The sequence below is a fragment of the Molossus molossus genome, unplaced genomic scaffold (genome assembly GCF_014108415.1).
Source record: "Molossus molossus isolate mMolMol1 unplaced genomic scaffold, mMolMol1.p scaffold_m16_p_18, whole genome shotgun sequence".
In the NCBI taxonomy this organism is placed as follows: Eukaryota; Metazoa; Chordata; class Mammalia; order Chiroptera; family Molossidae; genus Molossus; species Molossus molossus.
This window is the reverse complement of record NW_023425353.1, coordinates 30,465,764-30,537,852: the sequence shown is the minus strand read 5'-3', so window position 1 is coordinate 30,537,852 and position 72,089 is coordinate 30,465,764. Positions and strand designations below refer to the sequence as shown.

The following is a 72,089-nucleotide window of genomic DNA, read 5'->3' as shown; positions in this document are numbered from 1 at the left end:
CCAGTAAAATTGGGGGAACCATCCAAGGTGCTTACTGTCAGTCACACCTGGGAACAAGTCATTGGCCAGATCAGGTGTGGCCATGGCAAGGGGGTGAAATTTGAGATATTTAATCCCCCAAACACAGGAGTTTGCTCTCTTGGTTGACTCCTGGCTTTGGGGGCTCCCTCGCTCATCCTTCCTGCATTTTTATGGACCAGGCAGTGTGGACCCCCACACGTAATGGACTATTGGACTGCAACTAGCCTGATACTGAACTGGACTCAGCTGCAATGAGGAAGAGACACTCTAGACACTGGCTCTGCTTCTAGTTCTACGAATCCCCAGCTGCACTTCTTCCAGGACTCGATCAGGGGGAAGGGACTTTAGAAACAGAGATGTGATTCCATGCAAATAAAAATCTCTCATCCTCCCGCACGCGTCTCAGAAAATTCTTTGTCTTGAGCTATCATAAGGACTCCACCCCCAGCACGCAGTGGGGAAAGGGATACTTCAACTTCCCGGATAAGTAAGATCTGAGAGGCAGAGGCAGGACTCGCATCCAGACCTGACCAGCCCCACACTCTCCCTTTCACCAGGTTGCTCTGACTTACCTGTTCATGGGAACCCAGGTGTACTTTCAGTGCGGTGGTTCATGGATGAAGAAATATAATATTCCCCACGAAAATGACATCACAGCTAATAATGACTTCAAAAGAAATGTCACTGCACACTGTGCTGCGATTTTGTGCTTTTGATAAATCTCTCAATAGAAGATACATTGTGTCAGTTTATCATTTTAAATAAATTCCCAACAAGCGATTTATCTGTCAGTCTGTATCTGTGGAGACTGCTTATGTGACTTCAGATAAACGAGCAATTAAGAGACTTTAAAAGGCTCTTCAATGTGGTGGGAGCTTGTAAACCTGAACTCCCAGGGACAGTAAATGTCACATCAACTGTCTTCAGTACACATTTCCCGTCTCCCCTTAGTTTCAACAGCTGTAAAATGACACTCCAAACCCTAGTCTAAGGACATCTGCCTTCTAGTAGGATGTGAAGGGGAAACTGAGGAACTGGAACATAGGTCATTTGGATTCTAGACCCAGCTGTCCTTGAATGGCCTTGACCAAGTCAACATTTCTCTCAATTATGTGTTAATAAAATGGGAGGGTTGAAACTAGAATATTGTTAAAAGCTGTCCAACACTCTGTGGCTTCATGAATCTATGGCTTTGACTATGCATAGCTCTATTCTTTACAATATCCAGGCAGGAAATTTCCTAGGCAACGTTAGCCCTTGATTCATATTAGTTATCATTGTCACCATCATTATTATTGGATGAAGTCGAAAAGTCTATATGCAGATTTTCCAACTTCAAGCAGAACCAGGATCCAATATTCTATCATTAGAGATTCTTTTTTATTTATTTTTTTTATTTTAGAGGGTTATAAAATATCTCAGACCAGAAAAATGCTTTAAGACAAGCTTCTGTTTTTAAGAAGCAGAAATCTATTTTTCAAAGTGAAACTCTTCAGTGAGATCTGCTGGATGAAGTGGGGAATGGAGCAGGGGTACCTGGGAGATTCCCCCACTTAGCGTTTTCTTCACCCTCACATGGGCCCCAAGGTACCACCACAAAAACCTAGGATTCCTCAAAAGACCATTGAAAACTCATTTCTCTTTCGAGATTAAGGTAAGTGACCGGGAATGGGCACAGAGGAGGCCAGACTCCAGAATGGAAAGGAGAGAAAAGAAAGCTTTATTGACGGGTCTTCTGTCCACCGTGTGTTTTGCACTCGCACTGTGTGTGCGTACAGAGGCCCCTGCCCGTGCCAGGCTCTGCGAAGCCAATCGCTTCACTCGGGCATCAGGTCCCATCCCCACTTCTCTCCTCGAGACTGCTCCAGCCATCCTCCTGTCTCTCTGCCTAGTCATCTCCCGACCGACCACAGCCACAGCTTCCCGGCGACAGACGTGACACCAGAGCCGCTCTGCCAGCGATTCCCCATGAGGCCCCCGGTGAAAGCCAAAGTCCTTCACAGACCACCAGGGCTGCGTCATAAAATTCTACCGGTTTACCCTTTCACGTCTGAACTCAGATTTCTTCTCCTTAACGGATGCCCCCCCCGCCTCACCCCCTCTCACTGCCTGTGTCCCACCCAGAGTCTATAGCAGCAAGTTGATTCGGCCCGTAGTGAGAGGCATGTGGCCCAAGATGGGGCAGTTACATTCATGTTGCACATTTTTAATTCTCATAGTAGCCCCTCTGAAGCAGACATCGTAATCCCAGTTTCTGGATGATAAACTGAGACTGATGTCGTTAATCAACGTGCCCACAGCCTCTGTGCATAGAACACTTATGCACGTTGACCTTTCCCTTCCCCTCATTAGCATGGCAGGCTCCCGGGGCAGGCGCAGCACCCCACCTCTGTACAGCGAGCTGGCAGGCCAGGCTGGCACACAGTAGGGGCCCACGAGCACTGCTGAACTCCCCACGGAGACACCGCTGGTAAGCGACCAGGCCGGGCAGGGATGCGGCCTGACCCCGCGCCCATCCCCCTGCCGCAGAGCCTTCCAGGCGGCAGGACCTGGGCCGCATCACTTCCCTCGGTTTCCACCAGAGACTTTCAGGAGCCTCAACTCCCCACCATCCACTCAAAACACGTGCCCACTCCTGCGCCCCAGACCCCAAGGAACCCATGTTAACACCACACTGGACATCCTCTCACACACACATGTGCATGTGTAGAGTTCTTGCCTTTTTTTTAACTTACTGAATTTATGTGACCATAGAAAGCTTATATCCCAGTGCATCACCCCCTTCACCCAGGGTCTGAGACTTGCACTCTTTTAATTTCATCTTCATCCGAGGACACATTTGTATTGATTTTTAAAGAGAAAGGAAGGGAGAGAGAAGAAGAAAGAGACATCCATTGGTTGCCTCCTATACGTGCCCCAAACAGGGATCGAACCCGCAACCTTTTGGTGCACTGAACAATGCTCCAACAAACTGAGCCACATGGCCAGGGTGCTTTATTTATTTATTTTTATTTTTTTATTTTTTTATCTTCACCCGAGTACGTTTTTGCATTTATCTTCAGATACAGTGTGAGGGAGAGAGGGAGGAAGCGAGAGAGAGAAACATTGATATGAAAGAGACACATCAAGTGGTTGCCACCCACACAACCCCCACAACCCCCACTGGGGTTGGGGACAAACTGCAACCGAGGTACATGCCCTTAGTGGAAACCGAACCCGGGTCTCTCTGATCTGTGGGGTCGACGCTCTAACCACTGAGCCAAACTGGCCAGGGCTATTTTTTTAAATGAAGTTTCATACATTCATATGTGCATGTTCCTTTTCTCATTCAGCAGTATTCCTGAAAACCCCTCCAGATGACTGGTTTGGCTCTAAATTATTCTTTTAATGACTGCCTGGTGTCACGATTCATTCAACCATATGCCATTGTAGAGTATTCAATTTACTTCCAGAATTTTTTTTCCCTTTTTGTTAATGTCACCACACTAACCATCCTTACATGGATAGCATCTATAAATAGATTCCCAGGAGTGAGATCATTATATTAAAAAGCAAATGTATATATGCTTCTACTTATTAGAATGGAAATTTTCAAAGATATAAGTAAAGGCAATAATATAATGAACCCCCACAAACCTATGGCCCAGCTTCAGCAGTTATCAAATCATGGCCAGTCTGGTTTTATCTAATCTCTTCCCCACAATCTAGGTTATTTTAGGGAAAAAACATTATTAGATAAAGATACTTCATTAGTTTAAAAAATCTATAAATATTTCTGTACCTCTAAAAGTTGAGGACTTTTTAAAATAACATCACCACAATACCATTATCAAACCTAAAAAACAACAATCATTTCTTCCTAGCATCCAGTCTTCAGACAGTGTTCAAATTCCCTCAACTGAATCATAAATTTTTTTACAGTTTGTAAAATATTGTTACAGTTTTTTTCAAATCAGGATTTTAATAAGGTTCAAGAATTAAAATTGGTTACTATGTCTCTTATCTCTCTTTCAATTTATAAATTTATTCCGTGTGTGTGTGTGTGTGTGTGTGTCCCTTGCAATATCACTTTTGGAGAAACCAAGTCATTTGTCCTGCACAGTTTCCAGGATCTGCATTTTGCAGATCACCTCACCACAATATCATCTGTTCCCTACAACTGGTAATTAGATCTAGAAGTTTGATCAGGTTCAGGTGAGAACATTTTGTTTGTTTGTTTTTTTGTACGTGCCCCTAGCGGGAACCGAACCTGGGACTCTCTGGTCCGTAGGCCAATGCTCCAACCACCGAGCCAAACCGGCCAGGGCTCAGGTGAGAACATTTTGCAAGCATACTTATAGGCAGTGTCATGCACTTCCGTCAGAGGGCACACAGTGTCTGGTTGTCTCTCTTTTGTGCTGTTAGCAGCCACTGATGATCTTGCCCAGATTCATCTCTTCAGTAGGAGTTGCAAATGAATGCTATCTTAATCCCATCATTCTTCATTTATAGCTGGGATACGTCTATAAAGAGAAAAATTCCCTTTATCAACTCATTGGTTATCCTTTGGCACAGTTCATATAACAAAGTCTAGATAAATTATTCTTTCCTTTTATTTACCAAGTTTCAAAATAATGAGTTAGTTTCCTAGTATTCTCTAAATGAAGGTTGTTGGGATGTTTGTTGTGTTATCTTTATGAACTCAAAGGTTTTGCAACGTGAATTAAGGGTTAATAAACTCATTCTCCTTCCCTGTGGAGAAAATGACCTTGGGTTAACTTTCTAGCTCTGTTCCCCTGGAAACCTAATAAAGGTGGAATGTCGTGTATGTTACCAGGCAACATTGCTTATGATAAAAATGACCTCTAATTAGAAAACTGCACCTGGCCTGGGCGACCCATGAATTAACTGTAAACACCTTGTGGGAATTCATAGCCTGAGCTTCTCTCAATGCAGTGTGCCCTTGTAACTGGGCTGGCCCTTGCTAGGACCCCTGAAAGCTATCCCCACTGAATGAAATAAAACATAGTGGCTCACCTGATCAATGGGGCTTATAAACCAGAGTGGCTCCCATACCCATTCTCTTGGGTGGGGTTCCCCAAGACACAAACTATGAGATGGAGACGAATGCACAGGCGGATGGATGAGAAGAAGTCTTAGAAAATGAAGACAACAGGATTATCTTCATTTTCAGAGGGAAAAGCTAAATTACAATATAGTTGCAACTGTGAACCTCCTCCAATCCACAGGACTTCCTTGGTAGCTGGAATGGCCCTTTAAAGTTGCCCCATTCTAGGCAGAGCAGATCCCTAAAAAGAGGCATAATCTTGGGCAAAGCAGCCCCCCTACACTGAGACCAATTCCCAGAGAAAGATTCATGGGTGAACTGTGAGCAGCCAACACTCCAGACAACCAGAAAATGAGCTTCTCTGTCTTAACAAGGACACCTGGCCGGTGCTCCAGAGCATCACTATCCCACTCATGGTCATTCCTTTACACCTGAGCATCACACCTGATCCTGCCCTAAGCCATGCTGTCCTTTCTGTCCTAGGTCCTCCAGCAAAGCTAAGTAAACTGGCGCCGGAGAGGATCTGTCCAGTTCTGTGAAATGTACGTCTAAACCCCGAGGATCTTATACATTTCCTGCCCAGACCAAGAGCCCTGGTTCTTTTTTTTTTTAATCATGCTATCTATTTTTTTTTTTTAGTTTTGAATATACACTTTAAATTTTTCCTATTACAGTTTACTTAGTTTACATTCAATTATTTTATATTAGTTTTAGGTGTACAACATAGTGGTTAGACAATCATCATATACTTTACAAATTGTTCCCCCTGATATTTCCAGGACCCACCTGGCACCACACAGTTATTACAGCACCACTGACTACATTTCCTGTGCGGTACCGAAGAGCCCTGGTTCCTTTCAGGGACGTTCAGAACCACAATCCGGGAGGCAAGGGAGCTCGTTACTTACAGTTGGGTTGATCATGGTTTCTCAGCCTTTTCAGGGGCCAGACTTAAAAAACACATTTTTCAAATAATATACATCATGAGTTGATGTTCATTTTTCCAATTCAAATTCAAGACTAAAGATTTTCTTCACGTCAGCCGTCGTCCGTGCGTGTCCTTTCTCCTGTGCCAAAGCCCATGCTTCTCACTGACATCAACAGAAGTCATTGCTTTCATGCATGATACACACACTCTCAAAGCGACAGTGCCAACGCTGTCCCCCTGGAGACGCGCAATCCTACCACTGTGTTTTAAACTAACAGGCGCTCCTCTCTGTGTGGCTATGCCACCAACTCAGTTTACAGGTTCCCTTGCTTCATTTCACTTTAATTTTTAGAATTACTCTTTTTTGTTTAATTTTGTTTTATAATTATGTAAAATAGTTACATGGCTTCAAAGTCAATTCTATAAATTAAGGTATAGAGTGCCCTCAACCTTATTTCTGTGCTCCCTCATGAATCTAAGTTTTTGGTTTATCTTAACATATCATGCGAAGAGATAAGCCAAGGACTTAAGACCTTTTCTGAGATGAATGGTAGCATATTAAATACACATTTCTACACCTGGCTTTTTTGCACTCAATAATATATTTTAGAAATTATTTTGAAACAGTCAGCAGAAGTCTTTATCATTCTTTTATATAATTGCATTAGACACCTTTGTGTGGATTTCTTTAGTTTATTTGATCAGTTCCCTATTGATAAATATTTGGACTGTTTCTAGTTTTACACTATTACAAACAGTGCAGTGGTGAATGAATGAATCTATTTTTGTCGGTATATCTTTGGGAGAGATGGTTAGAATTGGAATTGTTGAATCAACTGCTAGATGTAATTTTAAGAGTTATGTTAAATTCTCCTCCATAGTCTTTGTGCCATTTATGACTTTCTCACCGATAATACATGAGAACCGCTGAGCTTTGCCAACCAATTCTCAGTTCATGGGAGTTTGGGTAATCTGGTGGATGAAACGTGGTATCTCAGTACATGGTGTTTTTTCCAGGTTTTGCTGTGTGTGTTGTTTTTGTTTTTTGCACATCCCTTTTCACTTGACTGTACACATCATGCACAGCATGAGTCCAAGTCCAAACAGCAGCCCACTGGGCACTGAGCTTCTGACTGGTGAAGAGCAGTCCAGCCGTGACATCAATGCACGCTCACTTTGCATTCCATGTATTATAAACAAATGTAGGCAACTTTACACGTGACTAAAGGTTAACATTTTATAGCAAACTTTATATTTTTAGTTCATTTTTCTGTAGATAACTATTTTTATCTAAAATTTTTAGAAATTCTTTAGATGTTAAAGATAGCAAATCTTTGCCTAGGATATAAGTTATACTTTTTTTTCCTAATCTGTCATTTGCCCTTTTTCTTTGTTAATAGTTGATGGGTTTGGTATACTTTGTGGGGTTTTTTTTGTTTGTTTTGGTTTTGTTTTGTTTGTTCAGTCCTTTAAAATATTTTTGTGTGTGTAATCAAATGTATTCATCGTTTGCATTATTGCTTTTACATTTTGTTATAATTAGGAAGATTTTTTCCCCCACACCCAGGTTATAAAAAATTAAATTTGTATAATTTTATTTCATACCACATTTAAATTTCTGATCCATTCAGAATTTATCCTGGTGTGAGGAATGGATCCAATTTTATTTTTTATGTAACACTATCTAGTCCTCCTAACCCTGTAGAAAGGAGGGAGCGAGGGAGAAAAACATCAATATGAGAGACACATTGGTTGGTTTCCTCCTGCACAACCCTGACTAGGGTCAGGGATCAAGCCTGTAACCCAGGTACTTGCCCTTGACTGGGAATTGAACCCGAGACGCTTCGATCTGTGAGCCAATGCCCTAACCACTGAGGAGACTTGCCAGGGCTCAATATGTTTTAACAATGGAGACATCCAAATATTTTTTAATGTTTAGTACAACCAGACCCCTAACTTCTCTCTCTCTCTCTCTCTCTCTCTCTCTCTCTCTCTCTCTCTTTCTCTCTCCCTCCCCTTTCCTCCCTCTCTATCTGAAGATAAATAAAAAAATATCCTCGGGTGAGGATTTAAAAAAAAGGTGAAAAGACAAAAGACAAATAATCTGATTATAAAATGGACAAAGGAGTTGAACAGACATTTCTCCAAAGAAAATATACCAGTGACCAGTAAGCACATAAAAAGGTTCTCAACTGTCATTAGCCATCCAGGAAATTCAAATCGAAACCCCAGTGAGATTCTACCTCCTACCCACTAGGATGGCTATAATAATAACTTTAAAAGAAAAATAAGTTCTGGTGAGGATGTGGAGAAATTACAACTGCCATACATTGCTGGTGGGAATGTAAAAATATTAAATGCTACAGCTGTTTTGGAAACGGTTTGGCATTTCCTCAAAAAGATAAACATAAAGTTACTATATGACCCAGCAATTTTACTCCCAGATATATACTCAAGAGAACTAAAAATACATGGTCTACAAAACCTCATACACAAATGTTCACAACAACATCATTCATAATAGTCAAAAAGTAGAAACAACCCAAATGTCCATTAATTGATAATGGATTTCATCTATATGAAGAGCCCTGAATAAGCAAATGCAGAGACATAGAGAGCAGTGTGGTGGTGGCCAGGGCCTGCCGGGAGTGCCGGCTAACAGGTGCAGGTGAATTTTTGGAGCGATGAAAATGTTCTGGAATTTGATAGTGGTGATAGTTGCACAATCTTATAAATATACTTAAACCCATTAAATTGTTTAATTTAAAACGGTGAAATTAATGGTCAATAAATTGTATATCAATAAAAGTTAAAAACGAGAAGATCCAAAATGGCGGCGGAGTGAACGGAGCTACGCAGACCGTCTCCCAGGACCAAACTGGAATTACGACAATAACACAGACAACTCGACGGGAAAAACCACCAGAAAAGCAGCTTGGAGGACCATATAACCAGGGACACTGACTCGATCCTGGTAGGCTTGCGAAGGCACGAGACGGGGGCTGGGAGCCCACGGTCGGCAGCTCGGCAGCGGCCTTTTTTTTTTTTAATTTTATTTTTTTATTAATTAATTTTTGTTACAGATGTTTCTCCTTTGTCCCCCACTGATTCCCCCCTGCCCCTCCCTCCCTGCCCTTTCCCCAGTTTGTTGTCCTTGTCCACTGTTCATGCATACATGCATATAAGTTCTGTGGTTTATCTCTCCCCCACCACCCCCTCTTTAGGGGATTGTCAGTCTGTACCCCACTTCCATGTCTCTGGGACTACCCCATTCCTCAGACTGTTATGTTCATTATATTCCACAAATAAGTGAGATCATGTGTAACTTGTCTTTCTCTGTTTGGCTTGTTTCACTTAGGATGATACGTTCCAGGTCCCTTCATGTGGTCTCAAAGGACAAGCGATCTTTCTTTCTTACAGCTGCATAGTACTCCATTGTGTATATGTACCACTGCTTTTTTATCCATTCATCTACTGATGGACACTTGGGCTGTTTCTAGGTCTTAGCTATTATAATAGTGCTGCTACAAATATGGGGGTACATACATTCTTTCTGATTGGTGTTTCAGGCTTCTTAGGGTATAGTCCTAGAAGCGGGATCACTGGGTCAAATGGAAGTTCAATTTTTAATTTTTTGAGGTAACACCATATTGTTTTCCATAGTGGCTGCACCAGTCTGCATTCCCACCAGCAGTACACTAGAGTCCCCCTTTCTCCACACCCTCGCCAACACTTGTTTGATGATTTTGTGTGATGGCGACCATTCTGACAGGTGTGAGGTGATACCTCATTGTTGTTTTAATTTGCATCCCTCTGATGACTAGTGATGATGAGCATTTCTTCATATGTTTCTTGGCCATTTGTATGTCCTATTTGAAGAGGAGTCTATTTAGTTCCTCTGCCCATTTTTTAATTGGGTTCTTTGTCTTCCTTTTGTTGAGTTGTATGAGCACTCTATATGTATTGGAAATTAACCCCTTATCTGATATATCATTGGCAGTTATGCTCTCCCATACAGTGGGTAGCCTTTCCGTTTTGATGATTGTATCTTTCGCTGTGCAGAAGCTTTTGAGTTTGATGGAGTCATTGAAAAAAGAAATAGAGGAAGCTATAAAAAAGTAGAAGCACATACCCTGTTCATGGATTGGGAGAATTAACGTCATTAAAATGTCCATATTACCCAAAGCAATCTATAGATTCAACGCAATCCCCATCAAAATACCAACGGCATACTTCACAGAATTAGAACAAATACTTCAAAAGTTCATATGGAACCAAAAAAGGCCTCAAATAGCCACAGCAATCTTGAAAAGGAAGAACAAAGTTGGAGGGCTCACAATACCAGATTTCAGGTTATACTACAAAGCAACTGTAATCAAAACAGCCTGGTACTGGCACAAGAACAGGCATATAGACCAGTGGAACAGAACAGAGAACCCAGAAATGGACCCAAGGCAATATTTGACAAAGGTGGCAAGAGCATACAGTGGAGTAAGGACAGCCTCTTTAATAAATGGTGCTGGGAAAATTGGACAGCTACTTGCAGAAAAATGAAACTAGACCATCAACTTACACCCTACACGAGAATAAAGTCAAAATGGATAAAAGACTTAAATGTAACTCATGAATCCATAAAAATCCTACAGGAGACTGTGGCAACAAAATTTCAGACATCATACGCAGCAGAATTTTTATTGACACATCACCTAAGGCAATAGAAACAAAGGAGAAAATGGGCAGCAGCCTTATCTGGGAGCAGCGCCCTCGGGTTCCACTCCCAAGCGGCTCCACAGCGCAGAGCCAGACAAAGGCTAAAAAAGCCACAGCCACTCACCTTGGGCTCCGGCAGAGGGAGGGCAGACTGGACTGGAACTGTGTGGGGACACTCGGGATTTGAAGGGCACTCAGAGCTTTTGCTGAGTTGCTGCCACGCAGGACAGTGGCAATATTCCTCCTTCCCAGGGCTCTGGGGAGAGGCAGCAGCCCCTCCCTCAGAGATCCAACCCCACCCTGTGGGCCACTGAAGTGCTAATTGAAGCTCATTAACAACCAGAATCTGTCCCACCCTCGTGAAATCCCCTTAAGCTGAGCACCTGAGGGACTTTTTCAATCAATTTATAATCCAAAACTCTTCAAGTAACCTCGACTGCTAGCCTCCAGGTAAGAAGCTAGAGAATTACAGTACCTTTCCTGGGCTAGCAACTTTAACCAGAAAAGTAAGACTTGTCAGTGGTGTTTAACGTGGGTCCTTCCTCCCTCATCTAAACCAAGGAGAGGGAGCCACAAACAGCAGAACACCAACACCCACAGAGAAAACTTGACAGGCTCCAAAGCCCTCTGTGATAGCCAAAATGGTGAAACACAGAAACAGAAGCCAAATGAAAGAACAAGAGACCTCCACCGAAGATTAGATCAATGTGGAGCAGTTAGGCAAGTTAACAGAGTTAGAATTCAGAGCGATGATCTTGAGGAAGCTCAACAGCATGAGTAAGGACATAGAGATGCTGAAAATAAACCAATTGGAAATTAAAAACCACCAAGAAGAGATAAAAAATGACATATCTGAAATGAAAAACACATTGGAATGTCTAAAAAGCAGAGTAGAGGAAGCTGAGGACCAGATCAGTAAATTAGAAGACAGGGTAGAAAAAATCAGCCAATCAGAAAACCAAAAAGAAAAAACAATTTAAAAATAGGAGGACAGCTTAAGAGAACTGTGGGACAACTGGAAACGTAATAATATTCGCATCATACGAGTCCCCAAAGAAGAAGAAGAAAATGAGCAAGGGTTAGAGAATATATTCAAAGAAATAGTGACAGAAAACTTCCCTAATTTGGTGAAGGAAGAAGGCATTCAAGTTCAAGAAGCACAGAGAGCCCCAAGTAAGAAGAACCCGAACCCAAACAGGCCCACACCAAGACACATAGTAATTAAAATGCCACAAATTAAAGACAAAGAGAGAATCCTAAAAGCAGCAAGAGATAAGCAACAGGTTACCTACAAAGGAAACCCCATAAGGTTCTCAGTTGACTTCTCACAAGAAACACTACAGGCCAGAAGGGAATGACATGAAGTAATCAAGGTCATGAAAAACAAGGATCTGAATCCAAGACTACTCTACCCAGCAAGGCTATCATTCAAAATAGAAAGTCAAATAAAGAGCTTCCCAGACAAAAAAAGGCTAAGGGAATACATTAGCACCAAACCAGCACTGCAAGAAATCTTAAAAGGATTACTGTAATTAGTAGAAGAAATAGGAAGAAAAATATAACCACACTAAACAAAAATGGCAATAAACAAGTACATATCAATAATCACCTTAAATGTAAATGGACTGAATGCTCCGATAAAAAGACACAGAGTAACTGATTGGATAAGAAAGCATGACTCATCTATATGTTGTTTACAAGAGACCCACCTCACAACAAAAGACTCACATAGGTTGAAAGTGAAGGGATGGAAAAAAATTTTCCAAGCAAATGGAAAGGAAAAAAAAGCTGGGGTAGTAATATTCATATCTGATAAAATAGATTTCAAAATGAAGGCCATAACTAGAGACAAAGAAGGCCACTACATAATATTGAAAGGATCTATCCAACAGGAAGATATAACCTTGATAAACATATATGCACCCAATGTAGGAGCACCAAAATATATTAAAAATCTTCTGAAGGACTTCCAAAGAGAAATCGACAGCAATACAATCATAGCTGGGGGGTCTTCAACACCCCGTTGACACCACTGGATAGATCCTCTAGACAAAAAATTAGCAAGGAAACAGAGACTCTAAATGAAGCACTAGACCAAATGGATTTAATAGATATCTACAGAGAATTACACCCCAAAACTACAGAATTCACATTCTTCTCAAGTGCACATGGGACATTCTCAAAGATAGACCACATGATAGGACACAAACTAAATCTCTACAAGTTCAAGAAATTGAAATCATATCAAGCATCTTCTCAGATCACAATGGCATGAAACTAGAAATCAACTGCAACAAGAACATGCAAAGACATTTCAACACATGGAGGCTAAATAGCATGTTATTAAAAAATGAATGGGTTACCAAGGAGATCAAGGAAGAAAATAAAAACTTCCTGGAAACCAATGAAAATGAACACACAACAACACAAAATCTATGAGATGTAACAAAAGCAGTTCTGAGAGGGAAGTTCATAGCACTACATGCCTACCTCAAGAAACAAAAAAAATTTCTAATTGACTGTCTAACCTCACAACTTAAAGAATTAGAAACCAAACAAAAAGAAAACCCCAGAGCAAGTAGAAGGAAGGAAATAGTAAAGATCAGAGCAGAAATAAATGACATAGAGACCAAAAAGACAATTCAAAGGATCAATGAAACGAAGAGCTGGTTTTTCGAAAAGATAAACAAGATCGATGGACCCTTAGCTAGATTCACCAAGAAACAAAGAGAGAGAACCCAAATACACAAAATCAGAAATGAAAGAGGAGAAGTAACAATCGACACCACAGAAATACAAAAGATCGTTAACAGCTACTAGGAACAACTATATGGCAACGAATTCGACAATCTAAGTGAAATGGACAAATTTCTAGAAACACACAGTCTCCCAAAACTGGACCGGGAAGAGATAGAAAACTTGAACAGACCAATAATAACTAAGGAAATTGAAGAGGTAATCAAGACTCTCCCAGCAAACAAAAGCCCAGGCCCAGATGGCTTCACCAGGGAGTTTTACTGCACATTCAAAAAAGAACTAACACGCATTCTCCTCAAACTATTTCAAAAAATTCAAGAAGAAGAAAGACTTCCAAACACGTTCTATGAGGCCAGCATAATTCTAATTCCAAAACCAGAAAAAGACACTACAAAAAAGGAAAACTACAGGCCAATATCCCTGATGAACATAGATGCCAAAATCCTGAGCAAAATACTAGCAAATCAGGTCCAGCAATACATCAAAAAATTATTCACCATGACCAAGTGGGATTCATTCCAGGGGTGCAAGGCTGGTACAATATTCACAAATCAATAAATGTGATACACCACATAAACAAAATGAAAAATAAAAACCACATGATCATATCAATAGACGCTGAAAAAGCATTTGACAAAATCCAGCATCCATTTCTGATAAAAATGCTCAGCAATGTGGGAGTAGAGGGATCATATCTCAACATAATAAAGGCCATATATGAAAGACCTACAGCCAACATCATACTCAATGGGCAGAAACTAAAACCATTTCCATTAAGAACAGGAACAAGACAGGGATGTCCACTTTTGCCACTCTTATTTAACATAGTACTGGAAGTCTTAGCCACAGCAATCAGACATGAGGAAAAAATAAAATGGATCCAAACTGGAAAGGAGGACATGAAACTGTCATTATTTGCAGATGACTTGACATTATACATAGAAAACCCTAAAGACTCCATCAGAAATCTACTAGACTTAATAAATGAATTTGGCAAAGTAGCAGGATACAAAATTAACATCAAAAAATCAATGGCATTCGTATACTCCAATGATGAACTCACAGAAAAAGAAACTAAAATAATAGTCCCATTTACCATTGCGGCAAAAAAAATTAAGATACCTAGGAATAAACTTAACCAAAGAAGTAAAGGATCTATTTGCAGAAAACTACAGGACATTGAAAAAAGAAATAGAGGAAGATATAAAAAAGTGGAAGCACATACCTTGTTCATGGATTGGAAGAATTAACATCATTAAAATGTCCATACTACCCAAAGCAATCTATAGATTCAATGCAATCCCCATCAAAATACCAATGACATATTTCACAGAACTAGAACAAATACTTCAAAAGTTCATATGGAACAAAAAAAGTCCCCGAATAGCCACAGCAATTTTGAAAAAGAAGGACAAAGTAGGTGGGATCACAATACCAGATTTCAGGTTATACTACAAAGCGACTGTAAACAAAACAGCCTGGTACTGGCATAAGAACAGGCATACAGACCAGTGGAACAGAACAGAGAACCCAGAAATGGACCCAAGGCAATATGCTCAATTAATATTTGACAAAGGTGGCAAGAGCATACAGTGGAGTCAAGACAGCCTCTTTAATAAATGGTGTTGGGAAAATTGGACAGCTACATGCAAAAAAAAATGAAACTAGGCCATCAACTTACACCATACACAAAAATAAACTCAAAATGGATAAAAGACTTAAATGTGACCCATGAATCCATAAAAACTCTAGAAGAAAATGTAGGCATCAAAATTTCGGACATCATATGCAGCAGAATTTTCACTGATACATCACCTAAGGCGACAGAAACAACAGAGAAAATGAACACATGGGACTACATCAAACTAAAAAGCTTCTGCACAGCAAAAGAAACAATCATCAAAATGGAAAGGCAACCCACTGTATGGGAGAACATCATTGCCAATGATATATCAGATAAGGGGTTAATTTCCAATACATATAGAGTGCTCATACAACTCAACAAAAGGAAGACAGAGAACCCAATTAAAAAATGGGCAGAGGAGCTGAATAGACACCTCTCCAAACAGGACATACAAATGGCCAAGAAACATATGAAGAAATGCTCATCATTACTAATCATCAGAGAGATACAAATTAAAACAACAATGAGGTATCACCTCACACCTGTCAGAATGGCTGCCATCAACAAATCATCAAACAACAAATGTTGGCGAGGGTGTGGAGAAAAGGGGACTCTAGTACACTGCTGGTGGGAATGCAGACTGGTGCAGCCACTATGGAAAACAATATGGTGTTACCTCAAAAAATTAAAATTGAACTTCCATTTGACCCAGTGATCCCGCTTCTAGGAATATACCCTAAGAAGCCTGAAACACCAATCAGAAAGAATGTATGTACCCCCATGTTTGTAGCAGCACTATTTACAATAGCTAAGAACGTGAAACAGCCCAAGTGTCCATCAGTAGATGAATGGATAAAAAAGCAGTGGTACATATACACAATGGAGTACTATGCAGCTGTAAGAAAGAAAGATCTCTTATCCTTTGAGACGACATGGAGGGACCTGGAAAGTGTTACCCTAAGTGAAACAAGCCAAGCAGAAAAAGACAAATACCACATGATCTCACTTATATATGGAATATAATGAACGTAACAGTCTGAGGAACATGGTAGACCCAGAAACATGGAAGTAGGGCACAGACTGACATCCATCAGAGGAGGGGGTGGGGGGATGGGAAGAGATAAACCACAGAACTTATATGCATGTATGCATAACCAATGGACATGGACAACAAAGCCGGGGATGGGGTGGGGGGGATGGGGAGGAGGGTGCCAATGGGGTAAAAAAGGAGAAACATCTGTAACAAAAAAAATAAAAAATTAAAAAATAAGAATAAAAATAAAATAAAAGTTAAAAACAAAAACAAAAGTAAGAGGGAGCCTTGCACAGGTCAGTGATAAAAATGTACTATAAATTATGCAGTGAAACTCAAACGCTGTCTGACCTAGAGAACAGAGAAGAGTAGATGACATTGAGTTTGGGAAAGCAGAAGGGAAAAGAGTCTATCATACATTGCTGGTGTCCGTATAGACTGGCACATTCATTCAAGTGAGCAATTTAGTAGTATTTATACAGGAAGGAAGAAAGAGGGGGGAGGGGGAGGGGGGAGGGAGGGAGGGAAGGAAGAAAGAACCTACCCTATAATCCAGGATTTTCATTTGTAGGAATCACAGATCGATGTGTGGCTGGCACGTTTAGCACTCAGTGAATGTTCTTCCTATTATAAAGGTGATCATCATAGGGAGAAACAATAAAGTATGCAATTAACTCCTGCAGCTAATGCAGTGCTCACTTCTGCTTCGTTTTGGAAAAATAATAAGATAGTGTTTATATCACGGGGTGGTATGATCATGAAATTTCTGCTTTTTTAATCTTTGCAAACTGCATAAAATGGAAAGAAAATTCTCCCCTAACATATAAGGTCACTTCTAGAGATACTGAGCATATATTAATAGAAGAGTTAAAGATGCTCATGCAGAATTCCAGCCTCCTGTAACAGAGACGCAGTGTGTGAGAGTAGCGGGGGGGGGAGGGGGGGCAGCTGAAACCTCAGTGAAATCCCATGAAACTGCAAAAAAGCCTAGAAATATTCGGAGTGAGTTCCGCAGGAAGCCTCATGAAAATCAGCAGTGACTGTGCAGCAACTGACAAACTCTGACTACGGAAAAGGTGCCTAAGTAAACCCTTACCTTTTTTTCCTTTAATTCTTTCTCCAACTGGTGATTCCCTTTCAATGTGGCAGTGCTGTTACTTGTAAACTCTGTGTTTTGCTCATCCAGTGAAGAGGTCTATCAACGCAGAAAAGGCCCAAGGAGAGGAACATCATGCCAGTCTACTTTTCCAATTAATCATGCCCAGGCCTCTCGGCCTGTAAAGATAGATCCTAAAGTCAACTTGCCCAAGTTGTGGGGAAAGCACCAAGCAGAGGGAAATGGCTCCTGAAATCCACCTCATAACTCGAATGATGACAGGTGACAGCTAGCCCTCCAGGATGCTCATTGCCTTGGAGCACGAAGTGTCCAGCAGCCCCCCTGCCCCTGGCCCCCACACTCACCCTCCCACCTCCCAGCATGGTGAGATATGGTGAGGAGACAGGGATTGTGACATAAGCAAATGGCCTCAGGTTGGTATATGTAAGTGCCAGCCCGCGAGCTTCCTAGTAGGGACATGGCTGCATAACAGCTAACCTCCAAGGGGGGAAGGAACCATCCCAGGGGAGCTGACAGCAGGATTCTGGTAGAGGAGGGCCCGTGACAATACCGTAGGAGCCATGGAGACGGCAATGTGCGTGTGCTCCCCGTGCTGCACGTGGCAGAGGTGTTGTCCCCACTCGTGCTCTTGTCTGTGCTGCAAGTTCCTCTTCACCTCCGAGCGGAACTGCACCTGCTTCCCCTGCCCTTACAAGGACGAGCGGAACTGCCAGTGCTGCCACTGCACCTGCGCCGAGAACCCCAACTGCCACTGGTGCTGCTGCTCCTGGGCCAACGACCCCAACTGCAAGTGCTGCTGCACCACCAGCAGCAACGTCAAGTGCTACTACTACGAGAGCCGCTGCTGCCGCAATGCCACCATCACCTTCCACAAGGGCCGCCTCAGGACCATCCGCATCTCGTAAGTGCTGGGCCCCCTGTGTGGGCCTCGCTGCTGCGGAGTCCACAGGGCAGGCGGTGCCCCCGCCCTGAGTCCGCTTCTCTCTGAAAGAAGGAGGCCAAGAATTGTGTAGCGATGAAGTGTGTCCTAAATGGCTCTTGACCACATATAGACCTGGGTTTCCAATCCAAGCTCCGCCATTGTGTGGCTGAGCACTGTGCCCTCCTGAGCTCACTCTCTCGCCTGTGCGACGCAGTAATAGCTGGCACTCAGTGCTTCAGCGACTTGCCAGGTGCGGCCTGCGTGACCCCTAGCCCTCGCCATGCCCACCCTACCACTGAGGAAAGCCAGCCTCTGAGAGGTTAAGTTGCCCAGAATCATGCAGCCAGTCAGATGCACTCAGGATTTGAACCCAGAGCCTTAATTTTAAAATGCTCTGCTGCAAAGCGGAGAGAATACTACCTGCCATAATTCAGTGGGCGTGAGGAGTCATGTACGTGCTCTGTAATCTGTCATGTGTTATGAATCGCCCTTCCTCTTCCTCCTCTGAACTCTTGATATCTGCCACACTTATTGGAAAAGTAATTACTTCCACAGGCTGCTGTGACCCCATGGCCTGTATAAGGGCCCCGGGCAGCTGTAGATTCCTGCAGCTTGCTCTTTGTTCCCTTCCAGGGGGCATGGCACTGAGGGTTTCAGTCACTCTTTGAGGGCATCGAGCCTCTGTATCAGGCATGGAATGTCGTCCTCTCGCTCCCACCAGACCAGTCTTTTTATGTCCCACACGAGGAAAGCCTGGACTGCTAGAGACAGGCTTCTTAAGGCCCAAAGATCAACGCTCAACACTACACCAGGATTCAGAGAGGCAGGTTTGAGGCCTTCCGAGGTCTGAACGCAGTTCTGTGAGCAAAGGTTCAGTGAATTTGGGGACAGATATGACCCATCTTGCAGTTAAGCACTTAGTAGATGATTAATAAACGTTACTCTCTGCTCATGGACCGCTCGTGGTCCTTGCAAGAATAAAAAACCCAGAGTGGGTGCAGAAGTTCTCAGGTGTGACGTCCACCCTTGTCTCTCCTCTTGACTGCCCCGTTTTCTGTGCGTCATCCAGGAGAGTCCCTGAGCCCATTTCAACAGAGAAGGATTGACATAGTTGCTTTGGGAAGATACCTTAGGCCAGTAGCTTCCAAACTTTACTTTGGGAATCTTTTGTTTTTTATCTTTATTGCAGAGTATTACAAATGTCCCCCTCCTTTTTTCCCCCATGGCCCCCTCTGCCCAGTTCCCACCCCACCCCAGGCCTTCATTGCTCTATGGGCAATGTGTATATGCACATAAATTCTTTGGGAATCTTTAAAAAATAGTGATGCCTGGCCCCCATGCACGGACATGCTGATTTTATTGGTCTGGAGTATCACCTGGGCATCAGAATTGTAAAAGCTCTCATCCCACCCCATGATCCTAAAATGCAGAATGGCCTGAAGGTACAAAGAGGAGGGTCCGGAGACTTGCCAGGTGATACAATGAGATCCCAGGTGCGAGGAGAACAGGCCTGAGTGTGGGAGGGGAAGAAAGCCATGCAGAGGAGCAGAGGCTAGAAGGCAAGAAGGCAAGGCTGCTGGGCTCGGTGATGGTGTTGTCATGGGACCACCGCCTTGAATTCCCAGGCATATGCCTGAGGGTTTCAGAAGGTGGGCAGAGATTCTATTCCAAGTGTCAGGAGGTTGGCTCTGGGTGCACAAAGGTTTACCTTCCATCTAGCCTCTCTCCTGGTTTCGAAGCGCTGCCTCCCTGGTCCCCACCACTCCTCACTACTCAGCATCTTGCTCACCCTATCCCACTCTGGTTCATTCGCCCCTCTCTCCTGACTCAACTCTTTCTCTTGCTTCTGTTTTCACCTCCACCCCAGCTCCCTGGGCCTTTAACATCTGTTCCTTAGCTCTGCCCTCTCTTTCCTTTCTTCCCCCAGCAACACCTTCCCTCCCTTCTTTTTTTTTTTTTTTTTATCCTCACCCGAGGATATATTTTTCGATATTTTGTTCAGATAGAGTGGGAGGGGGAGAGAGAGAGAGAGAGAGAAACATCGACGTGAAAGGGACACATCGAGTGGTCGCCACCCACACAACCCAACCAGGGCCGGGGACAAACTGCAATCGAGGTACGTGCCCTTAGCGGGAACCGAACCTGGGTCTCTCCAGACCGCAGGCCAACGCTCTAACCGCTGAGCCAAACCGGCCAGGGCTCCTCCCTTCTTCTTTCTGATTTTTCATTACTCCTTGATTCTCTGAGCCACCTTATCAAACTAGAGAGGTCTATCCAGCCAACGTGTGCACAACAGAACTGTTTCTCCAGGTGACCCCTTCAGGGCCCAGGCAGGAGGCTGGGAAGAAAGAGGAAACGGGGCTGAGAACACTGAGGCCTGCGGGCCTGGAGCCCAGCATCCAAATCCTAAGTGATGAGCTTTCCAGGTGCCTGGGTCTCCACCAGAGGCATTCTCGGTCACCACGGGCCGCTCATTCCAGAATACTTGAGTAGCAACTTTGATTGTCTGAGCTCTGAGACACAGGTTCCTGGCAAAGAGAATGAGAAAGGAGACAGGGATGTCTAGGGACGAGAAGGCAAGAGCAGAAGAGAACACAGCCCCAATGGCAAGATCGACACCCAAACATCTCTAAGATATACAGAGGAAAAGAAACAGAAATAGCCACAAACTGTGGATCTAGTAATACCCCCATTGCCACCACTAAATCACTTCTTTTCATAAACTGCTCTTGCCCCAACTTGTATTTGAATTTTACAAGTATGTTTTCTATTTTGTCCATAGTTCTTACAATACATGAACTGAACCTCAGATGTTAGACAGATAAAACACACACACACACACAGTACAAGCACACACGTTTCATGGGCTTGACCATTGTTTTCCTCCACTGTGGACATCACTGGCAAGTAGTAGAGGGTAGCCATTGCAGTGGCCACATTTATGAAAGGCTTAGTTGGTACCAGCAGTTAAGCACTTATCATGGATTATCTCAGGCAGACTTTGTAAAATTCTCATGAAAGTAGTTTTGTGAGCCGTGATTTACAGATGAGGAAACTGAGACTGAGAGAGGTTGAAGATGCACCTGTACACTGGTCCACTCCGTCGTGTACAATCTGCCCAGACCCTTAACTCTTACTTTACTAGTGGTGAGACATCCAGGTATTAGGCTTGGCTCAAGGACTGACCTCCTGGTCTCCTGGGAATGACACTTCACCCATCCTCTTCTGTGTTCCATCCTACACTAATAACAATGATGGCAATGCCCTCCAGGCAAAACCCACCAAGAACACACCTGTAGTTGGAAGAGACGGGACTCATTGCCTCATTGCAACAAGTCAAGTGTGAGGTGTCTCAGAAAGAAGGCATCAGTAAGTTGTTAGAGGATTTAGGCTCACGTTAAGTGAGGATGCGGGAATGATCTGCTATTGGGTATCTTAATACATCTCGGCTGGAAGTTGGGAAGAACAGAGGGAGCCTAAGGCTGCGAGCGGCGAGAAAGCAGCGGTCATTCCCATTAACCAGGAGAGGAAGTGTTGAGTCATTTGTGGTTTGGACAATGTCCTTGCTCTTGTCCAAGTTCAAAGATGCTGAAGTGGTTTTGTTTCTGCTTTGCTCCATCTGAGTCCCAGAATGGCCTTGCCTGGTGTTGGTGTTCTGGGATATGGTTATGGTCAACAGAACACCAGGGCCAGGCTGATAGTGCCAGGCTGCTCTCCAAGGCTCTTCTCTTGCTCAAAAATAACAACAAGCGCTTACTGGGTTCCAGGGATTCTCCAAGGCCTTGCAGGTATTAAATTAAATTGTAATCCTCTCGAGAAACCCCCTAATGTGGGCACTGATTGTATAATGAGGAAACAGGCAGAGAGAGGTTTATTAACCTTCCTGAGGTCACCCAGCTGAAAAATAGTGGAGGCAGGTTTAGAACCCAGGCAGAAATGGAGCAAGCTCTGGAGCCGCATCCTGAAGCCGCCCTGGGTTTGCGTCTCCTTTCAGCTCCAAAACCGCCCTGCGCGTCGGGAGCAGTGACACCCAGGTGGGGGATGTCAAGACGACGATGGCAGGGAAGAGCCACCTGGTCGACCACCTGTCGTGCCCCACGTGCAACCGGCTGCGCCTGCACTCGTTCATGCTGCCCTGCAACCACAGCCTGTGCGAGAAGTGCCTGCGGCAGCTGCAGAAGCACGCCGAGGTCACGGAGAACTTCTTCATCCTCGTCTGCCCGGTGTGCAACCACTCGCACTGCATGCCCTACAGCCACAAGATGCAGCTGCCCGAGAACTACCTGCGCGGGCGCCTCACCAAGCGCTACATGCAGGAGCACGGCTACCTCAAGTGGCGCTTCGACCGCTCCACCGGGCCCACCCTCTGCCAGGTCTGCCGCAGCCGGCGCATCGCCTACAAGCGCTGCATCACCTGCCGCCTCAACCTGTGCAACGACTGCCTCAAGACCTTCCACTCGGATGTGGCCATGCAGGACCACGTCTTCGTGGACACGAGCACCGAGGACCAGGACGAGAAGGTGTGCATCCACCACCCGTCCAGCCGCATCGTGGAGTACTGCCGCCACGACAACCAGCTGCTCTGCACCTTCTGCAAGATGGCCTTCCACAACGGCCACGACACCGTCAGCCTCATCGACGCCTGCTCCGAGAGGTCGGCCGCGCTCTTCAGTGCCATCGCCAAGTACAAAGCAGGTTCTGGTCCCCCTCTCCCCTCCAGAACAGCACCGCGCCGGCTGCGTCCTTGGCCTGGTGCCCATACCTGGCAAGGGCAGCCAGCCGCCTAACCTTCCTGCGCCTTGGTTTTCTATCTGTAAACTGGGGGTAAATAGTAGTAACCCCCTCATTGCCTGATTGTGAGGATGCAATGAGCTGTTCTGTGTGACGCATGCCAAAAACAACAACGATCCGGCACACAGAAAGTCCACAAAGATTCTGTAATCCTAGCTCTAACCTTCATGACCATGGGCCCTACTTTCCCCCTTGGAAAATGAAGAGTTGGGCCCTGGCCGGTTTGGTTCAGCGGTTAGAGCGTTGGCCTGCGGTCCTGAGAGGCCCGGGTTCGGTTCCCGCTAAGGGCATGTACCTCGGTTGCAGTTTGTTCCCGGCCCTGGTCGGTTGTGCGGGTGGCAGCCACTCGATGTGTCCCTTTCACATCGATGTTTCTCTCTCTCTCTCTGTTCCTCTCTCTCCCACTCTACCTGAACAAAAAATGGAAAAATGTCCTCGGGTGAGGATTAAAAAAAAAAAAAAAAAAAAAAAGAGTTGGACCCTAGGCGGTCCTGAAGTTCTGTGAGTCTTCCTAAGGTAAACACCTTAGGAAGAATTAAGTCAGTATTGAGAATTACCTCAGTTTAAAATTTTCCCAGATAGATTGTTCCCAAAACTTGCACACAGCAAAGTAAATTAAACTAGTCAAGTAAACATATAACAGGAAAATGCAGAAATAGCCCAAAACCGAGGTACATGCCCTTAGCGGGAACCGAACTCAGGACTCGCCAGTCCACGGGCCGACGCTCTAACCGCTGAGCCAAACTGGCTAGGGCGGGAATCTGCATTTTTAACAGGATCCCCAGAAGATTCCCTGGATTAGTTCAAAACCTACCTACAAACTTGCTCACCTGAATTTCTAAGCCCCAACTAAGGCCAATTCAGAATTTCAGCAGGTGAGGCCGAGAGAAGAGTGGTTTTTAAAGTTCCCTGGGTGATTCTGGTGCTCGCAGAAGGCTGAGAACCACAACTGGAGCAACTGAAAATATAGGCTTTGGAGTTAGACAAAAATTAGGGACAGGCCCAAGTTTCTCCCATTTCCTTGCTGTGTGACACTGGACAGTCACTTAACCTCTCTGAGCTTCAGTTTCCCCAGCTATAAATGGGAACATCTTCCTCATAGAAAGATATGTATAATATATGGATATGATTCCTAATATGTGCAAATGTGGGCCCCAGCCATAGAAATGTGTAATAAATAATTGCTACATTTAGGTGTATTGCCTGAAAGAGACCTGATTTGACTTTGCCCTAAGACCAGCTCTTGCCTGCTGTCATGTTTGCAAGGGGGAGGCGCTTCTGGCCGCCTCCCTCCTCTTCTCCTGGTGCCTCCTCTTTCCCCTCTAAGAACTGTTTATCCTGCCTCTCAGGACTTGCTCTACTTAAGCTTAACTAATCCCTAATAAAGCAAGAAATCTCCTATCCAAGGATTTTTGACAGTGAGTAACTATTGAATAGTCAAAGAAATTAATGCACCAAGTGGAATTTCAGCTGCCTTAAGTCCCAGCAGGCCGTGCATGGGGGGCGGGCCAGGGGCCCTTCTCGGCCCACCGCAAGCATGCCCGGATGCTCTTCTGCTGGGCCCCTCTGCGGGCCGCCTCGTTCCTTCTGTGGGGGGGGGGGGGGTAGGCCAAGAAAATGGGGACTTCAGGAAGTAGGCCAGAGTAACTGTGCTGACATTCACTCCCAAATTTGTTAGAAAACAGGACAAAATGGCTTTCACTCAGGAAACACCTTTCAGGCACCTCTATACTCCTTGGTCACAGTGGTAACCAAGACAGCCGCGGGGCCGGTCACCATGGTCTGACAGAACTCCCGGGTTTCTCCTATTCAAATGTATATCTTTGTGACAATGACCACTACCCACAAAGGTCCAGCTTACCATGGACCCAAGACTATGTTAAGAACCAAGTGCGAAAAACACTCGATCACCCCACTCCTGAGTAAAATTTGGTGAGGATTGTAGCTGATCAACTCACTGCAGAGTTGGCCTTCCAATGGGGACGACCTCACTTTGGAAGAGGCCACGGGTCTTCAAATCACTACCTAATGCCTAAGTCCCTGTAAAGCCAACAAACGTGCCCATTTCACAGACAGAGACTTGCTGTATGCTCCCCTATGATGGTGTCCTCTGGGCTGCAGTACTTTTGGATTTATGAGTGCCCTGAACATTGGTGCCCCCTCACATTCACATCTGTAATCCTGTGCCACTGAACAGGTATTCGGTAACTGTTGAATGACTAAGTGAACTTAAAATCCAAATACCATATGAGAGGATGCAGGGCAAGTTGAGTTCTCCTTGAAGTGTAACAGCAGACCCTTTATTGAAAAGAAGTAGGGGAAGGCAAGAGAGGGAGCCCAGCTGAACCTGAGAGAGTCGGGTCCCCACAGAGAAAAACAGGAGGTGTCTGAAGGAGCAGCCCTGTTGTCTAGGGCTGGGTTTTTGGTGCATGAGGCATGGCAACATATAGAAGGTAGTCATTAGAAATGTAGTCCTTTCTCCTGTCCCTGTGGAAGCTTCGCCTTCACACAGAAAACCATCTCATCTTCTCAAGTCCAATTTACTGACAAGTGAAGTCTGGTGAAAATTAGTATCAGGGGTGGCCTTGAACTTCCAACTTCAGGCCCAAGGCCACAGGGATTATTGTTATAAGATGGAAGTGTGCCAGGGAAGAAGGACTATTATATCTGAGGGAAGTAGTCGAGAGGGAGGAAGAGAGGGGTACCCCGAGGGAGGCCAAGGGCATTTCATAAATCATTTTATGAAATGCATTCTCGCGTGTTTCAGCCCAGCTACCAGTGACTTCCCTCCCTCTCCACCTGCCTCTTTGGAGTCTGAGGTAATTTTCTCCAGTTTACTGCTGACTTTGACATCTGGGAAGATGCATCCTTTAACTGAAGTACCTAACTTGGTTGTTTTGCAGTCCGATATGAAATTGATAATGACCTAATGGAATTCAACATTTTAAAAAGCAGCTTTAAAGCTGACAAGGAGGCAAAGCGAAAAGAGATCAGAAGTGGGTTTCTCAAGCTGCGCAGCATTCTACAGGAGAAGGAGAAGCTGATCATGGAGCAGGTGGAGAATCTAGAAGTGTCCAGGCAGGCAGAGATCGAAAAATATGTGAAAATCACATCCATGAAAGTGAACGAAATGGATGGCCTCATCGCCTACTCCAAGGAAGCGCTCAAAGAGACGGGCCAAGTGGCATTCCTGCAGTCTGCCAAGATCCTGGTGGACCAGATCGAGGACGGCATCCAGAGCACCTACAGGCCTGACCCCCAGCTCCGGCTACACTCCTTGCACTGCATCCCCTTGGACTTCACTGAGCTCTCCAGTGCCATCCATGAGCTCTTCCCTATGGGACCCAAGAAGGTATGCTCCTCAGGGGACTCCCTGCCCTCCCCCTATCCCACACACTCAGAAATGATGATTACCAGGAAGGTCACTTTCAGCACCCACAGCTTGGGCAACCAGCAGTTATACCAGCGAAGCTCCTCCTTATTGTCCTTCAACACCACCGGAGGAGAGAGAGTCAAGATGGGTCTGGAGGCCTACGGGCGAACACAGTCCACCGCACCTGCCAAAGCCACAGACGGCCTCTACACCTACTGGAGTGCAGGGGCAGAAAACCAGTCTTTGCAGAACACCAGCAGCTTCCACAACTGGTACTCATTCAACAACAGCTCTGTGAAAACCCCAGGCCCGATTGTTATCTACCAGACTCTGGTGTATCCAAGAGCTGCCAAGGTAAGAAAAAGGCTCTGGGCCCTGAGGGGATGTTGAGAGGGTGTGGGGTATGGAATGGAGACAGGTAGTCAGGAAAGATTGCACTTACTGCTTTGACCTCTAGGGTCTGGTCACTCAAATCTGCTCCGCTGGACTCTCTGTGGTCAGCCCATTCAAAAGGGATACGTTTCTGAAATTCAAACAGCCCAAGACTGGCTTAAAGCAAACAATGTATTTAACTCGTAGTCAGAAATACATCTGAAAGCCCAACCCCACTTCAAAGGCAATTTCTCTATTGAAAGACAGCCCAATGTGAGAAGCAAAATAATTCGAACAGACTGCTTGGGAAGTGTAATATTTATTTCCCAGAGGAAGGCCTGTAATAGTAGAGAGAGCCGGAAATTGGGATTAGAAATGCAGGTTCCATCATCTATGTCGTCTATAATTCCTCTAAACTGCTACCATTCCTAAAAACAAATATCCAGAACATTTCCATGATTTGGAAAGATTGAAAAGATAACCCCAATGGCATTCCAATTCTTATTGCCTAAGACTTTGGGGGGGAATGGGGTGGGGTCTCTCACAGACCTCTGCAACTGCCATCCCCTGACTTCAGGGTCATGACCTCTACTTGACGCTCTTGGCCTAACTTAGACAAATAGCCTTTCCCTTGACATCCCTCTCCAATCCAGCCGAACCTCAAGTGAGCTGTTTGTAGAATGCTCTGTTAAAGTTCAGGGAAGAAAAATGATTGACAGGCAACTAGATATCCTATGAGAGTATATCTTCTCTAGTCTTAGGGGTCCTACAGGGACATCCCCAAGGCCAGCCCTGGCCTGCTTCTCTATGGCAGGGCCATCTTTTGCCCAGTAATCTGAGAACACTTCCAAACACTTTCAGCATCCTTGAAGTATAAACTGGGAGTGCTCAAATATGGATGTGCACTTGGGGATCTTGTTAAAATGCAGGTTCCATTTCAGTGGGTCCCAGGGGGCCTGAGATTCCTCATTTCTAACAAACTTCCAGGTGTTGCCATGGCTGCCAGTCCGCAGGCCACACTTTGTACCAAGGGTCTTAAAACAAGAAAATGAAAGCCAGACACAAGCCAAGCTTTACTTTCCCATTCTCCTGAGACATCATAATCTATGCTTTGGTGTCTATAATCGACACTAAGAATGATCTTATGTTATAACATGGAACATACCCTCCCATGAGCCATCAGACAAAGCAAAGTATCTCTGCCCTTCTCATAAGAGATGCCCACAGCTGAGCCACGGAACCCACATTTCCAAATGATGCTACATCAGCAAAGCCTGCAGTGTGTGATCTTAGCTCAGGGATGACATTAGGTCCCACCTCCATGCAACTCAGACCTGTCGGGAGGTTGGCAGGATCTTGCTCCAGAAGGTGATGTCTGCTCTCTGCTTGGGCTTGGAGAACAGTCACCCCATGCACCTGTTAGTGGTCCCTGGATGAGCTCAAAAAAGGGGCCTACACAGGAAAACTGAGTCAAGTCAGGCCGTCAAGAGAGAACACACCTAAGCTTACTTCCAGACAGTGGTATTCAATGTAAAAATAGCCTTGGTTGCTGCTTTAGGATTCTGGAATGGAGCTCACACAGAAATCACAGTGCTCGGTAATTTAGAAGATGAAATCTGTGTTGCCATCTCTCAAACGATGGTTGGCTAACAGTACCCTTTAGGCTTTTGGCATAGATAATACTCTTAAAATCGGAGTTATAACTTGTCGATAGTATCTTAAAAATCCTAAAGAGTTTTTATAAAAAGTCAATTTTATTTCTAGGAATCCCTCCCAAGGAAATGATTAAAATTTCAGATGAAGATTCTGAAAAAGTGTTCATTGCACTATTATTCATTAAAGGATAAAATTAGAAACAACCTAAATGTTCAACTATAGAAGGATTAAATCATTTGTGGGGCAGTTATTAAAATGGTACTTTACTCAATTTTTAATGATGCAGGGAAATATATAATAATAAGTGATATAAAGCAGGAATCAAAGCAACATAATCCAAATTATATGTGTTTCTGTGTTTGTATGTATTCCAAAATTAGAAAGAAATAATAATTCATTATTAACTAAATTGTGGGATTATAAGTAATATTTATTTTCTTCCCTTATACTTTTTCTGTATTTTCTAAGTATTTCACAGTGAGTATGTCTGTTTTGATAAGCAGAAAAAAAAACTTAATTTTTATTAAGTTATGTAAATTAATAAAAAGTTTTAAAAGCAAGAATAAAAAAACCAAAACCTCATAGACGCAGACAATAGTATGATGATTACCAGGGGGAAAGGGGTGTAGAAGAGGGTATAGGGGGGATAAATGGTGATAGAAAGAGACTTGACTTTGTGTGGTGAACACACAATACAATATACAGATGATGTGTTATAGAAATGTACACCTGAAAGCTATAGAATTTTATTGTGATGTCACCCCAATAAAGTCAATAAAATTTTTTAAAAGGATAAGAAAAGACTCTAGAGAACTCCCCGCCCCCCTCTGCCGTGTGAGGACGCAAGGAGAGAAAATGTGTCTTGTGAGCCTGGAAACAAGCTCTCACCAGACACCACATCTGTACGTGCCTTGAGCTTGGACTTCCGCCTCCAGAATTATGAGAAATAAATGTCTGTTCTGTATTTTTTTTTAAGAGTAGTTACAAATTAATGTGTAAAACACTATAACATTTAAATGTATTAGAATTTAAACAAAGCATGCAATATCTATTAAGAATACAATTATTGTAAAATATTTATATGCCAGGTACAATCTGCCAATTGACACTTGTCAATATATCCCTTCCGAAGTGTTAATATTTTATGTTTTGAGTTTGAACACCTAGTCTCCCTTACTTAAATAAATCGGCTTGCCTGTCTGGGACGCTCTTTTCTTGTCTATAAAATGGGGGTTGGAATACATACACTTTTCGTCTTCTAGGATTCTGTGGTTCCATTGGAGTTTGCTAAATGTGACGTTTCTGAGCCTCACCTGTACACAGTTAAGCATGTCTCCCACACAATCTGATGCATGAGAGGTGTTTAATAAGTGATAGTTACTCTGATTAGTGGTGTGAGGAGGACAGTGGTCACCTCCATGATGACTGACAGTAACAGAACTCAGAGGAGCATCTTTCTGTTCTTGGAACACATTACAAGCATCAGTCAGGCCTCATCACACAGCCTTCTAATACTGTGGCATAAGGTCTAATTCAAAGTCTTCAGCAGCTAGAGGGGGTGGGGTCAGCTTAACCTCAGCCCACAGATAGTCAATGACACAAATCTCTCTGGGAAAGAAAGCCGACAGGTGTGTACTAGGACCACCACACATGTCCATTTCTTCATAGGTTTACTGGACGTGCCCAACGGAAGATGTGGACTCTTTTGAGATGGAATTCTACGAACTCGTGTGCTCCCCTCCCAACAACGTGCGGACGGAGCTCTGCGGACAAATTCGGGACATCATGCAGCAGAGTCTGGAGCTACATAACCTGACCCCCAACACTGAGTATCTGTTTAAAGTCCGAGCCATCAATGATAACGGCCCCGGGCAATGGAGTGACGTCTGCAAGGTATGTGCACATTAACTTCAGACAGATTTTCTTTGTAAGCTCTGGAAGCAAGTCTGTTAGGACCATCATGAGACCACAGAGTCCACCATGCCTGTGACTGTCCCTCCAATCCCAGAAAACCTCTTAATTTAGGGCTGAAGAGAGGGCTGCTGGCCTCACCCGACTTTGCAAATGCGGCCTAAGAATTGTTAATTTAGTTTGATTCAAAAATCATTTCTGCCCTGGCCAGTTTGGCTCAGCAGTTAGAGCGTCGGCCTACGGACCAGAGAAACCCAGTTCAGTTCCCGCTAAGAGCACACACCTCAGTTGCAGTTTGTCCCCGGCCCTGGATGGGGTCGTGCAGGTGGCAACCAGTCGATGTTTCTCTCTCTCTTCCTCCCTCTCTCCCTCCCACTCTATCTAAAGATAAGTACAAAAACGTCCTCAGGTTAGGATAAAAAAAAACAAAATTCATTTCTGCTAGGCATTGTGTTAGGATGCAGAGAGGAAAACAAGACATAATCCTTGCCTTCAGGGAGCTCGGGGCCTAGTAAACAAATAACTGGGGTGTGAGAGGGACAATACTGAGTTACATGTTAGCCCTGGTGGTGACTCAAAGCAAGGACTGGGCTCTAGCTTTGACAGATACAAATACAGGGTGCCCAGTTATATTTGAAATTTAGGCAAACAACGTTTTTTCTGTTTTAGTATAAGTGTGTCCCATGCAATATTTTGGATATAGTTATACTGAAGAAAAGTCACTTGTTGCTTATGTAAAACTCAAGGAAGAGCCGCTGAACAGGTCAGGATGGATCCAAAAAAGAAGACACAAGATTATTCCTGTGGTTTTTTGTGATGCAAGGCTGGTTCTTCTGTACATCCCCAGGGGACATCCATTCATGAGTATAATATTATTGATATTCAGAGGAGAAAGGGAAGAAAAATCCCAAGACTGTGCAGAGCTATCCTGCTGTACAACAACGATGGTATTCTTTGGAGTCAGAGTAGATCACGTGTTAATCAGGAATTCTTTAGGAAAAAAGAGAATAAATCCATCCATTTCAGCTTCTGAAAAGGGAAATTTACGTAGATACAGAACAAACTGATGTTCACCAGAGGGAATGGGGTTTGCAGACTGGGTGAAAAGGGGAAGGAATTGAGGAGGACAGATTCGCAGTTACAGAATAGCCGTGGGATGTGAAGTACAGCATAGGGAATGCACTCAGCAATACTGTAATAACTATGTATGGTGCCACTTGGGTGCTTGAATTATCGGGGATCACTTTGTAAATTATATAATTGTCTAACCACTATACTGTACACATGGAACTAATATAATATTGAATGTCAACTGTAATTGAAAAATTTTTTAAAGGGGAAATGTATAGTAAAAGGGGAGTCTCATGAGACCACTTCCAGCTAGGACATGCATCTGATACCCAAGGGAACTGGAAGGTCATCCTCTCCCTCTATTCCCTGCCCCTCTTTCTGACTAGCGACACAGCCTTTGGCTCTGGTCACATGCTTGCAGAAGAGAATCTGATTGGTTGCTACCCCTAGAGATGCAGGAGGTAGAGTGGGGACAGCATTTTGCTGTTGCTCAGCCTACCAGTGGCAGCCTCCTGGGCGTGAGGCTCTCTACTCCCTCCTGCTTGCCAGCTCCTGGGTCATGCTCTGTTTCTGGAGCCCAGGACCCACATGCACTCCCTCCTTCTCCCCCGAGGTCAGACACTCACGTGGGAGGAAGTGCGATGAGGTCAGCCCGGCTGCTCCTCGGGGTGCCCCAGCCCATCACCGACTTGCCCCAAAGCCCCTCTGTGGCTCCTCTCCTCTCCAGAGCTGCGACCACGTTTGGCAGCAGGCCCTTCTGACCGAGGATTTTTCCTTCAATCGAATGTCATCTGCCTTCTCGTTTTTAAAAAAAATTTCTCAAAAATGTCTTGCCCACAAAGAGCACTCAATGCTGTTACTAATTGTTTTTCAACGTTATATTCTGTCGTTTTCAGATGCTAGGGACAGGGATGGGGCTGGAAGACTGAAGTGTGTCGGTTTTAAGTAGATGTTTTGTTATCCCTCTTAAACTCTTAACTCCTTGAGAGCAAAATCCATGTCTAATTCATCTTTCTTCTCCCACAGTGCTTACCACAGCACAGCACAGAGCAGGTTCTTAATGGTTATTGAGTGGATACATGAGTGAAATATGAGCAAACAAATGAATATATGAATGAATGTCTAAATTAAAGAGTGAAGAGATAAACTGATAGACAAAATTAATAATTACGAAGTAGCAAACGCCGCATGAAAGCTCCTAAGTGTCTTATACAATCAGTCAAGAGTAACATTCCCCCTGCAACGGTGTTTATGCGATTAGTCTGCACTCCATGTCTGGGAACGGAACTCGCTGCAGTCCCTTTGCTTTTTAACACAATTGCTAAATGAGCAGAGCACTAATTAATGAGGTTTTCTGGAAGCTTCATTTTTATCAGAGTCACAGAGCTGCAATATAGATTTTTCCTTCAGAAGTAATTCTTCCTCCCTCTCTGTGATTATATTAGCATTCCGGGGGAAATGCTGCTTCCCTTAACATTTGTCATGATTTGCATAAGTAAAGGCTTCAATGGCAAATGAAAATAAGATGGCGTGTTTGAATGACATTTATAAAGCTTCATAAAAGTAATGACTGCAGTTCTTGCCTATAAAATCGAAATATTTTTCCTTTGGCGTCAGCTCTGTGCTGGTATTCCTGAAAGGTTTCATTTAAAATGATGTAATGAGGCAGCAGAATCATTTCTTCTCCAAAACGCAATATTTCTATCATAGGTACTTTTGTAAAGGAGGCACAATAGCACCTTTTGTATTTGATTTTCGTAGTCAGGGGCTCGTTGGTTTTTTACGGGATTTTGTTTGAAGTACAGTACATGAAGCATGAAATTTAACTTGAACACTTTTTAAAGGTGCCGTTTATTGAAGGCCAGCTCCATGTCAGACACTGAACATTCATTATCACTGATCATCTCAACTACTTGGCAGGTGGGGAGTTACAGCCTCCATTTGACAGATGAAGAAACTGAGGCTCATAGAGACAGAGTGTCTGGCCTCGTGTAACTCAGAGGAGTTGAGTGGAAACCTAGGTGTCTCTCATCGAAGGCGGGAGCTCTTTGTCCGCCTGCACCATAACCAGATGCAGGCCAGGCTCAGCCCTGGGGACCTGGCACCTCACTCTGGGGGAATGTTTCAAAGCCAATAGCAGTGAGAGCCATTTCTTTGCAAGGGTGAGATCGTACATTGGAGAGAACATAGTACCTGGGCTGGTGTACCTGAGCCCAAGCCCCAAAGACACCAGGCTACAAGTTCCGTGAGGTCAGACACTGTTGGCCTTACTCACCCCCCTGGGCCCACAGTCCCAGCTGAGAGCCTCTAACATCCAACACACTAACTGATATTTTTGAAGGAATAGAGAAATTTGTTTGTAGGCGAGTCCCATACCCTTTGGCCTCAGTTTCTCTTCCTGCTCTTCCTCTCATCCTCACTGTACCTGCTGACCACCATCCCCGTTTTTGAAAACAGTCTCCTTACTTTGTCTCCCTCTGCCTCCACATCTCAGCGAACTCCCAAGAAGTCCTCCCATGACGAAGATGACGTTTCATCTCTGCACTGGTTCCCTTTGGTTGCTGCTGTAACAAATTAGTGGCTTAAACAACGCGAGTGCACGTATTATCTGACAATTCTGGAGATCAGAAATCAAAAATGGGTCTTATTGGGGACAACCAAGGTGTCAGCAGGGCCGTGTTCCCTCTGCCGCTCTAAGAGAAAATTCATTTCTTTGCCTTTTTCAGTGCCAAGCAGCCACATTCCTTGATTCCCGGCCCCTCCCTCCACATTCAGAGCCAGCACGTTAGGCTGAGTCCTCTGCACGTGCCCCCACCTGGGTCTCCTCTGCCTCCCTCTTCCACTTTGAAAGACTCATGATTACCTTGGACCCACCCAGTGATTCAGCATAATCTCCCTGACTAACAACCGGATTTCCCTTTGCCATGTGACATAACCTCTTCACATGCTCCTGGGACTGGAACACGGACATGTTTAGGGGACATATTCTGCTTACCACAGTCTATAAAGCGGATGATCCCGGTTACATCAGATTCGGAGGTAAAAATCCAGATCCGGCAATAGTCACAAACTGGTACTGTTCCGGGTCTTTCCCTGTAGCTCTTCAGGAAGTGCATCATCCCTGCCCCCACCCTACTTCTCAAATTCCTTCTGTCGGCACTGGAGTCCCCACACCCACACCCCATGTTTGACATGTGCTCAGGCAGTAGTCTTGCTGGTAACTTCGTGTCTCTGCAGGGCAGCTGGCTTCTTGCTCACAGTGTGGTCAGGATGGAACCCAGCCATATTTCGGGGTTGCCTGGCCTTCCTGGGCATCTTACCTTGGTTTCATAAAATCCCTGTTCTGGCTTATTATCTGTCCCTACTGCACACCCTCTGCCTAGGTTGAGACACACATCTTAGGACTGGAGTTGGAGGACACTCAGAATAGCTGCCCCAAGCGTACTCCACACCAGAGTCCTTGATCCTAAAACCCTACTGGGATTGCCCCACAGATGGGCTTAAACCCTGCAGTGGGCAGAATTTAAGCTAAAGCTAGACCTATTGTTTTTAACCTAATATACAGAAGATGGAATTAATCATCTACCTCGGTTCATGGTCCATTAACAACAATGGCACCTGCAAGGCCTTTTATTGTTTATGTATTTCATCCCTTTTATGACCATTCCTCCCCGAACATCCTTTCTAATATGTTTGACGTGTATCTTGTTGCTTTGATGTGTTCTTGGGTGAGGTGTATTGTTTTAGGTGTGTTATTAACTTCTACAAATAGCGTTGTGTTATATATCCTACTTTGTTGCCCTCCTTTCCCCAAACCCTGTGTTTCCGAGACCCATTCGTGTGGTTACACACGTAGCCCCTCCCCCCAGCCATTTCCATGCGGTGTGCTGCCAGATGAGTCGGGGCCCTGACCTCTCTCCCTTAGGTTGTCAAATAACAAAATGACCACAGCCAACACAACAATAGCCATCCAGTGTGAATGAATCAAAATTATACCCATTTTTTTGTCAGATTGGCTAAAAAATATATATTTTGTGGCGCGCCACAGAATTTTAGTAATTAATTTCTGTGAGCCATGAGATGAGAAGGTGGAAAGTCACGGCCTCACTCCGATGCCGCCTCCTCCTCCATGTGCCTTCGTTCACCGCACTGTGCTCGGCCAGGATGGACCCCAGGTGACTTCCAGTAATGCCGTACTGAGCCGCCTCTTTCAGGACACCTTGTGGGTTTGTAGAGGGGGTGTGAGTTTGCCAGGGCTGCCGTATCAAAATGCTACAGACTGGGTGGCTTCAACAACTGAAGTTTATGTTCTCATAGTTCTGGAAGCTAGAAGGCCAAGATCAAGGTATCGGCAGGTGTGGTTTCTTCGGAGACCTCTCTCCTTGGCTTGCAGACATCCGCCTTCTCCCTGCGTCTTCACAGGGCCTTTTCTCTATGTACCTGCCCCTCCGATGTGTCTCTATCCAAATGTTCTCTTCTTATTAAGAGACCAGTCAGCGTGGATTAGGGCCCCCCATAATAAGCTAATTTTAAATTAATCGCCTCTTTAAAGGCCCTAATTCCAAATACAGTCACATTCTGGGGTCCTGGGGGTAGGACTTCAACATGTAAATTTGGGGACGACACACTCAAGCCTTTACCAGATGTATACCATGAGTGAAACTGCTAGGTCTCGGAGTATGTGCCTACTTGATTTGACCACACGTATGCACACGTCCATGAGGAATGAGAGAGAACCCCTGTATTCTAAGCCCCACCTACATTTGGCATGACCCAGCTTTCTACTCTTTTGCTAGCCCAGTAAGTGTAAAGCTCTCTCTCCTCAGTGGTTTAAATTTTATTTTATGTGCTTGCTAGTTTTCAGGATTTCCACCTCTGTAATTAGACTGCTAATATCCTTTGCCCATTTTTCAATTGCATTTTTCTTTTTCTAGGTGATTTGCAGGCTGCCCTTATGCAGTCTAGATCATGGTTTTAGACATTGCTAATATCTTCTCCATTCTGACATTTGTTAACTTCGCTCATTGTGTACTTCATGAAACAGCAAAACTCTTCCATTTTAATGTGATTAAAGCCATCAATTATTTTTTTCTTATGGTTCATCCTCTTCAAGTACTGTTTGAAAAGTCCTTCCATAGTCTTAGATCACAAAGATAATCTTCCACATATTCTCTTATTAACTTTATAGTTTCACCTTTCAAATTTAGAACTTTAATCCATCCGTAGTCTACCCTTGTAAGTACTTCTAGATAGGGGTACAATCTTTGGGCCATCTAGTAAGCCAGTTTTCCCAATATCATCTACCAAGCAATGTCTTCTCCATTAGTATGTGATAAAGGTGCCACTTTGATCTTATAGTAAATAGTCACATATTTGGGGGTCTCTCTGAGTTTTCTATTGTATCCCGTTGATGATCTGTTTGTCTGTTCTTATGTGAATATCACACTAGTTTTATTGTTCTTTAATCTCAGTCTTGTGCTATATCTTGATGATCTGCTAAAAAGTCTATCCATTATTGTTTTTTCTTTTTGTGATGTGCATTTAGCTAATCATAAAACCGTATTCCTTCATATAACTTTTGAAGTAAGTAAATTGAATTGCGTAAGAAAAAAATCCAGATAGAATTTGATAGGAAGGCACTGAGTCTCTCAATTAATCTGAAGACAATTGATATTTCTGAAATAAGCCTGAGCATTTATTAAATAATCTTCTATGTGTGTGATATATTGTTTTTTTAATATACTTGGCTTTAGATAGTTTATTTTGTCTTATTGCATCTGTGATCTTAAGTGAACTGGACCTATAATGTTTTGCTTATATTGTTTTTATCTGGTTCTGGAATCAATATTTTACTAGCTGGATAAAATGAGCTTTTGCTCTTCTTGTATTTTCTAGAACAAATGTCTCCTCAAAGTTTGGTAAAGCTTCTGAGCATTTTGGGCGGGGAAGGAGATGTCCGTTCTCATTTCAACTCCTTTAGTATCTCAAGTTCTGTTCTCTGTTTCATCCGATCCCCTTGTTCGTAGACACACCTCCGTCCCACTGCCCCGTTCACAGGTGGCGCACAGTCATTATCTCTGGAGACCCTGGCTCACTTTAAGGCAGAACTCAAACCACTTCTTTTTTATGAGCCAATTCCCAACCCCTCACAGCACTGTTCTTCCTTCGTCATCACCCTCAGTAGCATCTCACATTATTTATATCACCTTTCTCAGGGTTATCTCTGCACATTAGCTCCATTTTTATCTGGCAAGGGGCAATCCAATGCCATGTATATGATATTACCTTGCCTGAAGCCCTGTTTTCTTTAAAACTGAAAATAAATCATGTAAAACTAGAGAACATAATGGTAATAAGTGTCTTTTTTTTTTTTTTTTTTTTTTTTTGCCCTTTCCCTTTGAATACAAACATAAAAACCTAGGTGCTTTGTATGTAGATGCTTTGTACAAACATTGCTCTTCGCCATCCAAACCACACATCTGTCCCCTGAGTCCTGACGCATCTAGGCAGATCCCATTGATCCTGTGGGCTTTCATCCTGGGCGCTCAACCTCACTCCCTAGATGTCTCTTCCCTAAGTGTGTGTTGGGAAGGAAAGGTAATGCTGCCAGACCAGCGATATGAAGAAACCCGCCACCTTCGAGGTAAGGCTTGGAGATGGACATGGCAGCTGGGTGGCTGAGACTTCCAGGAGGGTCCTGGCGCCCAGTGCGATTGGCCTCTTTTAGGTAGCACTGTCCATTCACTCTGATCAAAGATAATATGAAGCATCAAAGAGACGCAGTTGGCGGGTTTACAAATGATGGTTCTATTCACCTTTCATCTACTTTTCTAAGAAGCTTGTCTTTGCCATAACCAATGTTGGAATTACAGAGAGGAGGGCTGTCAGTTCCCCACATGCCATCAAGATGCTCGCAGTCTGGTGAGAGAGTCAAACACATTTCCTGACGTTTACAAATGACAACAGCTGTGACAGAAGTGATTCAAGGGGCCTGGGCGGCCCCAGAGGTCTGCTCGATGGTGAAGCCCACTTGGGCTCACAGCCCCAACATCGTCATCCGCTCTCATTCACACAAGGTGCCTGAAAGTGTAACCTGGTCTGTGAGGTCCTGATCCCACCAGGGATTAGCGGTGGGACTTAGACGAGCAACCCAATCCTTCTGAGCCTCAGTCTCATCATCTATAAAACAGGCTGGGCGGCACCTGCGGTTGTCCGGGGCTGTTAATGAGATGGTGTGGACAGTGTCTGGCACACAGCAGGGGCCTGGCTCGGGGAGCTGCTGTTTCCCTGGTGGCTGGTGCCATGGCCGTCTGCTTCTGCTTGCAGGTGTTAACGCCAGATGGGCACGGGAAGAACCGAGCTAAGTGGGGCCTGCTGAAGAACATCCAGACCGCCCTCCAGACGCGTTTCTGAGCCCCCAGCAGAGCAGGCAGCAGCCTCAAAGACACACCACAAAATAGACATATATACACACACATGCACACTTACTTTCTCACCGCGTTCTTCAATGAGGTTGCCGACGATGTTCCTAGGACCGCCGAGTGTTTCAGCAGGAGTCTTCTAAGAGCTAATAAAAGGAAACGCCTTATGTCATGGCTGGCTGTTTGCTCATTATTATGAAACTAATACAAAATAGTCAGCAAGGCTCTATGTCTCCATTAGCTCAGGGCTGGCCACAGGCTCGGAATTCTGTGGCGATCAGCACACGGCACCGCCAGGCTGCTGTGGGTCAGGCCCCTGGGTGCGCAGTCGAACCCTAATCTAACCAGCTTTCGGTGTTTAGACAAGACACGGATTGACAGGGAGCTCATTACCTCATCATGCAGTCTATTTCAATATTACGCAGTTTGCATTGTTAGAACGTTTTTCCAAATTATTGGGCCTGACCTTGCCTTCCCATAACTTTAACCCCATGGTCTGAGGTCTGCCTCTGAGCCATAAAGACTGAGAGCACCCCCTCTTCTCCCACCCTACTCCTTCTGGTCCCCAGAGCAAAGGAGGAGCAGGAGAATGCTATGTCTGAGCTCCCCTGTGGTTTGGGGGCAAGGCACTGAAAGCGAGGCAGAGGCATGCGTCAGCCAGTGTCGCTGAGCTTGTCCTGGCCCGTCAGACAATATGAAGCCCCAGCACTTCTTGCCTGACAAGACCCTCTCCTAAACCCCACCCATTTCTCACCCAGCTTTACCACTTCTTCTAGGAAACCTTGGCTGGTTCGCCGGGTGGGTGTGACGCATCCCTCCTCATCCCTCCTCATCCCTCCTCATCCCTCCTCATCCCTCCTCATCCCTCCTCCCAGGTTCTCACCAAACACAGGCCCCTCCTTCCCACCCTCCCCACAGAGACATCTGTTCCATCCCCTGAAACTCAGGAGCTCCCTTCGTCCCCAGTCTCTAGGGTAGAGACGGTGTCTCATTTATTCTGTCCCAGTGCCAGGCTCAGCGAGGCTCACGGCACGTTAGTACCGGGAGGAGGGCGCTGGGCTGGAAGACCGGCACACGCAGTGACCCGCCTCTGAACGCCGCTCCCGCCTTGTGTCCGTGTCCACGGGCGTGGGAGTGAACGTGGACAGGCAGAGCAGTGCCCGGTCTCCACCTCCTCCGATCCCACCCTGTTCATGAGCTGTTCCCCTGGCAGGTGTGGCCAGCCCATCTACCCTCACCTACAGGACTGCTGCTTTGCAATCCTTTATTTTGCCCAGAGGCGCGGTGTCAGAGTCAGAAAACGCCTCTTCCTTGAGGGAGGTCCCTAGCGAGGACCTCTGATCCCATGGGATGAAGCCAAGCAGATTCCTGCTCTGTCCCCCACCGTATTACAAGAAGGACTACCCCGGGAGCTTCGTTATGATACTATTACTGTAAATGATGGCTCGAACCCACCATCAGCTTTGGTATTACCATATAATCATTCCTGTAAAAAGCTTCAGAATTATCATTAGCACCGGAGCAAATTAAATGACATGCCAGCAGGGATTTTACTACTGATAAACCAAAATGAAATTAAACTAAAAAAATAGAATGGGATGAATATTGCATTAACATGATCCCACCTACTCAGCCAACCAGGAGGGCGAGACTCAGACAAGCCACCGTGCCCGATCCTACTCTCTAGAGAACATGCACCTTCATTCCGTGACCACGGCAGTGAGTAGCTGAGCCCTTCTACCAAATGCAACATGGAACTTTTTTTAAATTGAAATTAAACATTGTATTCGTTTTACATGTGCAACACAATGATTTGACATATGCATATATGGTGAAAGGATCACCACGGTCAGTTCACTGGACATCTGTCATCATACATAGTTACAATTGTTTCTTGTCGTGAGGACTTTTCGGATCTCCTCTCTTAGCAACTTTCAAATACTCAACACAGTATTATTAACTGTAGTCTCCACGCTGTCCATCATTCCCTGGGACTTATTCATCTTATAACAAAATCGTACCTGTACCTTTTGACCCTCTTCCCCCACTTGCCCTCCCTCCCCACCCAAGATTGGATTTCTTAAAGACACAGAAATCCCTGCACATTATTTGTCTCTGAGGTTATGAATCACGTAGCGTCCCCCTCCCAGGACACTTCCTGAGGTATAAAAAGGAGCTAAGGACATCTGGTTTTTAACACCAACTCTTCACTTGACACAAACTTACTGGGTGACCTTGAGCAAGTCCCTCTCTCATCTGGGTGTCGGCATCTTCTCTACACAATGATGTGGTTTGATTAGCTATTATACAGATGATCTTTAAGAAGATGAGAATGGTGCTCCTAGCCCTGCCTCTCCGTCATTGTCAGATTCAAATGAGTCATCTAAGTAAAAGCATGTTACAAAGTAGAAAATACCATTTAAAAATATGAAGATGCTTGAGAGACAAGTGAGTGGAATCAATGGAGGCAGCTGGGTGATGCATCAGTCTGATTCGGTCCAGAAAGCAGAAACCACACCAGTCCTTTAACAGAGAGAATTGAAGGCGGGGATTGGTTAAACGGATATGGCAGAGCTGGTGACAGAAAGGGACACTGGGACAACACGAGGTGGCAACTTCAGGGAGCTGCTGTGACCCCCAGGATGGGGGGAATGAAGGGGAGGGGGAGGGGCTAGCCCAACCAGAGGCTCAGAGAGGAGCCCTGCTGAGCTGGGACCCAGATCTCTGAGGTCGCTGCCAGGGAGGCACTGGTGGACCTGGGGGAGTCCCGGGAGGCCAGTTGCAGGAGTGTGGGGAAAGCTCGAAACTGACAGCAACAGCTAAACCCAGTAACTGCTGCAGTGACGCAGCACAAAGAGTGACCAAGACAGAAAGCAGCACTTTCCTTCTGCCCCTCCAGGCTTCCTCTGGCGTCCCTCGGGGAACCAGCTGGCAAGGAGAAGTGCCATCCAGAGAGGCACAGCCCGAGTCCAGAAAGGCTGGTTTAGGGCTGAGACAACAGCTTACTAATCAGCACAGTTATGTAGGACTAGAACTCAAAGGATAGGCCCGGGCGGGGGACACCGACCCAGGAGCTCAGCAGGCGTGACTCAGCGAACTTCTGCAGCACTAGGGACCTCGAGTGCCCGACTCAGCTAGGCCCTGCCGGACACACTAGAGAGGCACGAAGCTAGTTGTCTTCAGGTGCTTTCTGAATAATCACAAGCCAACTGCAAAGCAATTAGGTATTTGAATACGTCACTTTGCCTCTGGAGCTACAGGTCCCAACCCCAGGTGAGCATTGGAATCACTTCTGCGGAGCTTTTGAAAATCCACATGCCCCTCTCCCACCCCAGAGCCACTGATCGGAGTTTGCAGTGCAGGGGCCAAGCAAGACATCTGTATAGCAGCTTTCCCAGGCTAACCAGCATTTGGGCCCCACGGGATGGTGGCCAGAATTGTTGGAAGATCGTTCCTGGCTAAAGGAAGACCGGGGGTAGCTTTCGAAGAGTGGCCAGCAACTGGACAAGGGGCGGGCCAGGACCACGCTCTTGTGAGGACAGCTTGCAACAGAGCAGGGAGGCAGGAATGAATGGAGAACTGGGTACAATAGGCATCGAAATAGGTGCTCACTGATTTGAGTTGGGACCCATAGCTCTCAAAACACAGAGGGAGACATGGTGAGTGAGAAACAGACTATGCAGGGACATGTTGATATTTAAACTGTTATCGTCTCAACAGTTGCCCCTCTCCCAAGCAAATGAGGGGTATACACAGGGATCAGAGATAATGAACCCCGAGGTGGTAATGATACTCCACACACAAGCATCCCTATTTCTGCCCACGCCAGGCCTTCCTGGGTAAAGCCATCACCAGCACCCGGCCCCTACGCCACATACAACACTCAGTCACACAGCTGTCAACGTACATGGACACACACTTGTATACACACAAGCACACACATACACATACACTCATATACACACGTGCACGTGTACACATGCCACATTCACTGCCTCTGAATTCACGTCATCCATTCCCAGGTCAGCAAAATTTTCTGAACCAATAGGGACCCGTCTTGAGGCTGGAAGGACGTGCAGTCAAAGAGCTGTGGTTCTGAGAGAACACTCGGGCTGGACCTGACGGGAGGGGACAGGAGGCATTTCCCTGTCACCCTGTTTCCAAGTGGTCTGTGAGGACATTTTGGTTTGAAATCAAAGGGTTTCTTTGCCAGCAAATGACCAGAAGAATCAGGTGGGATAGGAGTTCTCAGAAAAGCGGATACATTCCAAGGCAAATAACTGACTGAGTCTAAGAAAAAGTGCAGTTTGGGGAGAAGCCCAAGGGACACATGTTACTGCAAAGCTGAACTGGGCCCAGAAGCGTGAATTTTTTACGGCAAGTTGTAGAAGTTAGAAAAATAAGGGTCCAAAACAGTCCTTCCGATGCTGTGAATCTATGCATGACTTCATTTCCATCCCTCTAATTCCACTAGGAGCTACGATTTCTATATTTTCCTTCAGGAAAAAAAAAAATCATTTAGCGCAGAAATAGTGCTTTCTATATAAAACTGGGGCTGTTGCAGGGTTTATTTCTTTGATTTTTTTTTTCCTTTCAAGAAAATCAAAATAAAAGGAATCTTTCCTTTAACAAAGCCAGACATGGGACGTTTCTCTCCGAGCACCAAAGCAGACAATGGATTCGCTCAGTGAAAACTGACCGGTGCTGCACCAGCCTGGTCCTGGGCACCTGGAGCAAACAGCGCAGGCTCTGCCCGCAGGGTTTCCACACGTGAAACGAGAGAAAATCAAGTTCAACCTCCATGGAGCTCTGGTGTCCAGGCCAGGGCTCATGGCAGGCGTGGAACACCCTTGGGTCATGGAAATGGAAGAGGATTAAAGGGGCAGAGAAGCAAGCAGGCATGCTAGGTGGGGAACAGCACAGATAAGGGTGTGGGGGCTGGGCTAGTATGTCAGATGCATGAGTGCGAAATATATATGTATGTCTGTCTCTGCCCCTGGGTCCTGGCAAGAATTCCTAAAACTCCTGTAAATTCCTAAGTGATAAGAGCACTTGAAGCACCTTTTGTTCTGACAAGGCAACTCTGGGGGGCTCCTGGACAGGGGCTGGTCCCCAGAAAGACTGAAGGGTGGTTAGAAGCTTGGGATTTTCAGCCCTACCTCCCGTTCTCCAGAGAGGACAGAGGGGCTGGACATGGAGTTGATAACCATCAGGCCTACATGACGAAGCTTCCACAAGCATCCCAGCAGCACTGGGGTCGAGACGTTTCCAGGTTGGTAAAGAGATCCATGTACGGGGAGGGAGAGGCCCCCCAACTCTGTGGGGACAGAAGCTCCCAAACTCAGATCCTGCCCAGAAATCTCCTTATGTGTCTCTTCATCTGGCTGTTCATTTGTATACTTTATAATATCTTTTCATAAACTGGTAAATGTGTTTCCCTGGGTTCTGTGAGCTATTCCAGCAGACGATCAAACCCAAGGAAGAGTTGTAGCAACCGTCATTTATAGCCTGTCGGTCAGAAATAGAGGTGACAACCTGAGACCTGTGAGTGGGGTCTGAAGTGGGGACATTCTTGTGGCACTGAGCCCTTAGCCTGTGGGATCTGACGCCAACTCCAGATAGATCGTGTCAGGATTGAAACAACCTATAGGACCCCCCCCCCCCCCTGGTGTTGTGGAGAACTGCTTGGTGTGGGAACCCCTCCCCCATTTGGTGACCAGAGACCCAGGAGAGAAGTGTGGTGTGAGAACAGAGGAGAAATACAAAGCAGGGCATGTTTTTCCTCTTCGATGAGTGATAAGCCTAGTTGGGGATTGTGGGGGTCAATGAAAAACAGGTTTTGCACTTACTCTTATGAGCATATATAAGTTGTTGACCTGGAAATGAATAATAACAGTAATTATAGTAGTATAGCTAACACAGACTGGGGCCCATGTCCTGGCTCTGCCACTTCGTCTCCGGAGGACCCTGTCGGGGTGTTCACACTCTGGGCCTGGGGACTTGACTCTGTAGAAGGGGTGGAAGCACCCCCTGGGAAGCGCAGTCATGAAGGCGACAGGGTGAAGGAGAACATGTCCTCGCGGACTCACGCACAATGCCTGGCCTGTGGCAGAGGCTCCGTAACTGAGATTTCTTACTACAATTACAAGGAAAATCCACCAATATTTGTGAACTGCCTCTTTTAAGGAAAAGCGCTTCTGAACTTCTCCCAAGTTACTGGATCCTCTTTAAGAATCTGAAAAAGTGACAGACCCTGGCAAAAAGCACATAACACAGATTTTGCCCAGGATTTCAGTGGAGTCAGCGGGGACCAGCACAGTGGAGTCAGGGAGCCCCTAACCCCACCTCCATGCCCCACCTTGCAGGAGTCCAGGCAGGGCCCCACGCTTGGGGCCCTGCGTTCAGGAGCACCTGCCTATGTCTGAGAGGAGCGTGAGGTGGCTCTCCGTACATTTTCTCCCGTCAGTCTTGGGAGGCCGGTCACCATACCACCATGAAGTGGTGTGCAGAGACCTCCTGACCGGGCGTCCCACACTGGGCCACACGGCGGCCAGAGAGTCCCAGGAACTGGCGTGCACAGCAGGTGCCGCGGGAGAAATCACAGCGCCCACCCATGCACGAGCTTGCATTTTTCAAACACGGGAAACTGCTGTGACAACAAACACAAAATAGGAAGTTACTAAGCGCACAAGCACCAACCTGTGGAGGTACCGGAACTATTTTGACATTTAGGGAGACCCTCAAACTTGACAAGGTCAGAAATCCCTGCTGTGGTCTAGCTGCCCTTTCTGGGCGCCCAGCCCCACGTAGGCATCCATGACAGGGGGTTGCCTAGCAATGCCGGAGCAGCTGGCCTCCTGTGGCAACTAACATAATTAAAGTGGAAACCTTTTAGAGCACAGTTTAAACAGAATAGAATGGTGCCACATCCAAGGACCCCTTTTCTGTAGCTTTCATAAATAAATCCCATTTCCAAGTTCTCTGGGTCACAGACTCTGCTTGAAGCCACTTTGCCTGTTCTCTCTACCTAGACTCTCATATGCAAAGAGAAAGCTTTGGGTTGGGTTGTTTGTCTTCATTTCTTCTCTCTCTTTCTCTCTCTCTCTCTCTCTCTCTTTCTCTCTCTCTTAAAGTCGCAGAAAAAGATGAAATAGTCGAGAGAGGCTGGGTGAGATGGGTGAAGGAATCAAGGGATCAAGCAAAGAAAAAAAAGACAGACTCATGGACACAGGATATCTGCTTCACTTTTAGTTGGGCCCAGACAGAACACACCTGGAGCAAACCTGAGCTAAACCAGCAGCAAGGAGTTAAGACTACCTGGACCGCCCTGGCCGGTTTGCTCAGTGGTTAGAGCATCAGCCTGCAGTCCCGAGAGCCCAGGTTCGGTTCCCGCTAAGGGCGCATACGTCGGTTGCAGTTTGTCCCCTGCCCTGGTTGGTCGTGCAGGTGGCAGCCACTTGATGTGTCCCTTTCATGTTGATGTTTCTCTCTCTCTCTCTGTTCCTCTCTCTCCCCCCCACTCTACCTGAACAAAAAATGGAAAAATGTCCTCGAGTGAGGATAAATTAAAAAAAGACTACCTGGACCATCATCTGAAACTGAGCTGCCCAAGCAAGGTAAACTTGTATCAGTCAAACTGCAGCCCCATGGTTGTGAAAATAAGTGCTTATTGTTACATGTCACTGATAGCATTATTGCACCAACTACCAACCTTGATAGTTTATTTTACGAGTTTATGACACAGTGATCCTAGAGAGTCATGCCAGGAAGATTATTAGGGCAGAGCTTGGCAAAAGCTGCATCATGTCAGGACAAGGAGAAATGGGACCGAGCTGGGCAGGCTGCACTGTCACCATCAAATGGGGCACGGAGGTGCGAGAGTCCCATGGGTCGAGTGGACACAGAAGTTAGTGGGTTTGAGCCCTCCTGATGGATTTTACTCAAAAGGCGTGTCTGCCAGGTGGGGAAACCATCAGCAAGAGGCCGTGGACCAATCAGAGGGCGCAGGAGCTCACAGCAGGTGTGGGAGGACAGCGAGAAAGAGTGAAGTCACCGCCCTGGCCGGTTTGGCTCAGCGGTTAGAGCGTCTGCCTGTAGTCCGGAGAGACCCGGGTTCAGTTCCCGCTAAGGGCATGTACCTCGGTTGCAGTTTGTCCCCAGCCCTGGTTGGTCGTGCGGGTGGCAGCCACTCGATGTGTCCCTTTCACATCGATGTTTCCCTCTCTCTCTCTTCCTCTCTCTCCCTCCCACTCTGTCTGTACAAAAAATGGAAAAATGTCCTCGGATGAGGATTAAAAAAAAAAAAAGAGTGAAGTCACCATGCCCTCCTTCCCCACGGTGGGTCCCGGAGCTTGGGTCATTCTAAACTGGAGAGGACTCAAATGTGAGATTAGAATTGTCATCTAGATTTGACTAGACCTTGTAAAACGTGAAAACAGGGTTCTTGTAACTGAAAAGCAACCAGAAAGCTATGAAATCTAGAGGCAACATTATGGGAAGAGAAAGAGATCTCACAGAACACGTTGGAAGATAACGATGGGATTACACCATTCAATCAAATGGTTACACTAGTATATATGATATAGTCTGTATTACATATTGCATATTATATATAAGTATTAATATGTTATATATTGTTAATATATTACATATTGTTGTATGTTATGTGTTATATATACGACATATATTTAGCATGTCAAGATATTTGTGTTTTGATTTCTGAGAAAACAAATGACCAGGCACGGGTTCGAGACAGGGTAGTCTGTTGGGCAGGGCTCCTGCTGTGGAAACGGACAGCAGCCTTCTCCTCCCCGAGGGTCCTGGGCCCCAACAATACGGCTCACTTCTCAGCAAACTCCCTTCCAGGGCTGGCCTGTGGCCATGAGATGTTCTTACGGCCTTGTCTTTCACCTCCCCGCCAAGTGCCTTTATAAAGTAGTACCACGAAGCACAGGCACCTTTTTTCCAGCAATTTGGCTTCTCTTTCAAATAGAAGAATTAGAACCAGGGGGGCAGAGAACTGGACCCCAGAGTCCAAAGACAGGGATTCTTGTCTGGTCAGTGGCCTGGGCCACCCACGTGACCTTCAGCAAGTCCCTAGGCCTTCTGGTGGTCAGCATCCTCTCGTGCAGATCCTCTGCGAGACGTGCCCCGAGGACCTGTGTGCCAGGATGTGTTCTGTTGTGGGACAGCCCTGCACTTGGTTGATAATCAGAACACGTGGGTTCTCCTCCTTCTGTTCCACCAAGGAGCGCCCGACCCCAAGCAAAGACTTCAGTGTCATTGAGCATCAGTTTCCCAGCCTTAAAATAAGTCATGTGTTACCAACCTCCCAGGTGCTACTGTTAATTGTATGTTTTGGTTATCTACTTCTGCATATCACCACAAAACAGCCATCTATTTGGCTCATGATTGTGTGGGTCAAGGATTTGGGGAAAGACCTCGCTGGGTGGTTCATCCTAGCCCTACATGGCAGCAGGTGGGGCCGCCAGGGCTGGAGGATTCAAGGCCACAGTGCTTCCTCACTCACAGATCGGCACGATGATGCCTCTTGAGCTCTCTCTCTCCCTCTCTCCCCCCACCTGCCACAGGCTGTCCCATCCTAGAGCCTAAATGTGGTCAGCAGGAAGCGGAGCTGTCCGTCAAGAACTACTCCCACCCAGAACTGGCATAGCACAGCTTCCACTCGGTTTAGTGGTCAGAGCAGTCAACGTCCGGCCCAGGAGCAAGGGCTGAGAAATCAGCATCTCTCGATGGAGGAATGGCAAGTCCCCACTGCAGAAGAGCAAATGGGGTGGTAGATATTGGAAAACAGAACCTGTCACATATTGTTTCTGTTGTTATTCTGGGCAAAAAATATAATAGCTATAGAAATGCTTTGAAAAATTAAATCTCCATGCATCTACCGAGTGCCATTATAATTTTCATTTCAGTGTTCCATTTTAAATCTGCTTTGGTTAGTGTAACTTGCAGGTAACTAATAGCTCCCTTCCAAATCCAGCTGCAGTGGTCTCCAAAGCATTATCTGTCCCTGAGGTCAACTTCAATTAGAGACCCAGGGTAATTCCTCCAACGGGAGGACATAGGGCTCTTTTGCTTGAACGGAGATTTGATGTATCAGTCATGACATGACAGATTATGATCTAGTAACTGACAGTCCCAAAATCGATGGCTTAAGAAAAGTGCTCACTCTCACTGTGTGCCTGTCACAGGTCGGCTGGGGCGCTACTGCTCTGAGGCCTGAGCGGGCACAGCTGTCCCCAGCCATGCGGGCCAGCAGCAAAAGCAGAGGGCATGTCTTCCACCCAGACGTGATATGCATCACCTCCACTCACACTGCACGGACCGACACAAGTCACGTGGCCACACCCAACCTCAAAAGAGCAGGCATGTGCAACCTTCCTGTGCCCCAGAAGGAGGACAACTGGAAACACTGGGGGACTGCATTCCTAATGATGACACTTGGAGTGGACGTTTTCGGGATTCTGCTCAAGGACATTTTCAGAGCCCTTTCGCAATGCACAGGACCCGTTTGAAGATGCAGAGAGAAAATGCATGCTGTTATCCTGTATTCTCCTGCGCTAATATGCTGTATATTTTTCTTGCCAAGCTTGTCTTTGCTGTTTCTTGTCAGACATTTCCCAGGGGAGTGGCAGTGATTGAAATCCTGAACTTGCGTGGAGATGCACAGAGAACAAAATGTTCCCGGGGAGGGCACGCAGAGTTCCCAATAGTCTCCATCGCGAGCTCATAGAACACCAGGAGATGCCACATGGACCCACCTCCGATGGCGGTGTGCTAACAGTCAGCAGAGTGGAGAGGGCAGTGCAACAGGAATCTCATCGCCGGGGCTCAAAACCACCCTTTCCTGCATGTGACTGAACCATTTACTCAACTTCTGTGAGCCTCAGTTTCCCCAGCTGCAACATGATAATAGGAATAATACCTTGGGGAGCTGTTGGTAGACTCAAATGAGATAATATGTACAGAACATTTAAAACAGTGACTGGAACTTATATATATATTTTTTTATCCTCACCTGAGGACATTTTTGCATTTACCTTCAGAGAGAGCGGGAGGGAGAGAGGGAGGAAGAGAGACAGAAACATCCATCGATGTGAGAGAGACACCTCGACTGGTTGTCACCCACACGACCCCAACAGGGGCCAGGGACAAACTGCAACCGAGGTACGTGCCCTTAGCAGGAACCGAACCCGGGTCTCTCTGGTCCGCGGGCCGACGCTCTAACCGCTGAGCAAAACCAGCCAGGGCAGTGACTGGAACTTTAAAAACTGCTATTCTTGCCCTGGCTGGTTTGGTTCAGCGGTTAGAGCGTCGGCCTGCGGTCCTGAGAGACCCAGGTTCGGTTCCCGCTAAGGGCGCGTACCTCGGTTGCAGTTTGTCCCCGGCCCTGGTCGGTTGTGCGGGTGGCAGCCACTCGATGTGTCCCTTTCACATCGATGTTTCTCTCTCTCTCTCTTTCTCTCTCTCTCTCTTCCTCTCTCTCCCTCCCACTCTACCTGAACAAAAAATGGAAAAATGTCCTCAGGTGAGGATAAAAAATAAAAATAAATAAATAAATAAATAAATAAATAAATAAATAAATAAATAAATAAATAAAAACTGCTATTCTTGCTGTTGGCATTTGGCCTGGCTCGCTGGCCCGTGAGTGCCGCTGGGCCCTGCGCAGAAGCCGGAGGTGGCGCTCTGGCAGCCCGGCCCTGGTGCTCAGGGAGGAGAGCGCAGCCCGCAGAGCTGTGAGGACGCGATGAAACAGGCGGGGGAGCAGCAGCCCTCACATCGACTAGCACGGCACAGTTAGGGACCGAGGAGGGAGTTATCTTTCTTACCCAAAAATCTCTCTTCTACCAACCTGCCGAGATGCCTGATATTTTATCACCAGACATTCACTCCTCTGGTTTAACCTTTGCTTTGTGGAAACGCTCATAAACATTCATTCGGTAAATGAGGGGCAGAGGAAAAGGAGTCGCCGAGGCATTTCTAACATGTACCTTGGTGAAAAGGACTAGAAAATTCTCCTGTCGTCTCCCAAACAACGAAGAACTACTAAAATTCCACCATGTGTGATGACATGAAAAATTCGTATTAAAATGATTTTTTTCATCTGCGTCACTGAAATGGTTTCTGAACCAGCATTCTCATCTGCAGTCCAGCCTCTGAGCGAGTTACTGCCAGGGTCATCTTTCTACAAACACATGTACTCGTGGCAGGGACTTGCTCTAGTGCCATGAGCTTCAAGATAGACACTTGTTCCTGGTATGGCCTGGGGGGGGTCCCCCATTATCACACCCCAGGCCCCTCTTGAGCCGTGGCTTTTACTGCTGCTCATCCCCAACCAACATTCTTACTCACAACACAGATTGGCTAGGCAGGAAGTATGACAGCCTTTCTTCATTGGTCACCTTGCAGGACTTGTCCCCTTTGCCTCCTTCACATTCAGTGGAAGTCTGGGGAGAACGTCCCTCCATCAGCACGGTCATGGGATTCTTACAGGACCAAAAACCACAAGACTCATCCTTTTTAGATATGAGTATGAGCATGTGACTCAGGCTCAGCCCATCAGAGAACTGCTTCCCCTTGGGAATCAGATTGGTCCAAGTATGGCCAAGGGATACAAATAAGGCCAATCAGAGCCTTCCCTCGTGGTTTTATTAAATGAAGCCTGATCTCTTTGGTCAGGACGCTAGAATAATGTACACCAGGGACTGCCAGCAGCCTCCTCTCATCCTGCCTCCAACGCAGAGAAAGTGTCAGCTGGAGGAGCTAGAATAGAAAAGGGGGAGAGAGAGAGAGAGAGAAAATATGAAAAGATGGCCTGACCAGTGTGGCTCGGTGGATTGAGCATCGTCCCATGGACTGAGAGGTCTGAGTTTGATTCCCAGTCAGGGCACATGCCTGGGTTGCAGACTTGATCCCCAGTAGGGGGCGTGCAGGAGGCAGCTGATCGATGTTTCTCTCTCACATCAGTGTTTGTACCTCTCTCCCTTCCTCTCTTTCTAGAAGATCAATAAAAACATTTTTATAAAGAAAATATGAATATGAATGTATGACAGACATTGTTTTAATGCCTGGATCCAGTCAAATCTGGTGTGGTGAATTTAAAATACAGTGATACCTCGGTTCTCGAACATAATTCGTTCCAGGAGGACGGTCGAGAACCGAATTGTTCGAGAACCGAAGCAATGAAACCCAATAGGAAAGCGGACTCCACAAAGCGTGACTCTCTCTCTGCACTCACACTGATGACGCAAGCAAGGCGCGCTGGGCCGAATGAACGCCATTCGGCTCAACTCGGAAGTTCGAGTTCCAAATATTTGTTCGGATTCCTAGACAAAAGTTTCTCGAATCCTGATTTGGTCGAAAACCGAGGCGTTCGAGAACCGAGGTATCACTGTGGTGAATTTAAAATAGGTCCCAAAATTTTTGACACCCCTCCTTTCAAAAAGTAGAGCCCAGGTCCCCTCTCCTCGGGTGTGGGCTGGTTCAGTGGCTTGCTTCTCCTGAATAGAACGTGGTAGAAATTACAAAGCATGACTTCTGAGGGACGGTCTCATGGACACTGTGGCTTCTGCCTTGCTCTCCTTGGGATCCCTTGCTAGCTGCCTACGAGAGGACCTCAAAGCAGCCCTAAAGAAAGGCCCCTGTGGGGAGGAACCAAGGCCCCTGCCAACAGCCAGAGAGGAACGGAAAGCCTGTGCCCGTGGCCCTGTGCGTGAGCCACCTTGGAAGTGGACCTTTCGGTCCCAGTCAAGCCTTCGGATGCCTCGGCCAACATCTCTTCTGTAGCTTCATGAGAGACCTGAGCCAGGACCACCCCCTGAGCCGCGACCAAAATGCTGACCCTCAGAAACGGTGAGATAATAAGTATTTGTTGTTTTAAGTCACTAAGCGTTGGGGTAACTTGTTTCTAACTAATGCATGAAGCATTAGGTAACTAATACGTTAGATAACTAATACATGAAGCATCTCCAGGTCCAGGCTTAGATAGCCCATATTTTTTCTGTAGGCTGAGCTGGGTTTCTGTCTTCTACATCTGAAATTTCCCTAATTAGAATGTCACCTTGCCCTTGTTCTCCCAACTTCTTCACCTAGCTAGGTCCCTCTTATCTTTCAGACTCTTACTGGGCACCCCCTCCTTTGGGAAGGCTTCTCTGTCCCCCTCCCACGCTCCAGCTCTCCGTGCTGGGAGAGAGTCTCTTCTCTGAGTCCCCCTTCCTTCCATTTAGAGCCATTGTCCTTTAGTGGGCCTCCCCAGCTAGACTGCAGGCTCCTGAGGGCAGGGCCGTGTCTTTTCAACACTGACCACTCTATCCCACCACCGAGAAGGGCGTTTACATAGCAACGCTCCAGTCATGTGGTAGACACAGCCTGGGCCCCTGCACACGCCCTGGCTGCCGGGGAGGGCGGACCACTAGTGCCGGACTGCCCAGCACTGGAAATCCTGCATCCTGGGAGCCCGGTCCTGGGCAAATCAAGGCTGCCCTGCCTTGGCCACCCTGGGAAAATCGAGGTCACTGACAGTCACCAGCTCCCAGCTCCTGCTGGTGCCAAGAGCTGACAAGTGTGACCTGCCATATTCAGAGATGGCCTTTGTTGACAGAAGCTACCTCACCCAGAGACACTGGGAGGTGCCACCACCACCCTCCGCGGGCAGTGACTGGCTGATACAGGGGTGCAAGGTGGGGCAACTCCATGGTGCTGTTTATGCTCAAGAGACCGTGAGGGTTCAGGCCAAGGTGAGACTCCACCTGTCACACCCTTGCTTGGCCCTTTCCCCTGCTTATCCTGCCTCCCCCACTTCCTTACATGATCTGCGCACCCCTCATTACACCACAGGTACCCAAGTCCCTACGTCAGGCTCTGCGTCAAGGGAATCCAAACCGAGGAGGTAAACAGCTGCTGAATGGACGAAGAGAATCTTAGTCACTAACACCCCTGAGCCTTCGTTTCCTGACCTGTAAACAGGGATACGCACCTCTCAGAGTGGTCGTGAGAGTTAAAGGATGTGGTGTTTGCAACTTGTCTGCAACTGTGCCTGCCCATGATGGGTTGTTCCACATGGGCAGTCCCTCTCTCTGCCCCTGGGTGAGCCAGGCTCGCCCCTCTGCCCATAGTGACTGACAGCTTTCCCGAGTCTGACCCAGCCCACGGGTCCGACTGCAGAATGAGGTTGCTCCTGAATTGAAGGGAGGCTCTGTTGTGGCACAAAGCGAGGCAGGCCGACAAGGAGTGACGGGCAAGCCATCTGATAGCAGGCTGGGAGAAAGCCGTGCGGGCCGAGCACATTCTATTTTCTTGAAGATAAAGCAGGCATGCCAGGGGCCCGCCAGCCAGTAAATGTAAGTCCTGTCTTGAGGAGAGGAAATGTCCCGACTTTTCCCACTTTAAACCTCTCCAGGGTGGTCCCCCGTTGGTAAAGAGGTCCAGAATGTGCAGGGGACCCTGTGACAGCAGCAGGAGCCGGTGAAGGCAGTGAAAGAGCCTCAGCCAAGTCTGACGGCGAGAACCAGCCCCGACCGCTGACCACAGGCACCTGCCCCGCGCCGGGAAGTGCAGGGTTCCAGGAGAATGATGCCACTTGTGATTTCACTGGTGGTCCAGCTGGAGAAAGACCCTTGACCTTGCTCTAGACCACAAGCCTCTGGGGATGAACAGCAAGCCCGGTGATGACTCTTTAAGGGGAATTGCCCTTCCTCCACCCCCCGAATGTGTGTGGCAGGTCTCTGATGCCAAAGTGCAGCTCTCGTGATGAGGGGGGTAGAACTACCCCCAGAAAAATGCTCCAAGTCTCAGCCTGAAGAGACCTGGCTTCAGAATCAGGCAGACACGGCCACAAAGCCTGGCTCCACTCTCATTGTCTGAGACCTTGGGAGAAGTCACACCGCCACATCTCTGAGCCTCCATTGACTCATCTATAAAATGGGCGTAAACACCCTTACTTCACAGCACCAAGATGCACAGACACCACAGCTGTAGAGCACGGGGCTCGCCAGAGGCTCTCCAGTTGCCCTAACTGTGGTCTCCTTGAGCCTAAGAATGGAGCAGGGCGCTCAGGCTGCATTCTGGCCCCAGCGTCCGGCTTCAGAACCCCCAAGTTGTTCTCTCTGCCCACCCCCTTCTCTACCACATGGCCGGGGCTTCAGGCCATGCTGGACTCGATCCCCAGCAAAACCTGGGGCGAGATGGACCTCGCATTCTGAAAGGGGAATTCCAGATAGCTTAATATCTAACCCAAAAAAATAAATCAGCCATGATGGAATTTCCACCCAATAATAAATGTTGGATTCTGTCAGTTCTCATTATCTATTACTGCTTAACAAACCAATGCAGAACAGCACTTAAAATAAAACTATGCATACGAATATACAATGTAACTATTGCCCTGGCACTGTGGGTTGACCGCGTGGCCCTCACTTGGGTCTCTCGTGCAGTGGCTGGGATGGAGCCACCCGAAGGCTTGACAGGGCTGGACGTCCAAGATGCCTCGCTCACACGGCTGGCAGCTGATATGGCAGCTTCCCGGGAGCTCGGCTAAAGCTGTCCCCCAGAGCAGCTACGCATGCTTTCTCCATCTAATGATAGCAGCGGGGTTCTGAGAGGCTGCACCCCAAGAGCGAGCTCTCCCGGAGGAGAGGAAGATTAGCATTTATCAAGTGCCCGTTCTGTGCCAAGTTTTCCAAACATTTCACCCCAGAAAGGTGTTCTTGCCCCCATGTTAAAGAAAAGGCAACTGAGGTTCAGAGAGATTCCGTGTTTACCCAGGGTTGTAAAACCAGAGTGGCCAGGCCAGAGTTCAAGCCCGGGTCGTGGGCTTCCGCACCTGTGGCCTTGCCTGGGCTGTGAGGACTCCCCAGGCAACCACTTCCTGGCTGTTCTGCCTCAAAAAACCGAGGACTTCACTGATAACTCCCTTCTCCTTTCCACTTGGACAAGTTGTCCTTCCATCGGAAAGGGAAGTGACTCCCAGCTCCATCCAGTAAATCCCCCGCCCTGCTCTGACCTTGGAGACACGCAGCCCACCCATCACTGAGGCCTGGCTCCCTGCTCCCTTTCTGCTGTATTAGCCCAGACCCCTGGCTCTGCTCAGGGTCCTGCCCTCCTCCCCAGCACCTCTCCTCCCCTGCTGAGCTGAGCCCCCGTTTCCCCATGGATTTCTCGACCTGCTTTGCTGGCTGGCTTTGCTAAGGTTCCCTGACTTTTATAGACATACGCCAGAGCTAGGTCATTAAGCCTGAATCTTCAGAAGTCCCAGAGATTCATTCCAATCTGCTGTCTGCAGGGGTGGGGCCAAGCACAGTGGTCGGGCAGCACAGAGCCTGCACGCTGGCCTCTGAGGCCACCCTGGGAGGACTGGCTCAACCCCAAAGGACCCCGGAAGCTGAAGCCCAGGGCGCACCAGCACTCCTTGCCGAGTACTCCTGTGCACCCAGCTGAGTCGGGGCCTGCGGGATTGGAGAGAAGGGTGAGAACTTGGCCTCCCAGATCTCCAAGGGCCCAGCAGAGCCCTGGCGCATAAATAGCCATTGACAAATGCATAAAGGAATGAATGAGTGAATGAACCTTTTATAGCTCAACAGCAGATTTTATAGGGGTATATGCAGCACCCCTCAAAAGGCAGTATGGTAGGGAAAACACTAATTCCAATCATCTCAACTGAGCACCTATTTTATACTCCACCCTCAGAAAGATCAGGTCCTGACCAGTGGCCCTAAATCGCCTTAGCCACCTAACAATCTGGAGTGGAGAAAAGACTGTGGTGGCGGCCTGAAGCTGAGCTTGCATGGGGGCCACAGGCAGAGAGGGAGCCCACCGCCCTTGGGCACAGGCCACGGGGAGCATGCCCACAGGCCCTCCTAGTAACGGCCCCGCTGGCCCAGGTGCTGATTTAAGCACATGGGCAAAGGAAATCAAAGCAGGATGGATGGCAGGTTTGAAACGTTCCCCCTTGGTTCTTTCCTAATAGACAAAGGCTGAATTGTGAGGTGAGGGCCAGAAACTGTCCCCACCCCACTGCACAGAAGTGGTGGGCACACCAGGAGGCAGCACAATGCCCAGGAGTGTTTACAGAGGCCGCCTGCCTGCAGCTGTGAAGTCAGCAGCACCCCCAAGCAGCGTCCTTCTCCTTGGGTATAAACCCATGTCCCCAGAGTGTGTGGGAAGGCCCCATGGAAAAATAAAGATGCTCAACCTCTGTGGGCTCATTTGTAATCCTGGGTCCCAGAATCACTTGCCATTGTCCCCAAGTGGGGTGCCAGTGCCCTTGCTTCTGGCCCTGGAGGGCAGGGACCTGGGCAAGTGAAATCACCTCTTCCCAGCCTCTTTCTTCCAAGAGCACAGAACACCTGCTAACTACTGCAACACCTGTGTTCATTGTAGCCCAATTTTATGCTAAAATTAAGCTGTTCTAGCTCACTTTCTTCATCTGTTTAGAGAGAGCTTGAACTAAATAAAAGTTCCTCCCAGATATTAAATCCATGATTTTTATGTCAGAGTGATGGAGTGATATTAAAACAAATTCACCCACAGAGAATTACCTATAATTTTTTTTCATTACCGTTATTCTCTGCTGCTTCCAATCCCAGGAGTCATTATGCTTTCACTGGTGCCGGTTCCCGTCCCCGCTCTGCCACCGTGTCACCTTGGGCAGGTTACCTAACAGCTCCGAGGCTCTGTCTCCTCACATGAAGGTGGGGTGGAAGAAGCTGACTCACAATGTCATTACAAAGATCAAATGAGATAATGTCTGCCAAGCACCTACTTCAGAAGGGAGTCAGAGATGCTCAGCAAATGTTAATTCTCTTCCGGTTCCTCCAACATTCGCTGCTCATAATGAAATCCCCCCGGAATGCTCCCCACCTGACCCTCCCCAGCCCCTTTGCTACGGGAGTCGGGTTTCTTCTGTCCCGTCCACGTCCCTCCCTGGCAGGCAGTGGTGCCAGCGGCTCCCACCAGCTTGTGAGAACTCACTGTGCGCATCTCTTCCCCACCCCACATTCAGTGAGCCCATATCGACAGTCTGATATCGGCCGTGGTGGTATTTACACTATAGTCATCGGCAATGCACAAGTCAAAGCTACCATCCCACAGGCCAGTCTCCCAGCACACCCCTGCTGGCAGGCTACCCCTCTCCCCCATCCTGCCCACCCAGGCCTGCCCAGAGCCCACGCGGGAGGCCGGAGCTGGACACTGTGGGGAAGATTGGGTGTAGAGCGAGCTTTTCCTCCATACTACAGAGTTGTTCAGCTGGTTACGTGGGGCCAGTCGAGCCCCTGAATAGCCAGATGCCATTGACTTTCTAACGAGAGGCAAAACCAGCAAGAGGAACGAGCCCTCAGAGGCGCCTTTAGTGGGTCAGATGAACCGAACTGAGGAACAGCAGCCGAAGCTTCTGGCTCGGACAGGGTAACGGGCTGCTTCTGAAACAGGACCACTTGGTTGTTTCAATGTACGAAGTCGACAGGTTCTTTTCTCTCTGTGAACGTGTCCGTACAGATAGTGTGCCATGGACTGAACTGGAAAGAAAATTTCCTAAAGAAAAGTTTAAAACAGATACATTATATGTAAAGAAATGGTAAAAAAAAAAAAAAAAATTAATAGCCACAGATTGTTTACCATAATACATACATTTATTAGACCCTTAGGTTCACCAGGCCCAGGTTTAAGCACTTGACAAGTGTAAACTTACTAAATCCTCAGCATCGGCCTGTGAGATATACACTAGCATTAACCCCATTTTGCAGATGAGGAAACTGAGGCAAAGAGGAAAACTCCCTGAAGTCGAGATCTACAGCCTTTGACGAGGCGGCCTCTGCGAGGCCTTCGCGGAAGCCGGAGCAGGAGGAGCAGGGCGTTCCGAAGCTGTTGCTTCCTTCTGGCCCTTCTACCTGGACCTCCCTTCGCCTCTTCCCCCGGCAAACTCTTGCTCACCCTTTACATTCCCGTAAACTGTGGTGGGAGGAGACTTGCCTTTCCTCCCTTGGTCTTCCCCTTCCACCCGCCCCTCCCTGGAGAAGAGGTTAAGATCATGACCGCCCATCACTGTAGCGCTAGGAAATGCTGCTGATGCCAGGAAGAGAAAGGCCTGCTTGTCTCAAGGAATAAAAAGAAACATAAAACTTTAATAAATCACCCAAACATTGATTTTTACATGAATAAGAAAATTAATCTAAAAGTATAAAAAAAAAAAATGGAAGAATCGATATTCAATGACCAGGACTCAGAGCTGTATTTCAAATACTGAGCCACAAGTCAGGAGAACAGAAATGAGTGCCCCCTCGGAGGCTACCTGAGGACTGTGCTGTCCTCGTAGAATTGGTGGTGTCGCTTAAAACGCGGATTTTGGGAAAATTCCATGTCAAAACTGCATTGGGACGGTTCCTATAAAGAAAATATATCTGTCACTCCTTTTTACCTTTCTGCGTTTACGTTAAAAAATGCATCCTTTCGTTTGAGAACAATTAAGTCCCTTATCAACCTTGCCCGAATGCCCAGGGGACTGGCGACCTTCCTGGCTCATCCCTTCAGTCCCGTGCACACACTGTTTCTACATAATCGGGACCGTGCACTGCATGTGTTCCGTGACGATGTCTTAGAAAACTCTGTTAGTACAGATACGGGGACAGAAGTTCCGTCTGCCAGTCCACTGCCTCCCATAGCATAAGGCACTCATTCCCCACGGGAGAAGCAGGAGAGAGCTTCCAGTTCTCTCCCAGGACAAACGACCGCCGTGAGCCTGGACACGCGTGTGCTCATTTAGACACTGCTGACGGATGGATTCCCAAACACGGGATCGCCAGGCCAACAGGTGTGGGAGGCAGACGCTGCCCAATGTCTTTCCAGTGGAGTAGCAATGCCCCTCACGTGGATCTGTAACAGTTCGAGCACGCCATCTTTAAAATACCATCTCCTCCCTTCCAGCATGTCTGTCTGTCTGTTATCTCACAAGTCCTCTCCTGTGGACCAGGTACCTCTCCGCCAGGTTCACTCCTCGGCGTTCAGCCTTCCGCACTTGCTACTAGTTCGATGGTTTCTCAATTGACGTGACTGAACTTTGTTAAAAATACCCAAGTCGTTTCATCTTTTCTTGTCCTACTGCGTCAACTATGTTTCTTCGCAGAGCCTTCTCCAGGAAGCGGTCTCTCCCGCCCCAGCCCGCTGCCCTCGAACACGGCACTCAGCACCTCGCCCAGGGATCGCCTGTGCGCTGACCGCTTCCCGCCTGAAAGTCGGCTTCTCGTCACCCACGTGTCCGCACAGACAGTGTGCCATGGACCGCACTAGCATACACGCCCTGTGCCGTTTAATTCTGGCCCCGCACCTCTGGAGGAGTTAGTATTACTCCCATTCTGCCGATGGGGAAACTGAGGCTCAGGAAGGAACGTGGCGCTCCTCGGCCTGCACAGCTCGTGGCTGAGGGGCTCGAGTTTTAACCTCTACCAGCGCGTCACAAGCCAGCACCCGCACTCTGCTCTGACACCTTCTTAAGGACAGGAACTCATGTTATATTCATCTCCTCATCCTTTCTTCTAGCACAGTGCGTGATGCATCACAGACCTTTGCCTAAGGTCACTCCTCTGATATGTCAATTAGCTCAGAAAGGTTCCAAATAGTTCCCCAAGCTCGGCCAAAACCCAGCAGGTCTCTACTTGTGGTTTGCAATGTATGAAAGATGCTTTTACTAGCAACACAAGATTGGGGTTTCAACAACAGAAAAGAAATTCTGGTAGGAGGCGGTATCAGACACCCCTTGTGCTCCATCTCACATCCTCTCTCCGGCCTCTCACTCCACCCATCAGGGCGCCGGCAGCTCAAGCACCTTCTGTCCAGCTGTGTCTCTCTCCTGCCCGCGGGTTTCTCCACCCATGCCCGCGAACCACCCAAGGCCACATGGTCAGCCACTCTGCAGCATGAGCCAGGCAAAAAGAGCAAAGGTTGTTAACGCTACCAGATAAGGACTCCCTCGTATGGTGGCCCACTCCGAGGCGTGTCCTGGACAGCTCCACAGAGGGTTCCAGGAGGCTTGAACCCACTGTCCACAGCAAGAACAGCTTGATGACACACCTGGGATGGCTTTCCCACCTTCTCTGTCCCCCTTCTCTCGGACTCCCAGCCCTGCTCCCTTGAATCACTTACCGAAGTAAACCACCTGCACACAAACTTGCCTTGGGCTCCGCTCTCGGAGGCTTCCTAGTGCAAGCGAACAGAGGGCATGGTGCAAACTCCAGCTCACACGGGCGCTGCACACACATACTCTCCCGCACCCCTCAGTCATGTATGCACATGCACACTCCACGCGTTAACTGGGTTCCTTCAGGGCTTGCTTTTTTAATCTGCATAAAATAACTCAACTGTAGTCAAGGAAAATGAAGCATTTGTCCTTTCGGCCTCATCAGGGCTCACTTTTCGATGCCATTATTTCTTATGCAACAGCAGATGACATCAATAAAAATTCAGTCTACTTACCTAATATCAGGAGAGCCCATGCCACGCTCACTTAAGAATAATATTTTTTAATTTCTCTATCTGTGCCTAATTCCCTAGCTCTGTCTCTTCCCACCAATAGAAAGCTCGAGGTCAAAGAACCAGTCTTGAGTTTGGTGACCCACAATATAGGACATCTTACCAACGGTAAGGAACGCTCAGTGGGCGGGGCCCGCGCCGTGGTCAGGCTCTGTCTGACTGTAGTACCACCCTACCAAACCACGTAACTTCTCTGAGCCTCAGCCTCCCCATCTTATAAAATGGGGAGCAACCTAGAAATTCAGATTTTTTACTAGTTCACAAGCATTTTCCCGGTTACTCAGAAAATCACTATCTTGTGCATCGGAGGAGGGTGAGAGATTTGAGATGGACAGGCACTGAGCTGGCCATGCCTTCCTCACAACCCTTATTTCATCTAACGTTCCCATTAGACCTGCATTCTTCTCCCCGTTTCATAATGTGCCCGCTGACGTTCAAGGGGTCAAGTGACACTCTCAAAGTCGATCAGATGGTCGATGGCAGCATCAGGACTTGGGCTGGTGTCTCTGACCCTAAACCTTCCCACTGCCCACCGACAGCTGACTAAGGGTGTGGTCGACACTGAGGGGCACAGTCAGCGTTCAGAGATTCCTGTGAGTCATCTCAGCTCCTATGGGGAAAGCCCCCTGAAGGCCGGGTCCCATGGATGAAAATGCAGGTCCCGTGGATGAAAATGCTCAGCTCAGCCCAGGCATCGGCTTCCCGTGTCTGGTAACAAACTGCCACAGATGTGGTGTCAATATGTTTACCCTCCGAACAGTTCTGAGGTCAGAAGTCCGGAGCGTTTTCACTATTCCCAACCCAGGTGCTGGCAGGGACACGCTCCCTTCGGGGATCCTGGACTTTCCTTTCTTGCCTGTTCCTGCCTCTAGAGCTATATCCCTTGCTCATCCTTTGCTCCCCTGGCTTGTGGCCCATTCCTGCATCTTCAAAGCCAGTGTCTTCTCTGACTCCACTCGGCCTCCCTCTGCTCAGCTCCTCCCTCTGCTTCAGCTCCTCCTCCCTCTGCTCAGCTCCTCCTCCCTCTGCTCAGCTCCTCCTTCCTCTGCTCAGCTCCTCCTCCCCCTGCTCAGCTCCTCCTCCCTCTGCTCAGCTCCTCCTCCCTCTGCTCAGCTCCTCCATCCTCTGCTCAGCTCCTCCTTCCTCTGCTCAGCTCCACCTCCCCCTGCTCAGCTCCACCTCCCTCTGCTCAGCTCCACCTCCCCCTGCTCAGCTCCACCTCCCTCTGCTCAGCTCCTCCTTCCTCTGCTTCAGCTCCACCTCCCCCTGCTCAGCTCCACCTCCCTCTGCTCAGCTCCTCCTCCCTCTGCTCAGCTCCGCCTCATCCTGCTCAGCTCCACCTCCCTCTGCTCAGCTCCTCCTCCCCCTGCTCAGCTCCGCCTCCCCCTGCTCTGGCAGCTGGCCTTCTCTTCTGCTGCCACCAAGCCTCCCAGCCTCTGCTAAGGAACTTTGGCATTTCGTTCAGGGGCTGACTGGATAATCCAGCATAATCTCCCCACTTTAAGATCCTTAACTTAATTGTATGTGCAAAAACCTTTTTTCCATATAAGGTAACCTTCACCGGTTCCAGGGATTAAGGCCTGGGTATCACTGGGGACCATTATTCAGCTGCCACAGCCAATTCAGAGAAATCCTTGGGACTTTCTGAAGCCAAACAAAGCCAACCAAGTTTGGAGTTGCTCTAGAAAAGTAACCCAGAAAACTACTAAATAAATTGGCCTAGTTGGTCACACACTTTAGACCTGAGTAAAGGAGGCCAACCCACAATCCAGCCGTGAAATCAGCGAAGCGCACAAAGGCCCCAGACGCCTCAGCTGGCCTTGCTCGCCCGCGGCCCTCCCGGGGTGCTCAGTGTTCTCACATCCAGGGCTGTCCTTCCTCACCTCCATGGTAACAGGCTCCCAGGAGAAACGGGTATCAGGAATTTGCTTTGCCAAGGACTTGCAGCCTTAGCCTAATTTTTAACATAAGATGAAAGACCTTATCCTCTGCAAAAATAATGTCCTGCATCACAGACCAATCAGGAGCTTCCTACTGCTCCTGCAGGCCGCCGATGAGGCCCTCTGGCATGTTTTCCCTGCCAAGGAAATACTCGGTGTTAAGCCCAGAGACTTCTTCCCCTAAGAAAATGCATTTCCGTTGCAGGCATCGTGGGCTGAGTGAGGATTCTGCTGAAGACTTGTCTTACCCGCTCCGTCGCGCACGGCTAGCAGCGCCTGCTACCCTTGCTTAACAATCCATGCTAGCTGGGGTTCCAGCTGCAGAAGTGGCAGCCTCGCTGAGCCAGGGCACTGAAAACAGGTGCAAAGCCGAGTCCTGAGGGCTTTATGGTCCAATTCCAAAAGCTGGATTCTCCCTGCCTCCCCAGGGCCGCATCAGTGACCTTGGCCTCGTCCCCAGCCATGGAGGCAGAAGGGAACCAAAACTAGCCTGGGCCAGGCTACTTCCAGGCATTCATCCTCCTCCCAAATGTCTCTAATTCCTCCCTTGCTGAGTCTGATAGATCAACTAGAGGATGCTGAGAGACTGAAAAACATTTTTAAACTTAAGGGAAACAAGAACCAGTGGCGACATTTGGGTCACCATAACAAGCCAGAGAGGAAAATGTTTGGGAGCAGGAAAGTCTGCCAGGTGACCCCTAAATCATACCAAATAGGCAGTGACACACCTTTTTTTTAACATGTTCTACTAGGCAAATACCACAGATTGTACTTAAGGCTTTGTCTGGCTCTTACTATAGGACAATTGAGGGATTCACTTCAGTCACGTTTCCCAAGATGCACTGTTTCTGGCCATCCACAGCCACTCCAGTGCTTTGCTCTCTGTACCCCTGAGCCCTTTGAGAGGCAGATCTGATCATGTGTCACTATGCATGGCCCCAACATGAGTCCCTGTGAGTCCCAAAGGGACTGTGGGACCTGGTCCCTGTGGGCAGGAGTCCAGGAAAGCAGCCTGGGTTTCCCAGCCCTACAGCCAACCCCAGAGCTTAGCCAGCACTCACTTAGAAACTTGGGAAGGTAACTTAAATTTCCCGAGCCGTGTGTTTTCTCATGTGGAAAATGGAAATAACACCTCCTCGGGTTCTTGGGGAAACTAAATTACGTATAAAACTACTATATATTAGACACTCAATAAATGCACCTATTCTTAATGTTATTTATAATAATATAAATACAAAGTCACACTGCTAGTTTATTGATTATGCTCTAAGATCATAATCTATAGCTATCTGAGAACAAGAGTAATGGCCCGCAGACATCTCTCTCTTTATGTTTTGCTATCTCTCAGCCCTTTGAATAGGGAGCAAGGTTTTATTTGCTTTTGGACATCCATAGAAATCGACCAAGTGCTTTTCTGTGAGCAGGTAACAACAAGCTCAAGCTATGGAGTATTCCCTTAAGGAAATTACCACCTCAATGTGGGGTCGAGAAAAAGGCGGATCACAGTCATATTTCTCAGTGCTCACCGAGCCAGAAGAGCTTCCAAAATTCAGAGAAGGTCTTAGTTCTTGAGGCAGGAGGCAAAGGCCTCCTAGGAAATTGGACCTTGAAGAAAGGGTAGGATGTGAACATGTGGAGAGGAGCAGAGAGGTGTCTCATGTCGAGAGCTTAGTGCGAAGGCGAAGAGTAATGAATGGGAACTTGGGTTGGGACCCTTCCTCCACTTGTCCCCAACTACCTCTGTGACCGGCACACAGCGCTGGGGCGCTCGGTGAGCTCTGCAGTTCTGTAAATCTGCGCCAGAGATGTGAGAAGCTCCGCCTGCAAACTGATTTGCCCGTTTGTGCAGAAACTGTTCCTACCAGAAAGCTGGGCCCTTCCTAACCGGCTGAGGAACGGAATGGTCTTGGACTTAGCCTTCTGAAACAGATTCCCTTGTAATGAGAATAGAATATATCACTGCACTGAGATTAGAGCTGGACAGATAGGTTTGGAGGAGTTTGGATTCAACTCAAAGTTCCAAGCAAGGCGGTCTTCCCAACGGGCTCTGTGGTCTTTGGCTGGAACAATGGCACCATCTCGTGGCCACAGTGACCTCTATTTATTTGGAAGGGTTTCCTTTGGGACACATTTCGCCAGTTCCTGAAGCCTTCTTTTTGTATGCTGGAACCAGAAATACAATGATGATTGACATAGTCCAACTCCTCCCTCTAGGGACTTGCAGGATGGTGGGCCTCACTCGTCCCGGTCCCATGACTCCCATCAATGACAGCCACCCAGGGACTAAAGGAAGGACTGAGAATAATGAAAGGGTTTGCATCTGGCAGCTATTAGGCATGAGAAAATGAGAAGACTGTGTGTTTTACCTTGAAACTCAAGAGAGTGTGGGGAAGGAGGAGAGCAGATCTGCAGGTGAGAGGTGAGGGGACCTGTAGGGTGGAGAGTGAGTATAAATGTGCCTGGATATGCTGACCATAAGATGATGTACGTGTGGGAGTGGCTAACGTCAAACCTGCCTGTTTACTGGGTGGACACCTGTCTTCTACCCACCTCCACACCATCCAGGAAAACTACTGCATTCACATGAATGGAAAACCTGTGTGCATGGGTTTTGCTGAGGGTCAGGGCATTACCTAAGAAAAGGAATGTGTTTCCATGCCTAGGTCATGGAGAAAGCACCCACAGGCCCAAGAACCTAAACAATAAGAGGACAATAGGCACATAAGTCCCTCAGAAATTCACAATATCTAGAGGAGGGCTATGAGCTTCCACAAGGCATAGAGCCAGGTTCTAAGCCAATCTGAGATCCCAGTGACCGAGAATGTCAGGGGATACCTGCTCTACCCATGCATTTCTATGGCCTTTCTCAGATGTAGAAAACATGGACCAATTGCCCTGTCCATTATTTCTCTGTTTTCTTCTTGCTAACAACCTGGTCTTGAGATGTGTTGTTATATGGAGGAAATAAATAAAGTCTTTAGATCTAGAAATATTTGAACGCCAATCCCAGCCCCCTTCTTCCTACCTATGTGAACTGAGCAAATTGCTCAACCTCTCTAAGCCTCAATTCCACATCTGTGAGATGAGGTTGTTGGGAGGCTGAGAGGTCTTGGACAGAAACAATGTTTTTGAGAGACATCAGCTTCATCACTGTAGCTGGAAGCTCCTGGTTTGTTGTGGATATTACCTGGTGAGCTGTTGGTCCAAGGAAAAACAAGGGAACGCAGTTTGGGGGGAGGGCTGGTGCTCCCAAGACTAAATCAACAGTACAAGCCCTAAGAATGAAGGGATAAGCATCTGGGACGTAGGTCTGGTCACAGCTCACATGGAATCAGAAATGGGTGCTCTCTGTCCTTCATAGCCCCCTTTCCATACGTAGGCATCTGCAGACTTCCTGGTCAGAACTCGAACTCCAACGTAACAGGAGTCACGGAACTTCTTTTCTATTTGTGGGTGGATCCAGGCTCTTGCCAGCAATGTGATGGACACATCTTGGTTATTATTTTATCATTTCTTCTCTAGGAATTGACCCTTGCTTGCCCTATCCACAGGGTTGTAGCAGAAGCTTCGCATGGTAATGCAACCCACCCCCTGCTTTCTGTGGGCTGGTCCAAGGAAGGGCACTGCATTTGGGGAAGAGGTCAGGCTCTCTCTGGGAGGCATGTGAATTTGGGAGCCGGCAGTGTGACCATGGCCCACCCTGGGAACCAGGGATCAGAGAGGGCTGGACTAAGCAAAGATAGAAGGACAAGAAGGAAAATGTGAGTAAGGACAGAGTAAAGACTCCCGGCTGGGGATAGCACCATGGGCCAGCTGTGGCCTGCTGCTGGCTTCATCTTCAAGGTTGGATTCAGCAACACACCCTCAGATTCTTCCAACCAAGTTCTTTTTCACTTGAAGAGGTTGGAGTGACGTGACCAGAGCTGACATCCAAAAGAGGCCCAAACATGCAGACCAAGGTGTCACTGGGAGGAGAGGAAGGTCAGTGATGTTGGAAGCATTCTACCAAGATGATGAGCAAATCGCCTCTAAGCTCAGCAGTCTGGGAAAACCCCTCCGGTACTGTACACCCAACGAGCTGATGCTTCCCGTGGGTGAGGATTCCGCTCAGGCACACAAGTCATGTTTTACTACTGGACAGGCTGCTTGGAGAGACTTCCCTCCACAGTGAGAACATGTCCTGTTACAGGAGCAAAATGGAACAGGAGTCACTCATTCCACGTGGGAAACAGGGATGTCAAAAAGTGCAAACACTGTCAACCAGGCTGAATCGCAGCTGTGACTCAAGACTCCAGACATGTCCCCATTAGTGTGAGCACATGTGAATTTTAGCCCAACGCCACGCCTGTGTTACAGAACATCTGATGTCTTCTGCTTCGAACATAATGCCAAACATGTGGTAAAAGTAGAATACTTATTACCCAGGCTCAACAAATCCTGGTCTTTTATTCACGAAATAGGCACAGCACCTCATTCACAACCTTAACTCAAAACTAGGTCTTCCTGACCAGGGAAAGGAGGAAGCTGGAGTCTGTTATCTTTGTTCTGCTGAGTGTGAGTATCGTTTGTGGACGAGAAGCCAGAGCCCCCCCCCCGGGAAAGGCAATCTGCCGCCAGCCCTGCGTTGCTGTGGCCAGCGACCGACCCAGGTGCCACTTCACTCCAAACAGCGACTGAGGCCTCTGCACTGGGGGCTGGGAATAGAAGTGAGACATGTCCCCTGCCCGCAAGGAATTCACCAGCTTATAAAGGATGACCCTCAAGTAAAAGGACAATTAACTTTAGCCAAGAGGCTGTGGGCAAGAGAGGAGAGGCCTGGGGGGGGGGGGGCTGTCAGAAAAGGCCCCAGGTTAGTCCGAAGAAGAGGGTGAAGGCCTTTGGGCACAGGTGTGAGCAGGGCTCAGGTATGAGGAACCAGGCACAGGTGTGAGGAGCCGGGCACAGGTGTGAGGAGCCGTGCACATGAGGAGCAGGGCTCAGGTGTGAGGAGCCGGGCACAGGTGTGAGGAGCAGGGCTCAGGTGTCAGGAGCAGGGCTCAGGTGTGAGGAGCCGTGCACAGGTGTGAGGAGCAGGGCTCAGGTGTCAGGAGCAGGGCATAGGTGGGGGAAGACCATGTTAAATGGGCAGCTCTCCACCTGGCCACGCTGGCCCAGGGACATGCAGTGACTTCTTCCCAGCACCTGAGAGGCCCATAAACTGAGGGGCATTCCTGCCCTGAGAGGCAGGGGTGACCAGAATCATGGGCAAGCTGCAAATAAGAGAGGCAGATGATAACCCCGAGTTTCCTTAATGACCTGACGTGCTCCCAGAGATGGCTCTAATCCAGCTGGTGGACCAACTGGGGAGGAGATGAGAGGGTTTTAGCCCGGTGCCCTGATGAGTTGCAGGGAAAGGCCAGGAGAGGCCTCAGCTCAAAACCCATCGCTTTCCGACTCTGGGGCGGTGCCATTGCTGACCATCCGGGGCCTCTGCTGACCTCAGACGCAGCGAGACCACTCTTCCTGCAGGATCAGGCCATCTTCCTTGATTCCACCTCTTCTTCTGTACCCCTCCCCCAGCCCTCATCAGCAAGCCCTCTCGCCTTTAGCTCCAGGACCTGTCCCTCCTTTGCCCACGCCTGCCTTCTTCTCTGCCACCACCCCAGTGCCAGCCAGCATCAGCTCTCACCAGGACAACCGCAGCGCTGAGCCCGGAGTCCACTATAAATCAGATCACAGTGTTTCTCCGCTCGAGACCCTCCACAGATGTGTCTTCCACCCTGGGATAAATCTAAGAAGTTCTTTCCCATGGTCTGCACTCCCTACCTGTTCGGGGCCCCAGCCCACTCTGCAGTCTCACCCTAAACCCCCCTGCCACGCTCCCAGGCCAGGCCCCATCGCCCGCTCCCTGTGCCCACCTTTGCCCTCGCTCTTCCTTCTGCCTGGAACGTGCTTCTTGCCTGATGTTCCTGCTTCAAGACGTCAATACAATGCCTAATTGATTGTCCACACACCAGCACTCTCGCCTGCTGTCTGCCCTCCCATCGCTGCTATACGATGGGCCTGGCTGCTGAGTGCACCCTTAAAATAGGTAAGCTGGCCCAGCCGGTGTGCCCAGTGGTTAGAGCGTGGGCCCATGCACTGCGGGGTCTCGGGCTCCATTCCCGGTCAAGGGCATGTACCTCTGTTGCAGGTTGGATCCCCACCCTGGAGGGTCTCACGACAGAGGCAACCAATCGATGTGTCTCTCTTACATGGATGTTTCGCTCTCTCTCTCCCTCCCTCCCTCCCTTTCACTCGCTCTAAAAAAAAAATCAATGGAAAAAATATCTTCGGGTGAGGATTAACCAAAAAAAATTAGAGGTAAGCTGTTTTGCATTATGTGTATTTGACCACAATTTAAAAATTTTAATAAAATAAAGTCATATTAGTGCTGCCAACAGTGAGAGGACGTGAGGCTGTTACCCCTTCAGTCGTCCTGCACCCTGCTCAGCGCGGAAAGGGTCTCCAGCTCCATCCCCCATTCACAGCCGTCAACTGGGCCCTGCAGGGTCGGTACCTCGCTCACAGTCTCAGGGCAGGTGAGCAGGGGCTCAGCCCCAGCCAGTCCCCCTCCAGAGCCAACCCTCTCAAGGTCAGTCCATACCCCGCGGCGACTTTGGACAAGTTGATTCGCAGAGCTAGTGCAAGAGATAACGTGAAGGCTTCACGCGGGGCCAGCAGATGCCGAGCACTCGACACGTGTGAAACAGAAGACGAAGCTGCACTGAGAGATGTCACGGGTCCTGAGGGCAGGAGAACACTTCCGAGAGGCCGTCAGCTGGGAGCTGATGCTCTCGTCACTGACACTGGCATGCCGTCCCCTCCTCTCATCAAGGTCCCGAAACAGGTCAACGTCAGCATGCTGTCCTACAAACACACCATCGGGCAAATCCGTATTTGAGCTATGACGCACCCTAAATTTGTGTTTGAAGTATGACACACCCCGTACCTTCATGCTTTTCAACATACTGTTCCCTCTTCCCTTCCTTTGCTAGTCCCTCTTCATTTCTGGCTCTTTTCCTCCTGGCAAACCCCTAGGCGCACCTCAACGCAGTCTGACCACCACCTCGCCTCACTCCCCAGGCCCGACTCAGCTGTACTCACCTCCGGGTAACAGGTAACTGGGAGCCCGGGGGCCGGTCCCCAGCGGTCCATCCACCTCCGCAGTGAGGGAGGCAGGGACGGAAAGGAGAGCGTGCACTTGGAACTTCCAGAGGAATTTCACAAAACAGTCTTGTGGCTGTTATATTTAATAATTATTCTTAAAATGAGTCTTGGATTTTCTTTTTATTTCATTTCCTCTAATGATGTATTTTTATTGTATATCTAAAAAGGATTGATCCACAATGGATTGAAATTTATTAAAAATGGGGGGAGGAGCCTTCCCAGAGGGTTTGAGAAGCACTGAGCTGACTCCCCGCCCCGCCCCCACCGCCGGAGCACAGGAACGCAGTCCCTCTGGCCTTGGCCCTCCGCCCTGAGCTACCTGGAGCCAGGAGAGGGGCCTCTACCCTTTCCTGTTGCTGCGGTAACAAGGTACCACAAAGACCTGTGTGAAGTGACAACGCAGAGCTGCAGAGCTGTTATCTTACCCTTGCAGAGGTCAGGGAGTCTCAGTGGGTCGCACTGGGCTCCCAACAAGGTGTTGGCAGGGGCGCAGCCCTGAGGCTCTGGGAGGAACCGTTTCCTCACCTTCTCTGTCCTCTTGAGGCTCCAGCACCTCTAGGCTCATGCTCATGGCCCCCTTATCCACCTTAAACCCAGTAGTGGAGCATCTTCCAGTACTCATTCATTCTCTCCCTCCCCCTCCCTCCCCCCTCCCTCTCCCTCCCTCTCCTCTCCCTCCCTCCCCCTCCCTCTCCCTCCCTCTCCCTCTCCTCTCCCTCCCTCTCCTCTCCCTCCCTCCCCCTCCCTCTCCTCTCCCTCCCTCTCCCTCTCCCTCCCTCTCCCTCTCTCCCTCCCTCTCCCTCCCTTTCTCTCCCTCCCTCTCCTCTCCCTCTCCCTTTCTCTCCTCCCCCCCCTTCTCTGGCCCCTGCATCACCATATCTCCTACTCCGACTCCACATCCTTCTTATAAGGACACTTGTGGCTACACTGGGCCCACCTGAATGATCCCAGATTACCTCCCACCTCAACACCCTTCACTTAATCATGTGCGCAGTCCCTCTGCATGTGAGGTAACATAGTCACAGGCTTCAGGGTTTAGAACATGGACATCTTTGTGGGGGCACGAGTCTCTCTACCACAGTGGCCAAGACCACACTACTAGGGCACATACTTCTACATTTCAAACCCGGAGCTTGATTGCACAATCCAAGGTGCTTGCTTTGTTTTTCCACACGACCGCACTCTTCTGTCTAATACAAGTGCGTGTGTTGGTAGAAATACTTTGAAAACATTAGGAAATAGAGAGCGAGCCATGATGTATGGGTGAAACACGGACTCGTGCAATTTCATTTTTCTTAGCTGTGAAGATCTGGTCCCCTGAAGACGGTCCTGGCAAACATGAGGGAGCCGCCCCTTTAAGCTCCAGCCCAGCCGAGCAGCAGCCGCTGGGGCCCCGGCAGACCAGTGATAAGTCACCTGGAGAGCACAGGCGTACATCTCGGGCAAGGCGGGCTTTTCTTCAGCAAGGACAATGTTCCCTGGCAGTGTTGAATTTTTACTCTTGGGCAGATGGATAAATGGATATGTGATTCTTATCAGCAAGAAAAATCACCTGCACAGAGTTTCTCCAGGAAGACATTAGGAAAATCCGGCAGCAGCGATCGACTGCCAGCCCCAATCAATTCCTCGCGGTGCGCTTTTATAAATCAAACACAGAGGACTCCAGGA

The 72,089-nt window shown here is 47.6% G+C and overlaps 1 protein-coding gene across 1 annotated transcript; it reads left to right on the top strand.

The window, feature by feature from the left end:
- The first annotated feature begins 17,721 nt into the window (after positions 1-17,721).
- Positions 17,722-38,919, top strand: TRIM42 (tripartite motif containing 42). Its single transcript, XM_036267247.1, has 5 exons — positions 17,722-18,138; positions 22,154-22,854; positions 25,854-26,677; positions 30,020-30,244; positions 38,660-38,919. The coding sequence occupies exons 1-5, from the start codon at positions 17,798-17,800 to the stop codon at positions 38,744-38,746; spliced, it is 2,178 nt and encodes a 725-aa protein (XP_036123140.1). The 5' UTR covers positions 17,722-17,797; the 3' UTR covers positions 38,747-38,919.
- Positions 38,920-72,089: the final 33,170 nt, after the last annotated feature.

Excerpts from the sequence above, each read along its gene's own strand:
- TRIM42 (XM_036267247.1), top strand. The coding sequence starts at position 17,798 with ATGGAGACGGCAATGTGCGTGTGCTCCCCGTGCTGCACGTGGCAGAGG. Across the intron at positions 18,139-22,153 it reads CTCAGGACCATCCGCATCTC|CTCCAAAACCGCCCTGCGCG; the intron begins GTAAGTGCTGGG and ends GTCTCCTTTCAG. Across the intron at positions 22,855-25,853 it reads CATCGCCAAGTACAAAGCAG|TCCGATATGAAATTGATAAT; the intron begins GTTCTGGTCCCC and ends GTTGTTTTGCAG.